At 40.0% G+C, this 72089-nt stretch overlaps 2 protein-coding genes across 3 annotated transcripts; both read right to left on the bottom strand.

Moving 5' to 3' along the window:
- Nucleotides 1–3890: 3890 nt before the first annotated feature.
- On the bottom strand, nt 3891–12135 carry LOC127455735 (cytochrome b-245 light chain). 2 transcript variants are annotated; one of them, XM_051723822.1, is made up of 7 exons: nt 11969–12135; nt 11121–11190; nt 10909–10983; nt 10554–10637; nt 10379–10460; nt 9480–9695; nt 3891–5977 (listed from the first exon to the last, which is right to left on the bottom strand). In XM_051723822.1, exons 1-6 carry the CDS (start codon nt 12024–12026, stop codon nt 9504–9506), a joined length of 561 nt encoding a protein of 186 aa, XP_051579782.1. In that variant the 5' UTR covers nt 12027–12135; the 3' UTR covers nt 3891–5977; nt 9480–9503. The 2 variants fall into 2 exon arrangements, with proteins under 2 accessions (XP_051579782.1, XP_051579780.1); XM_051723820.1 differs by lacking the exon at nt 3891–5977 and having other exon boundaries at nt 6787–9695.
- A 23300-nt stretch (nt 12136–35435) lies between these two features.
- Nucleotides 35436–63293, bottom strand: mvda (mevalonate (diphospho) decarboxylase a). The gene is made up of 10 exons (XM_051723818.1): nt 63124–63293; nt 62898–62968; nt 61831–61945; nt 60468–60614; nt 45163–45362; nt 42708–42782; nt 37368–37586; nt 35970–36085; nt 35768–35876; nt 35436–35642 (listed from the first exon to the last, which is right to left on the bottom strand). The coding sequence occupies exons 1-10, from the start codon at nt 63197–63199 to the stop codon at nt 35562–35564; spliced, it is 1209 nt and encodes a 402-aa protein (XP_051579778.1). The 5' UTR covers nt 63200–63293; the 3' UTR covers nt 35436–35561.
- Between the last annotated feature and the right edge of the window lie 8796 nt (nt 63294–72089).

Raw genomic sequence — 72089 nt, 5'->3', positions numbered from 1 at the left:
TGCCTTCCAGTGGCCCAAACAGGGCATTAAGTATTTAAGTATTTTATTCCCAGCAAATTTGTGTGATTTAGTCAAGCAGTGTGGATAGGTGGGCTTCACTACATTTATCTATGATTGGGAAGGTTAATGTTATAAAGATGAATTGTATTCCAAAATTCAACTACCTACTATAGTCTCTCCCCACTGAAGTTCCCCTCTTTTATTTTAAACAATTTAATTGTATAGCTAAATCCTTTATCTGGAATGGTAAACGTCCTCGGATGCATTTTAATAAATTACACAGGCCAACTGACAAAGGTGGGTTAGGTCTCCCCAAGAATTTGTTTTACTATTATGCTTTTGGTCTCAGACATTTGGCGCATTGGTTGCTTCCACCTGAGAGAGCTCCTCCCTGGCTCTTTATTGAGCAGGAGGTCCTTGCCATATCTTGCCATTGCAAAGTCTTTCTTCCAAGCTGTCCAGAGAAGTAAAGACACATCCCGTTATCTCGCACATGCATTTAGTGTGGACAAAGTTTTCCTGCGTGTTCAATTCGGACATTTACCTGAACATTGCTGCAAATATTTGGTTAAACCCTAAATTGTACATTAACAAGTCCCCTTTCTGCTGGAAAGAATGGACTGAGAAGGGAGTTGCTATGCTGGTGACCTGTATGAAAATGGAGCATTGAGATTCTTTGAAAATATTATACAGCGGTTTGGGATTCCCAGATCTTAATTCTTTAGGTACTTACAGTTGCGCTATCTACATTGTACCACCTTTGGGTGTAGTGTGCAGCCCCCTAAAGCAGCAGACACTCTTGAGATGGTGCTTGCTGCTTTTGGAAAGGGTCATGAGGCTTCAGAGTACTATTCCTGGCTAATTCAGAGTCTAGGGAACAGGGTTTTAACATCTCTTAAGAAGTTATAGGAGAGAGACTTGAATTTAGTACTGGAGGATGAGGAATGAGGTAGGATTTAAAAAAATGTCAAGTCTATGTCTAGGGATGTATGGATGTGCCTCATTCAATTTAAGATTCTGCATCATTTTTATTGGACTCCCTCTAGATTGTATAGGCTTGGCCTTAAAGACACACCTACTTGCTGGCGATGCCAGTTGGAGGATGGGAACACAGCCCACGTTTTTTTGTTCTGTACTAAGATTCAAGAGTTCTGGTCGAGGGTTCAGAATTATGTCTGTGAGGTCTTGAGCACTCAGATTTTATTCTGCCGCAGACTTCGTATTTTGGGTGATGGGGCGGGTATTAATGTAGGGGACAAACACATAAAAAACTGGGTCATTAGCATGATGATCGGCAGGAAGGTGATTCTTGGGGATGGAAGTCAGCTGGTGTGCCCTCATTTCATGAGTGTTGCACCGAGTTGGGCAAAGTGGCGGCTGTTGAAAAGATGTCGCATAGACGGCTGGGCAGCTTAGATGCTTATGGCAAGAAGTGGGGCACTTATTTGGCCTTCCTAGAGGGTTGCCAGGAAGTAGTGGAGAGGAACAGTTTAGATTAAATATACAATTAATTAATATGTGTAACCCTTTTTCTTTTTTGTTGGTAAATGTTTTATGTCATTGAGTATTTTCTTTGAACTGTCTGTTTATATGCGTGTCTATTGTTATTCATTGTCTGACCACTGGGATGTAAGTTGGGTGATGGTGGGAGGGCATATATTGATAAAAGTTGATTCCGTGTTTATATGTGCTCTTTGTGTTTAATTTGAGTTTGAAATCAATATAAAATTGTTAGTGATAAAAAAAAAAAAACATGGTTATCATTGACCAGTGAACTTAATAATGGGCGTGGCCACTTTTACAAAAATGGTTATAACTCTTGAACAGAATCAGATACTGTCACCAGATTTGGTACACATATGTATGGAGTCATTCTAAGGACACACAAAAACAACTGTGCATCTCCACCTCTTGGTGGCGCTATAAAAGTAAAAAACGTTAAAATGGATCTAACTTTGGAACGGCTGGGTCTATTGACTTGAAATTTTGCATGCAATGTCTGTGTCTAAGGTGCCATCAAGGTCTATAAGGATAGTCACATACCTAGAAAAACATGGAGCTCCATCAACAAAATCATCTTTTAGCATCTATTTGATCTAGTATCATTTATATTTGCTAGAATTATTTTTTTTCTGCTATAAAACTGATCGTGCAGACCAAACTGTAAGGCCTAGAGACTTGAAACTTTGGGGAATGGTAGAACTCCAGCTAGCTATCCACACGCATTGAATTGGCCCGCTCGGCCCATAGGTGGCGCTACAATGAACAAAATATCGACATTTTAAATATTTTGCCATAACTCTTGAACCTTAAGGCAACAAAGAAACAAAATTATTTTTTCCTGTGATTCCTTGCGTCATGCCAAAGAGTTTTACCAATAGAAAATTTTTGCTCCACCCTTTCCCTAACCCAAACCATAAGGCCTAGAGACTTGACCAATCACCTTTCAGCAGCTTTTATATAGGGTCAAATAAGGCCGATCAGAATGAAACCTGGCAGGCATATTTGTCTCTTGGCCCAAGAGGTCTGTGCAAAATGTGAAAAAAATTGGCCAACAGGAGGAGCTATCGCATTTTACATGCATGTAAATCATTGTATATACCGCTGTTTTTCACAAAGAAACACATTATTCATACTGTAGGTCTCTTCATTCTGAACAACTTTGCCTCAAGTACCATTGGTGTGAAATAAAACGTTCAACAAATACTTAAAAAATTAGATTTTAAAGATTATTTTAAAAAACTACTTTTTTCTAACTTGTCCTAGGCCGTTTGCCCGATCGGAACGAAACAAGTGCAGAAAGATTCTTTGGAGTCCCAAAATGAAAAGTTATCAAAGGAATTTTGAAATTTTAATTCATCATCAAATGGTACACCAAAACGTACGTAATGGTAAATGTAAGTCCACTTTACTAAAACGGTTATAACTCTTGAAAGGAATCAGATATTTTCACCAAATTTGGTACACATATGTATGGGGTCATTCTAAGGACACACACAAATGTGCTTCTCTACCTCTTGAAGGCGTTATGATATAAAAAAAATGTCCAAATGTCTCCATCTATGGAACCGTTAGGCCGATCGACTTCAAATTTTGCATGAAGTGTCCTTGTCCATGGTGACAACAAGATCTATGGGGATATTCGCATACCTTGAAAAACATGGTTGCCACCAACAAAATCAACTTTGAGCAGCTATTTGAACTAGTCCTAGGCCGTTAACCCGATCGGAAACAAACCAGCGAAGAAAGATTCTTCGGAGACCCTTTATTAATAATTATCCCCAAAAAAATATTAACTTTCGATTCATTAATGTACACATCTGTCGTGGACACATTTACTTAAACAGTTATAACTCTTGAATATAATGAGATATTTTCAAAAAATTTGATACAATTATGTATTGGGTAATTCTGAGGACACATTAAAAAAATTGCATACCTATGCCTCTTGGTGGCGCTATTAACAGTCAGGAATGTAAAAAAATACCATAACTGTGTGCTACCATACCTGATGTTTCTTAAAATTAAGGCACTTTAACATTGTTTTATTTGCTAACAGGCTAATTAATACTTAATATCTGTTGCATATGAACTTAAAGGACCTTAAAGGCTTGAACCCCGTTAATCGCTGCTTGCAGCTATATTTTAAATTATATTTGAATATAGTACCATAATAATACCATGTTTCTTTGCAAACACTGTACCATGGTAATCAGAAGGTTGCTGATTCGATCCCCACAGCCACCACCATTGTGTCCTTGAGCAAGGCACTTAACACCAGGTTGCTCTGGGTGGATTGTCCCTGTAATAAGTGCACTGTAAGTCGCTTTGGATAAAAGCATCTGCTAAATGCATAAATGTAAATGGTAATAACATGTTTTGAGGCATGATACAGTAATATAATTATTTCTGGACTTGGTACCAACATGTTTGAAATGAAGCCTGTTGTGACAACAGTATATTGTAGGACATGCACCACAGTTTTGTTTACACTGGTTTATGAATGTAACATCAGTGTGATGTGTCATGCAGGACTTTCATTTACCTGTCAGATGGCCTGTATGAAAGTACCAAGATTTTACCATACTGACTCGTGTGGGTGAAAAGTTACCAGCTCATAGATGTTTCTTCTGCTGCTCTTCATCATGTAACGAGGCCTGCGCGCGCTGCTCACCCTTCAGCCTCTGTAGAGCGCTGATTAATGATCAATAATAATCTCATGCACACTCACAAACTTTTGTACATGTTCAACAGGAAGCGTGTTCCAGAGTGGGCGGAGCATAGATTTTGTATTTCTAAAAATTTATATTATTTCTTCTTTGTTATAATTTTTATTTATTTATTTATTTAATCATATGTAATGATCGCATACTTTCGTGACGTTTAAAGTCTAACGGGGAAAAGATGCACAAAACAATTATTCTCTTTAAGCGCTTCCTCGTGAGGATGGACCAATCACAACTCGCTTCTGCTGGCAGGATGATGCGTTACGATTGCTGTCTGGGCTGACTTTTATTGATATGTGTATCACCAATATTTGCTATTTATAGATGTAAACGAAAATGTATTTTAAGCGACAAATGTTTCCATTGAGCCTAAAAAATCCTGAAGCGTGAATAAAGCTTGATTGAGCCACGTAGCACCCCTTAAGGACAAAACGAAATGATCGTACTCCTCATCAGGAAAAGATCTGATAAATGTGTGAATAAATAATAAAGAAATAACTATAATATATAATGGCGTGAATGCGCCCCCTTTTTCTAAATGTCAACAGCACAATTTGATAGTGACAAAATGAAGCCAACTGTTGTTTTTTCAATGAATAGACTACGTTAATTTTTAAGCGAATTTTTCATAGATGTTAAGCTAAATTCGCAGAAAAAAAAAAAAAAAAACACAGTAGCCCTAATTTCTAATTTTAATTGTATCAGTCGGAAGTATGTTCTTAAAAGGAATAGTTGACCCAAAAAAGAAAATTCTGGCAACAACTCTAACCTAACCCTAACCCAGACTGCAACTGCAAACTAGCAAGAGTAGTATAGCTTTATCAAAACAATATAGACAAGAAATCGTTTTTCTATTCTTTTTTCATGGATAACCCAAATCAGTGTGCTGAATAAACTGCTTTTGTGAGGAAACAGCTCATGACTTAGTGAACATGTTTCACACTACACAACCCTTTTGGAATGAACTATGTGTGGAGCTTACTACGATAAATATTATGTTTTATGAAGAGTGATCCAAAACACTTTAAACAACAGTACAACCCATCACAGTCCGTACGTCTATCCCTCAAAGCCTAATTGTCATTTACGTCAAAGATTTAAGATGGCGCGTCTGTGAATAAGGTGCATTACATCAATTATACAACCGTTAGTTCTGGTCCTCGTATCTTATTGGATGACAGCCATTCCAAGAGTTGGAGCCAATATAAAGCCAATCATAATGGCCCTGACGTCAGTGAACTGCGTTCAAAGTGTTACAACAGTACCGTTTGCGGATACCATAAAAATGAATGGGGAGAGCCGCCGCCTACTGACACCCTACCTGTTGCAAAATTTTCTGTGACTTCTCTAATAAAACAGCAATTTTAATATAGTAAACTCCACATATAGTTCACTCCAAAAGTACTGTTTAGTGTAAAACATGTTGAAGATTAGCGGACAGACAATCAATTCATTATTAGCTGTTTCCTCACAAAAGCAGTTTACTGGGATTGATAGAGGGGTTCTGACTTTACTGTTTGTATCACTCCACTTGCTATCATGTCGAGTAATGAGAGCCATGCGGAGAGCTAGAGGTGGAGATTTTCATTCATCCATGTGACAGTACACCAGTAGGTGATGACACATGACCATCTTTAATGTGTTATGAGTGAGTTTTTCTTGAGAGTCTGCGTTATCTGTCAGTGAATGTGCAGGTTAAGGTCAAAACATCGGCATTGTCTTTCACTCCACGGTTGCAGATTACTACCATCCTAAAAAAAAAAAAAAAAAAAAAAGTCATACGAGTCTGAGGCAGCATAAATGTGAGTAAACCATCCCTTACAAAAAATCTAAACTAGCTGCATATTTGCAGCTCGTTATTTTCGCATGCAAATGAGATTTTGATTTGCCACAAATGTTTGCAGCTCTTCACCAGTAGTGGTGAACCTCCAGCAAACCTTTAGCAACAATGGACAATTTGCTGCAAAGCTCATTTGCAAGTGAAAATTACCAGTGGCGAATTTGCGGCAAGTTTGCCATGAACTCTCGAATTTTAAAGAGAAGATACATGATGCAGCTCTGCATTGAGGTTCACAACATTCGCCTGTTTGTGAAGTGATGAAAAACCTCCTATTCATCTTTCTCACCTTCAACACTCATCATCCATCATGCTGGTGAAATTCACACTCAACACATCCACACACAAAGTTCACCATCAAACAAACAACAATGAAGTTTTTTTTCTTTCTGTGTCAGACGAACTTCCTCGTTCCTTGAGAAACAGATGATGATGAAAACATGACTATTTTTGTTTCAACACTTCTGCCATCAGGATCTGCACTTCCTGCTTTCTTTGGATTTACATTTGTTCTATGCACATTTAAAAAGAAAGGTTTTCCCATTATTTTGAAATCACGGAGCATTATATTTATATAAAACCCCCACATTTAAAAAGAGGAAATGAAAATTGACACAAGAAAATTATATAGTAGGTCAACTGACACCTTGCGAAAAATTTTATGATTTAAAATAATAAGTGAAATCATTTCTATTAAGAAATATTTAATTTTAACTCAAATAATTGTATGAATCCTAAATTTATTGAAAGTACAAAAAGACAAATATATATACACTCTATAGAGGAAAAAATACATAATTCCTGTGGCTGTTACATTGATAACAAGTAGTAAAATAATATTTTCCTTTAAGCAAGCATTGATGGTGTACGCAATACAATTATTACATTATGGATAAAATGATACAGTGTTTCCTCCATCAGTGTCACACTATACAGCTGAACATTATGATGGAAATGTAAAGAAACTTTCATTGTTAAACAAGTAACTGAGATATAAAAAGACTGTTTACACACAACACATATTATTTTTATTTTTTTGGATTTTCTTCCCAATTTGGAATGCCCAATGCACAAAATTTATTTTATTTTTTTATCCCCTTTTTCTCCCAATTCAGAATGCCCAATTCACACTACTAAGTAGGTCCTCGTGGTGGCGTGGTTACTCACCTCAATCTGGGTGGTGGAGGACAAGTCTCAGGGGCTGTTTACACAACAACGTTTTCAACTAAAAACGGAAAACTTTTTATGCGTTTTGGCTGTTCGTTTACACGACAACTGTGTTTTGGGGCCTGAAAACGCAAACTTTTGGAAACGGGTTTTAAAGTGCAAGTTTTTGAAAATGATGATGTCATGCGCACGCGTATTACGTGTTATATAAAGAATGATGGATTGATAGGCATAAATTTGAGATGTATAATTATCAATATGAATACTTGTGTCTGTGTAAATAACAATAATCAACAATTTATTCATTTGGAGTGTTTTGTATGGAGTGTGAACATTGTAAAAGTAGGCAGAACCTACAATTTGAAAATCTTGAAATTAATGTATGGATTCAGATGGGAAAATTTTATTTGTATTTTAAATGTTATTTATTTATTTACTTAATTTTATTTGATGTACCTTTACCCTGCAATTCATTCACCCACCGCTTATGTATATAGCCTATAGACAGAGATGTGATGCCATGTACAGTATTCAATGATATGCTTAGAATATGAAAACATGAGGCAGTGAAAATGCATGTTAGATCCAGTGTACACAAGACCTCTCTCTCTCTCTCCATCCAGAAGATATCCATATATCAGAGTTCTGTCTGATATCCAAAACCAGTCAACATCAACAGCTTATGTTAAAGTGCACCTATTATGGTTTTTAAACATGCCTAATTTTGTTTTAAACGTCTCATACAATAGATTTACAAGCATCCAAGGTCAAAAAACATTTTAATTTGCTCATAATTTAAATTGCAGCATTACCTTTTTTTCCCAGTGTCTCAAACGACTTGTTCAATGATCCGTTCAAAAGGATTCATTCTAAACTCCTCCTTTTAGATGTCCCAGTCTGTTGTGATTGGTCTACCGCTTACAGCGCATGTCGGAAAGGAAACGGCCACTACCATATCCGAGTTTCAGCTCCATCTGAAAACATTTATATTTTACCTTACCAATTTGAGCCTAAGTCCGATAGTGATACATCAACCCGAACCACCATCGCAAGCACGACGAGAACAGGACGTTTCTCAGTGGTAAGTTTATATGTAGTTTGACAATAACGTGAGTTAGCCGGTTAGCAGAGGCAAACAGCTAACAGGTTAACAGTGTGCACTGGCTGTACATGTAAACAGACCAGAGGCGGGTTTTTTGTTACCAAATTACGTAGGTTAGTACAGGAAGTAAGTCTGGAATTACTAACGACTCGTTTCAGGTGTTCAGAATCGGTTCTTTCTTTTGGGTGTCAATAACTCCATATTTCGTACACTTTGATTTTTGAAACTTTGCAGACTTTTTTACATTCACAAAGAGCTATATAACACACTACGTGAAAGGTAATATTTGAAAAACCATAATAGGTGCTCTTTAACTTACTCTCCTACCAGCCCAAGAGTCAGCAGGGGGAATACAGAAGAAGGCAGGAGATGAAGTGATGGCAGAAATGAGCAGAATTGATTGAATAATCTTGAGAGTTCAGTCTACAGGCATGCACGCGAGACATTCAAAACTACAATGGCGGACTATAGGACTGTGTTTGTGCTGCTCAAGATTTTGAGTTTATTGACGCTTCTCCAGCAAAGTAATTGTAGTAATAAAGCAACCTCATCGTCCATCCAGACAAAATTGCTCGATGCTTTCGCCATCTTCATTGTTTGTATTCACCGCTCTGTGGAAAAATGCTTGTGTGCACAGGCGCGTAGTGTTTCTTTACAAAGTGACATCGGCAACTACTGGCCTGGCATGCATAATACAGCGTTTTTAGTCGTTTTCGCGGATCTGTGTGAACAGGGATCGTTTTGACAACGTTGTCGTCTGTACGTGAAACTTTTCAAAAACGCAAAGGAAAAACGTTTCCGTTTTTAGTACATCGCTGTCATGTAAACGTACCCTTAGTTGCCTCCGCTTCTGAGACCGTCAATCCACGCATCTTATCACGTGGCTCGTTTTGCATGACACCACGGAGACTCCCAGCATGTGGAGGATCTGCGATCCATGCACAACTTGCCACGCGCCCCATTGAGAGCGAGAACCACTAATTGCAACCACGAGGACATTACCCCATGTGACTCTACCCTCCCTAGCAACCGGGCCAATTTGGTTGCTTAGGAGACCTGGCTGGAGCACAACACATATTATTAAATAAACAGTGATTGATAAAAATCCATTTAGTCAATTCCAGCTCTAATCCAGCATGACAGTCACCTCATAAACGGTGATATGTAATGATTATTCATTGACGGTGACAGTCATGGGGTTGTCGTACACGGCCGCCTCCAGGTTCTCTGCTCTCTTACGCCGCAGGTCTGCTGGAGGCCGTGGTGGAGGGTTCTGAGGCGGCTCTTTGATGCTTTCTCCAACACGCTTTGGCGGATCTTTTAGGGGCAGGATGGGCTCCCAGTGCTCACTGTGAATCGCTGCCTGTGAGGTCAGAGGTCAAAACCAGACACAACTTCAAACACTGACCATGACGGCCGCATGAGTTTGTGTCTGCACCATAAGAATACTGTACCAAAACAGTGTAAAGGCAATTAGAGATAAAAAGCCATTTACTATTATTTAGTAGGGATGTACTGAGACCAGTACTGGAACCGGCTCTGATACTGCACTCATGTATTAGTATAAATGCTCCTAAACCACACACCAATACCATCTCTGATATATGAACGTCACTGAGTAAACATTCAGCGCACAGCTTAAAATCACAATATGTCCCAATGTGATTATTAAACCACAAAGGCTGTGATTCAATTAAATATAGCCAGAATGTGCCACGCGGTTCAAAATGAATGTGTGAAGATGACCGCTCATTCACTGAAAACACATCATCATCATCTGTGTGCAGTAGATGATAGAAAGCAGAGCGCTCATTCACGCAGCACATACAGACTACATATTTATTTCATTGAATCGCAGTCTTTCACAGTTTTATAATCACACTGAGTCACTGAATTGTCATATCTGACTACACTATTCCTTTAATATAGTAGCGTTCAAACTGCAGAAGTGAAAGGGGGATTTTAAAGAAGGAAGCAATCTTTTTAGTTTCCTTATTACAGTCAGTTCAAATGCATCAACACTGAATCACACCAAGATGAGCTTACCGACAGGTAGATTAAACTGGCGATTCCTAGACATACACACCCAAGAACTGTGGCCAACATGAACCCTCCTGGAACACACAGCCTGTAACACACACAGACACACTTTCTTCACATACAATGATAACAACTGAACAGTGAGAAGGACATCTGCATGACAAATGTGCAAGTTACTTACGCAGCGTGCAGAAACGCTCTGATGTAATAGTTTCTGGTCAGCGGGCCGAAAGCCTTCACACACACAGTGAAGCAGTACTGACCCCTGAAAACACACACACATACAAATGTTGGTGCGGTTATCTTTGAGGACTCTCCATATCCCTAAACCTAACCCTTACAAAAAACGTAATGCATTTTTACATTTTCAAAAAAATAAATAAATAAATAAATAAATAAACATTGTTTAGTATGTTTTTAAGCAATTTGAATTAGAACTAGAAATGTCTTCATAAACCACATTTATAGGTACCCTTGTAATTACCAGTTTGTAATCTTAAAAAAATAATCAGCCGTGTTTCCTGTGAGACACTCACGTTCGCTCGACACTGGTGCCTTTACTCCGTTTGCTGCGCGGATACTCCAGTAAACACACAAACACACCTGCAGCACTGTCACAGTCAAGGACACACACACACTAGACATATCCTGATCACTTTAAGAGATGGCTCAAGCTTCGTCAAAGATGTGAGGAGATCAGATCCCTCATATATTCATAAAGAAGCATCTTTTAGAGGTTGAAGGATACATGCCGAACGCTGCGAACTGCCATCCTCTGAACTGACCGGCCACACCGACCACACCACCCGTCAGATAAACTGAAACACACACACTCATGGGTATTTCACATTGTGATCTAAATTGTTTAATGAACAATGTATATGTCAGGTCCTGTAACTGATAGTGTAAGTTTTTCTAGCCTTTTTTGTTGTTTTCTAGTTCATTTTAAATGGCAAATAATGTAACAAATAAGTTGTTTAAAAGTACACATAAATCATGTAGTCTCTCACTTAATGGAAGTTCATAAAAGCTGCATTTCTTTTAATTACCATAAAGATAATAAAGATTAGAGAAGGATATGTCAACTTCCCCAGAACTGCCCAGTTACTGTATTTCTCAACACACTTCCTCATATTCACACACACCCTGCATGGACTGAATTATAATGCTATTTATTTTTTTTTATTTTTTAAAACAACACCTTTCAAGTATTTTTACACATTTGAACTAATCCACTGAAACAGCAGCAGAAATATTGAACATTTGAAAGTATTTTAAGTTCATATTTGAATGTACAGTGTCCGTTTTGCAGCAAAGAGATTGATGATCGACTTCCTGGAGTGACTATCTGGACAACATTATATACAAATAATAAAAGAATACACTTCACAAATGTTTATAGCACCAAGATTTAAATTTCCTAGTTTTATGCATTTAAAAATCTTTATGTAGTCACTTCCGTGTCTTAAGTCTTGCATATATAACTGTACTGACGACACTGTTAATATTAATATGACATTAATATGTCAGAAACATTAATATTAGAATCACTTTAATCCTCGTTTGAATGTAATTACAGAAAAAACAGATTCTTACTCAGCCCAGCAGCCAGAGCTTGTTCATTTGCCCACATCGCCCACTCAATCTTCCCCATGATCACTCATACACAAATAAAACAGCGAATACAGAAATAAAGCAGCCAAGCGACACTTAACTTTACAATCAACTTTATTCTCGAAACAACAGAGGGGCGTAGCCAGCGTGCCAGAGGCCCAACCCTTTCATTTCGTAACTTACGATTTGACCTTGTTCTGCATGAAACCAAAGTGTCTATCAAGGCAAGTCAGTCCACTCGGCGGCCATATTTGAACCGTTTTAGAGCTCCTAGTTTGGAACGCTCCCGGGCAGCTATTTTCCATGTCAACAAGCAAAAGTACAGCTCTTATCTATTTGAATGGGGAAAGACATGGCACAAAATGTGTGCTCCAGTCAGAGGTCGCACTGCAAATAAAATCCGTCACTCGGATGGATATGAATTTTCGCGGTTATTTTTATCTGTCATTAGCTGCTTTTGCATCATTTCTGTACTGAAAAGTGCCTGTTCTCATGGACACGGAGCTCTCTCTCCCGTGCACACACACACACAAACACACATCAGAAAGAGTGAAGCTACGTACAGTAAATATGTTTTACATCTGTCATAAAGTTGCTAACGTCGTCCTACCTGTGTTTGTTTTGCCGCCATCCCAAAGAAAGAAGCGATTGTACTATTTACCAGGCGCGGCGCTAGAGGTGGGCTTAAGCCCCGGATGTTTCCGCCAAAGCCCCGAATGTTTTTATAACCTTGTATTAATCACCGAGTTTTGTCTATTACTTATGGGTCATTGGTTTTGTACATGTTTTTTTTTTGTTGTTGTTGTTGTTTTTGTTTTGTTTTTTGTTTTTTGTAGCCTCAGTGCATTGCCAAAGCATACTCAAGGGCAAAGGCATATGGGTATTTCACCATTATAACCCACAATGCAGTGCTATACTGTTGTTTTACTGTGTACAGTTTTTTTTTTTTTTCATAACAAATATACTGTTCAGCTGGCAACATTTTACATTTAATATGTACATTGCTTCAAAGGTTGATTTATACTTTTTTTTTTTATTTGACTTCTCATTAGGCAGACAAGTGAAGGCTGATGTGAGATAAAGAATAGAGGAGTTAGTCAGAAACATCATGAACACTAACCATGTGTTCATTTTCCCATAATGCCTTGCAAACAACAGCTGTTTACCATAAAACTAGTCACTTCACAGTGAGCCTGCTCTTGATCTCCCAGAATGCAAATTTTTTTTTGTCATTAACAATTTTTATTGATTCCAAAATTAAAATTAACACAAACAACACATGAATCAACTTTTGTCAATATATCCCTCCCATCACCCAACATATGTACATCCCAGTGGTCAGACTCAGACATTAAATAACAACAGACACACATATAAACAGGCAGTTCAAAGAAAATATTCGATGACATAAAAAGACATAAAGAAATTAACCAACCAAAAAAAAGAAAAAAGATTCCACATATTCATTAATTTCATAAACTCCAACCCAACTGTCCCTCTCCACTGCTCCTCCCCGTCAGCCCTCCAGGAAGGCCAAATAAGTGCCCCACTTCCTGCCATAATCACCCAAACTGCCCAGCCATCTATGTGATAACTCCTCAAAGCCACCACTCTGCCCAACTTGGTGCACAACTCATGAAATGAGGGCGCACCCGGCGACTTCCATCCCCTAAGTATCACCTGCCTGCCGATCATCACGCAGGTAAGGACCCAGTTTTTTATATGTTTATTTATTATATTAATCCCACCCCATCACCCAAAATACAAAGTCTGGGGCAGAATAAAATCTGAGTGCCCAAGACCTCACAGATAAAACTCTGAACCCCTGACCAAAACTTTTGAATCTTAATACAGGACCAAAAAACATGGGCTATGTACCCATCCTCCAATTGGCATCGCCAGCAAGTAGGTGTGTCTTTAACGTCAAGCCTATACAATCTAGAGGGACTCCAATAAAAATTATGCAGAATCTTAAATTGAATAAGGCGCACCCTTGCATCCCTAGACAGACTTGACATTTTTTTAAATCCTCCCCCGTTCTCTATCTTCTAGTACTAAATTCAAGTCTCTCTCCCATAACTTCTTAAGAAATGTTAATACCCCGTCCCCTAGACCTTGAATTAGCCAGGATTAGTACGCTGAAGCATCATGACCTTTTCTAACAGCAGCAAGCACCATCTCAAGAGTGTCTGCCGCTTCAGGGGGCTGCGTACTACAACCAAAGGTGGTACAGAGTAGATGGCGCAGCTGTAAGTACCTGAAGAATTGAGATCTGGGAATCCCAAACCGCTGTATAATATTTTCAAAGGATTTGTCACGACATACACAGATGACAGGTTGAACCCAATTGCAGGAGCTTTATTGAAGATGATACTTTTCAGGTAAGTCAACAGTGATATAGGGATTGGTAACTTAGCCTAGAATGACAGAGTTCATGTTCCCAGGGAGAATGCTGAAGGATCGCCACTCCAGGACGACGAAGGAAGAAGATGAAACCTTGGGAAATGCAGGATGAGGGGTTCGAGAGTATGAATACAGCTTCACATAGAGATTCCGACGAGCAGGTGAGTCTGAGCATCCCTTGCGGAGACTAGACACCGATGGAGTGGCAGAGTGAGTATTTATGGAGTGAATGTGATAGAGTGCTGGATTGGGATCAGGTGTGAGCGATTAGTGGTTCAGGGAGAGAGAGCGGAGTCTGGAGTGAGAGAGGGAATCCGGTGTGGATGTGACAGAACCCCCCCCCCCCAAAGGGTGACTCCTGGTGCCCAAAGCTGGATGAGGAGGGTAGGAAGACACAGATGACAAGGAAGGATCCAGGAGGCGATTATGAGGCCAAGGAGGACTTGGTGGATGATCCGGTGGCCATGGAGGAGTCTGTGGATGATCAGGAGGCCAGAGAGGTGACCACAGGACCGGACCAGGAGGTCCAGAAGGCGGCCACAGGGCAGGGGCTGAGTCAAGAGGCCTGGGAGGCAGCCACAGGGCAGGGGCTGGGCCAGGAGGCCTAGGAGGCAGCCACAGGGCAGGGGCTAGGCTGGGAAGCCTGGGAGGTAGCCACAGGGCAGGGAAAGGGTCAGGAGGCTTGGGAGGTGATTTGGTCACAGGAGGTGGACACTTAGGGGCAGAGCCATAGGCAGATCCGGAAGCGGAGCAACAGAAGTAGGAGATTTAGGAGGTGGAGACTGTGGTGGAGCAGGCTGAACCATAGGAGGTGGATTTTCTCGGGTTGATGGCGGAGCCGTGGAAGACTCAGAGGGCAGAGCCGAGGGAGGCTTGACGAAGGCAGGCGGAGCAATAGTAATAGGCTCAACGAAGGCAGGCGGAGCCAGGAGAGGCTCGAAGGGCGGAGCCATGGACGGTGGAGCCATGGGAGGCTCGAGGGGCAGAGCCAATGAAGGCAGAGCCATGGGAGGCTCGAGGGGTGGAGCCATGGAGGGCGGAGCCATGGAAGTCTCGAGGGGCGAAGCCATGGAGGGCGGAGCCATGGAAGTCTCGAGGGATGAAGCCATGGGAGGCGGAGCCATGAGAGGCTCGAGGGGTGAGGCCATGGAAGGCGGGGCCTTAGGAGGCTCGAAGGGCAGAGCCTTAGGAGGCTCAAAGGGTGGAGCCGTGGGAGGCTTGGACAAAGGAGCCGTGGGAGGCTTGGACAAAGGAGCCGTGGGAGGCTTGGATGAAGGAGCCGTGGAAGGCTGGGAGCAGAGAGCTGTGGAAGGCTGGGAGCAGAGAGCCATGGAAGGCTAGGAGAGAGCTGGTAGTGACTGGGAAATGACCTCTGTGGTCGAGAGCACAGCCAGTGACCGGGGAACTGCCTCCATGGATGTAAGTGTTAGTATTGACTGGGGAGCAGGAGTCCCTTTCCTTCTTCTCCTCTTCCGGACAGCTGGGAGCGTTGTTGCAGGAACAGTTGAGTCTGTATCACGGGGCCATTTTGATTCCATAACATCATAGCCCACTGTAGAGCTCGCCCAGAGAGCATTGAGATAAGATAAGCCACCTTCGCTTGTTCAGTGGGGAATCAACCAGGCTGCATCTCCATAAACAGTGAACAGTACAGAAGGATTCCTCTGCAGTCCTCTGCCGATCGAGAGAAGGGCACTGGTGCCATGGAAGTGGGGATGTATATAGATGAAGAAGATGCAGAAGTTGTGGAGGTCATGGCTGCTGAAGTCTCATTCAGGTTTTGTTGAGACGTTGCAGGGACGTTACTAGTAGCTGCAGTGGTGAGCAATGTTTGTCGTAGTTGATTCACCAGAGTGTCAATCGTATTATTAAAGGTGCTCCAGTCGGCTCCCGCTGGATTCATGGTTGGGGTCTAGTCTTCTGTCACGACATAGACAGATGACAGGTTGAACCCAATCGCAAGAGCTTTATTGAAGATGATAATTTTCAGGTAAGTCAAAAATGATTTAGGGAGGAGAAAATGGACGCCATGCAAGGAGCAGACGTGTGAGCGACGAGCTCTGTGCACTTTGCTGAATTTTTGATTATTCTCATGTTATAATCTGGTGAAATTTGATACACCCAGTTACACATTTGTCATTTGTTGCAAAACATGGCAAAGAAGTCAAAATCCTCGGGCTCTGGAGATATTAAAAGACACTTACTTGTTCAGGACGAAAGCCCCGACAGGCCTACAGACCGGGGACTCGATTTGGATGGCGCGGCGAGAGAGGAGATCCAGCGTCAGTTGTCCAATATGTCGATGATGTTGACTAAGATTCTTGCTGACTTTGAGGATCTCGCTGTAATACGTCGATCGATCACGGCGATGGAAATAAAATTCTCTGAGTTAGGTACAAGAGTGTCTGATGTTGAAAAACGAATCGATTTTCTGGAATCTTCGGAGAGGGAATTATCCGCTAATCCGCTAATCCGCCCACGACCAAAGTTGATTTGGAACATCTCCTTGAAAAGCTTGAAGATCTTGAGAATAGAAACCGCAGGAATAACATTCGAATTGTTGGAATTCCTGAGCATGAGGAGGGCAGAGATATGGTGAAATTCCTGGATGAGTTTTTCCCGAGTCTGCTCGACATAACAGGCCACAAGCTGGAAATCGAGCGAGCTCACAGAGTCCCAGCTCACAGATCTGCTGAGGGAGATAGGCCCAGATCGATTCTGGCCAGATTTCTGAGATCATCCGATAAAGATCTTGTGTTGCGCCAGGCGAGGAGCAAAGGGAAGCTTTCTTGGAAGAACCATAATGTTTTCTTGTTCCCAGACTTTGCGAGTTCGACAAGAGAGAAACGTGATCGGTTCAAGGAATGTAAGAAACTCTTACATCAGAAAAAGATCTCGTTTGCTCTGATGTTTCCTGCCAAACTGAGAATAGAAACGAAAAACGGTCGCAAAGTATTCACATGTCCAAATCTGGCAATGTCTTTTATAGAATCAATGACTGAGTAAACCATTGGATGTTTCTCATGTGAGTGGGCCTGACTCGCTGTACCTAACTCTTGCAGAAGCTGGGTGAAATTTTGGGTTTTTTGCGTTGGCTCCACCGTGCGGCTGGAGCTTGTTTTGTGAATAACACTTTTCCTTAAAGAAACTTTTGCATTGATGGAAGATTACATTTGCATTGAAGTTCCCGGCCAGTTTGAGAGTGGACACTACGGATGACCGCAAAATATTTACATGCTCACACAAAGGATGTCTTTTATAAAGCTGACGGATAATGTAAGTCATGGTATATACTTTTATGCAGCCTCCGAGTGAATTGACTCGACCACCGGGATGCCGGTTTTGTTTCTTTTTGTATTGGTTCCACCTAGCGGCTGGAGCATGTTCTGTTGAATAACACTCCTTTGGAACAGCTGTGGATTAATCTGTTCGTTCTTCGTGCTTATTCCTCCTGCTGGCTGGAGTTTGTTTTGAGTTTTTTTTTATTTATTTTTTTATGGGACATTTTAATGATTACGTCATCTGCTGAACTCATAACAGCCGGCTCGCGGAACATTCGTTTGTCTATCCGAGGAATCTGAATGGTTTTATATCAGCTGGAATTTGTTTTGTGGAAGATCACATCCTTGAGACAGTTCTGTGAATGAATCTACACATTTTTTGTGTTCATTCTTCCTATTAACTGGGTTTATTTCACAAAGTATTTTCTGTTATGTAATTTTGCCTCACAAATTTGTGAGACAAAATTGAGCAATCCGATGGCAAAGTTGTCGTGGGGACTCGTGTGCGTTCATGGACCTTTTGAGTTTAGAGGGATTGTCGCCGGTTGACGCTGTCGTGCGCGGGGTTAATGCGCACATTTTTCTTTTTTCTATTTGTTTTGTTCCGGGGGATGTTCGGGGGTTGATTGTTTCACTAATGGGGAATGTGGTCTTCATCATTTTGTTTTTCACACACAATTTTTTTTTTTTATTATATCAATATGTCAAATATTAATATGAATAAGTTGTCTCTCTCCACATGAAATGCAAATGGGTTGGGGCACCCCATCAAAAGAAGGAAGGTTATTACTCTTAAACGTAAGAAATATGATATAGTGTTTCTTCAAGAAACACATCTCTTCCCGCAGGAAGCTGAAAAATTTGGGAAGATATGGGGTGGACATGTTTTCTTTAGTGTTGGCTCAAGTAAGAGCAAGGGAGTCATTATATTGATTAATAAACATTTACAATTCAAATTTCTCAAACAGATTAAAGATAAATTAGGAAGAGTAATTATTGTTTTAGCTGAAATTCAAGGGCAAAGTCTGATTTTGGCTAATATTTACGCACCTAATGTTGATGATCAAGGCTTTTTTATAGCTCTTGAAGGGATGTTGCAAACCGCTGGCACCCCTCATGATATAATATTGGGAGGAGACTTTAATCTTTGGATGGACTCAGTCCTTGATCACAGTGAAGCAAAAGTGTGTAAACCCCCTAGAGCAACACTGACGCTTCACAGGATGTGTAAAAATCTTGGTCTTACGAGACTTTTGAACCCATCCGGTAGGGACTATACATTTGTTTCATCAGTCCATAAGATTTATTCTAGAATAGATTTTTTTTTATATCCAAATCCCTTATTTCATCTGTTGTTGATTGCTCAATTGGAAACATTTTAGTCTCAGATCATGCCCTGGTGAGTTTAGAGGTGATGCCACATATAGAGAAAAAGAAATCATATAGTTGGCGCCTTAATGTATCCCTTTTACAAAATCCTGATTTCCAACAAATGTTAAAGACTGAAATCAATGTTTATATGGAGACCAACTGGTCCTCAGTATCCTCTGTGGGCTTGGCTTGGGAGGCACTTAAGGCGGTTCTTAGGGGCCGGACCATACAGTACGCCTCATTCATCAAAAAATCCAAAGCACGAGAACTTGTGGAGTTGGAAGGAAATATTAAAAGTCCCGAGGCAGAGCTGAAGCGCCAAATGTCATCTGATGGCCTCAGAGAATTAACCCGTTTGAAATATAGATATAATACTATTTTGTCGCAGAAAGTGGAGTTTTGGTTATTCAGGGCAAGACAGTCATACTTTGTGTCGGGTGACAAAGCAGGAAAACTTTTGGCTAGATATATAAAGCAGAGAGAGTCTTTTTCTATCATTCCCTCAGTGAAATCTGCTGGTGGTGAAATATTTACCTCAGCCATTGATATTAATAATGCCTTTAAAGAATTCTATATTGATCTTTATAGTTCCACGTCTTCATCTACTGATGAAGATATTAAAAACTTTGTGGAACCATTAGATCTTCCTAAACTGACGATTGAGCAAAAAAATTAACTTGATTCTGAGATAATCTTGGAGGAGCTTGATGAGGTAATTAAGTCCCTACCTACTGGCAAGGCTCTGGGGCCAGATGGTTTTGCCGCAGAATTGTTTAGATCCTATGCTACAGAATTGGCCCCACTTTTGTTAGAAGTTTATACTGAATCATTAAAGAATGGAAAGGTTCCTCCAACCATGACACAAGCCCGGATCAGTCTGATTCTTAAAAAGGACAAAGATCCAAGCGAGCGTAAAAGTTACCGTCCAATCTCCCTGATCCAACTAGATGTAAAAATATTGTCAAAAATTTTGGCTAATCGATTAATTTATGACATCTCTTATACATATATATCAGGTGGGGTTTATTAGGGGCCGTAGCTCTTCTGATAACATCAGGCGTCTCATCAATATCATTTGGTCAGTGGCGAATGATCGGTCTCCAGTTGCTGCCATCTCACTTTACGCTGAAAAGGCGTTTGTTATGGTAGAATGGGATTATCTTTTTAAGATTTTGGAAATGTATGGGTTCGGGAGTACATTTATTGGTTGGATTAAGTTACTTTATAAACACTCTGTAGCAGCGGTACAAACAAATGGATTAATTTCAGATTATTTTACTCTGGATAGGGGCACTCGACAGGGTTGCCCTCTTTCCCCGTTATTGTTCTGTCTTGCCCTGGAACCATTAGCAGCTGCGATAAGAAAGGAGGATGATTTTCCAGGGGTGACAGCGGGAGGTGCGGCGCATAAGCTTCTGCTTTACGCAGATGATATTTTATTATTCATCTCTGAACCTACTAGATCTATGCCTTGCCTCCACAGAATTTCGGTCTAAATCCGAAGCTTTGGCGCTGACAGCATACTGCCCAGAAACGGCTTTCCAGCCGGGCGCCTTCCAGTGGCCCAAACAGGGCATTAAGTATTTGGGGATTTTATTCCCAGCAAATTTGTCTGATTTAGTAGAGTTAATTTTGACCCTTTAATAAAAAGGTTTTCGAGCGTTGTCAGCAGGTGGGCTTCATTACATTTATCGATGATTGGGAAGGTTAATGTTATTAAAATGAATTGTATTCCAAAATTCAACTACCTGAAGTAACAACACACTGGCAACTGACTATCAACTGACAGCCTGAATGTCAATACTGTACAATACAACAAGGGGCGTACATTCCAAGCCCTGATGGATTCGGGCTGTAATCAAACCTCGATCCACCACAGCTTGGTTTATGATGGGGCTTTGGGTACAAAACACAAGGTAATGGTGAGGTTTGTGCATGGGGATGTTCACAAATATCTGGTAGTGACTACAGTCATTCAATTTCGGGGGGTAAAGCATAGATTGGAGGCCGTGATTAATTCCCGCCTCACCCATCCACTAATTTGGGGACCAATTGGCCGGGGTTTAAAAGATTATTAAAAGCATTGTGTGTGGATGGGTCCTGCAAACCGAAGTCTCGGTGTGTGATGTGTGACGTGGAGCTGGGGCCGTCCACATCTGCTCAGTGTCAGGATGATGCAGGAGGGGAATCCTCCAGCACTCCCGCCCTGAGGGTCACGTGACGAAAGAGCAGTCACGTGACGAAACCCTTAGGCACGCGTTTGACCAAGTGAGAGTAATTGATGGCTAGCAGCTCCAGCCTGATGTTGCCCTCACATATCCGTATTTTTCAATTATTAGGGACTGGTTGTATCGAGTGATGCAGGAAACTCAAACGTATGAAAATACAACCCAGTTATTAGTCCCAAGGAGCCATCGGGAAACACTTTTCCAGGCGGCTCACCATAATCTGATGGCGGGTCACTTAGGACAAGAGAGAACACTGCATCGTTTAATGGCCCGCTTTTATTGGCCGGGCATTCGCGGGGGATGTACACAGATGTTGTGCGGCATGCCACGAATGTCAGTTGGTGAATCCACCAGCCACCACAAGAGTGCCATTGCGCCCATTACCATTAATCGAGGCCCCCTTCGAAAGAATTGGTATGGACCTCGTCGGGCCATTAGAGTGGTCAGCACGTGGATATCGGTTTGTATTAGTCCTGGTGGATTATGCAACACGTTATCGGGAAGTGGTGCCTTTACGCAACATCTCAGCATGCAGTGTTGCGGAGGCTCTCTTCAAAGTTATCTCCCGGGTGGATTAATTGATTCGCACCAGCGTTTATCACCCGTAAACTGAAGGGCTGGTGGAATGATTTAATCAAACCCTGAAAAATATGATTCACAAGTTCGTATACGAGGATGCTAGAAATTGGGACAAATGGCTGGAACCCCTATTATTTGCAGTTAGGGAGGTCCCGCAAGCCTCCATGGGGTTTTCCCCCTTCGAGCTCCTATATAGACGTCGGCCCTGTGGGGTGCTTGACGTCATGCGGAAGGTGTGGGAGGAGGGACCTTCCCAAACAAAAATGAAATTCAATATGTCCTTGATCTTCGAGCAAAGCTACACACACTGGGTCGGTTGTCACACAAAAATGTGCTCCAAGTTCAAGAAACAAAGCTACACACCGGCTCTATAATAGGGGTGCCCAGTTATGGGAATTTGCACTGGGAGACAAAGTACTTGTATTACTCCCCACATTGAGCTCGAATATGCAGCACCTGAGAGCTGTCCTGAGATCGCTGAGGCGAGCGGGGCTCACAGCAAACCTGAAAAAGTACGCAATTGGATGGGTGAAAGTACGGTATCTGGGCTTCCACTTTGGTCACGGCAGGTATGGCCTCAAATTGATAAGACCACGGCGATAGCAGCCTGCCACGTCCCAAGACCAAAAAGGAGGTGAGACAGTTTATGGGGCTGGCTTGCTACTACCGAAGCTTTGTGCCTAGTTTCTCTGATGTCACCAGCCCCTGATCCGGGGGGCTCCAGATCCGGTCCAGTGGACAGAGGCGTGCCAACAGGCTTTTTTGAGAGTGAAATCTGCACTCTGTGGCAGACAGCTTCTATATGCTCCTAACTTCTCTCTCCCCTTCATTTTGTAGAAAGATGCATCAGAGAGGGGGTTGGGGGCTGTGGTCTCACAGGAGGTGGAGGGGGTGGAGTGGCCTATGCTGTACATTAGTCACAAGCTATCTTTGAGGGAGACTAAGTACAGCACGATCGATAAAGAGTGCCTTGCCATCAAGTGGGCGGTCCTAACCCTCTGCTATTACATATTGGGGCATAAGTAGCCTTCATCTTCTGCTCGGATCATACCCCGCTTCAGTGGCTCCACTGCATGAAGGATACCAACGTGCGGATCACTCATTGGTACCTGGCACTTCAGCCCTTCAAATTTAAGGTGGTCCACAGGCCGGGGCCGCAGATGGTTGTGGCTGATTTCCTCTCCAGGAATGGGGGGGGGTTAACAGGCAGGATGGGGCCGGGGCCGGGGCCTGGGACTGAGTCAGGTGGTGGGGGTATGTGGAGTGGGATGTGGTCATGTGTCTATCACCGGAGAGAGAGAGGAAGTGGTAAGAGCCATCACCTGGTGATTGTTTTTTTTTTTTATTAAAATTTTTATTGATTCAAACAAGCAGGATTACACAAACAGAGCATACACACACTGAATCAGTTTATAAAATTGTATGTCTCTTCCCCTTAGGGGGGTGTATGCTAGTCCCAAAAATAGTATAGGGCAAGTGGCGTAACTGAAGATACCTAAAAAACTGAGATCTGGGGATCCCAAAATATTTAATCAAATTTTCAAAGGATTTCATCACACCATTCTCATAAAGATCACCGAGTATATTAACACCCCTCGCAATCCACTCTGACCAACTTATTAATGACTTATTAATGCATAGTTTGGGGTTTAGCCATAGGCTCGAGGCAACATTTAGATAATTATCTGAGTTAAACACTCTGGACACTTTTGTCCATACTGAGTGCAAATGTGAAATAACGGGGTGTGATTTAACTTCTCTGGTTAGTTTGATGGAAAGGCTTTGCAATGGCAAAATAGGGGCAAGCAGTTCTTGTTCAATGCAGAACCAGGGAGGGGCTCTTTCAGGTGGAAGCGACCAATGAGCCAAATATCTGAGAACGAAAGCATAATAATAAAACAGAATCTTGGGTAGGCCTAGCCCACCTTTGTCCATCGGCCTATGTAACTTACTGAAGTGTAATCTGGGACATTTACCATTCCAAATGAAGGACTTCGCTATGTTATCAAATTGCTCATCGATAAATGTAATGAAGCCCACCTGCCCACATCGCTCAAAAATCTTTTTATTAAAGGGTCAGAATTAACACTAACTAAATCAGACAAATTTGCTAGGAGTAAAATCCCCAAATGCTTAATGCCCTGTTTGGGCCATTGGAAGGCGCCCGGCTGGAAAGCCGTTACTAGACAGTACGCTGTCAGAGCCAAAGCTTCGGATTTAGACCAATTAACTTTGTATTCTGAGAACTTGGAAAAGGAATGAATAATTCTGTGGAGGCAAGGCATAGATCTAGTAGGTTCAGAGACAAATAATAAAATATCATCTGCGTAAAGCAGAAGCTTATGCGCCGTACCTCCCATCATCACCCCTGGAAAATCATCCTCCTTTCTTATTGTGGCTGCTAATGGTTCCAAGGCAAGACAGAACAATAAAGGGGTAAGAGCCCTGCCGAATGCCCCTATCCAGAGTACAATAATCTGAGATTAATCCATTTGTTTGTACCGCTGCTACAGGGTGTCTTAAAGTAACTTAATCCAAAAAATAAATGTGCTCCCGAACCCATACATTTCCAAAATCTTAAAAAGATAATCCGATTCTACCATATCAAATGCCTTTTCTGCATCAAGTGAGGTGGCAGCGACCAGAGACTGATCATTCGCCACTGACCACATGATATTGATGAGATGCCTGATGTTATCAGAAGAGTTACGGCCCGAATAAATCCCACCTGATCTATAAGTATAAGAGATGTCATAACCTTACTTAATCGGTTAGCCAAAATTTTTGACAATATTTTTACATCTAGTTGGATCAGGGAGATTGGACGGTAATTTTACACTCGCTTGGATCTTTGTCCTTTTTAAGAATCAGACTGATCCGGGCTTGTGTCATGGTTGGAGGAAGCTTTCCATTCTTTAATGATTCAGTATAAACTTCTAACAAAAGTGGAGCCAGTTCTGTAGCATAAGATCTAAAACAATTCTGTGGCAAAACCATCTGTCCCCAGAGCCTTGCTAGTATGTAGGGACTTAATTACCTCATCAAGCTCCTCCAAGATTATCTCAGAATCAAGATAATTTTTTTGCTCAATCGTCAGTTTAGGAATATCTAATGGTTCCACAAAGTTTCTAATATCTTCATCGGTAGACCTAGATGTGGAACTATAAAGATCAATATAGAATTCTTTAAAGGCATTATTAATATCAATGGCTGAGGTAAAAATTTCACCACCAGCAGATTTCACTGAGGGAATGATAGAAAGAGACTCTCTCTGCTTTATATATCTTGCCAAAAGCTTCCCTGCTTTGTCACCTGACTCAAAGTATGACTGTCTTGCCCTGAATAACCAAAACTTCACTTTCTGCAACAAAATAGTATTATATCTATATTTCAATCGGGTCAATTCTCTGAGGCCATCAGATGACATACAGCGCTTCAGCTCTGCCTCTGCACTTTTAATATTTCCTTCCAACTCCACGAGTTCTCGTGCTTTGGATTTTTTGATGAATGAGGCATACTGTATGATCCGGACCCTAAGATCTGCCTTAAGTGCCTCCCAAACCACGCCCACAGAGGATATACACATTAATTTCAGCCTTTAACATTTGTTGGAAATCAGGATTTTGCAAAAGGGACACATTAAGGTGCCAACTATATGATTTTTTTTTTCTCCATATGTGGCATCACCTCTAAACTCACCAGGGCATGATCTGAGACTAAAATGTTTCCAATTGAGCAATCCACAACAGATGAAATTAGGGATTTGGATATAAAAAAAAAAAAAAAAATCTATTCTAGAATAAATCTTATGGACTGATGAAAAAAATTTATAGTCCCTACCAGATGGGTTCAAAAGTCTCCAAATGTCTGTAAGACCAAGATTTTTACACTTCCTGTGAAGCGTCAATGTTGCTCTAGGGGGTTTATACACTTTTGCTTCACTGTGATCAAGGACTGAGTCCATCAAAAGATTAAAGTTTCCTCCCAATATTATATCATGAGGGGTACCAGCGGTTTGCAGCATCCCTTCAAGATCTATAAAAAAGCCCTGATCATCAGCGTTAGGTGCGTAAATATTAGCTAAAATCAACCTTTGCCCTTGAATATCAGCAAAAACAATAACGACTCTCACTAATTTATCTTTAGTCTGTTTGAGACATTTGAATTATAAATGTTTATTTACCAATATAATGACTCCCTTGCTCTTACTTGAGCCAGCACATAAAAAAAACATGTACACCCCATATCTTCCCAAATTTTTCAGCTTCCTGCGGGGAGAGATGTGTTTCTTGAAGAAACACTATATCATATTTCTTACGTTTAAGAAAAGTAATAACCTTCTTTCTTTTTATGGGGTGCCCCAACCCATTCACATTCCATGTGGAGAGAGATAGTACACTCATATTAACATTTACATTTTGATATAGTAGAAAAATAAATTGTGTGTCAAAAACAAAATTATACAGACCACATTCCTCATTAGTGAAACAATCAAACCCCAAACTTCCCCCCGAACAAAACAAACAGAAAAAAGAAAAACGTGCGCATTAACCCCGCGCACGAAAGTGTCAACCGGCGACAATCCCTCTAAACTCAAAAGGTCCATGAACGCCCACGAGCCCCCACGACAACTTTGCCATCGGATTGCACAATTTTGCCTCACAAATTTGTAAGGCAAAATTACATAACAGAAAATACTTTGTCAAATAAACCCAGCCAATAAGAAGAATGAATACAAAGAATGTGTAGATTCATTCACAGAAATGTCTCAAAGGTGTGATCTTCCACAAAACAAATTCCAGCTGATATAAAACTGTTAAGATATGTTCAGTGAGCTGGCAGTTATGAGTTCAACGGATGACGTAATCATTCCAATGTCCCGTAAAAATACTCAACAAAACAAACTACGGCCAGCAGGAGGAATAAGCACGAAGAATGAACAGATTAATCCACAGCTGTTCAAAATGAGTGTTATTCAATAGAAAAAGCTCCAGCTGCTAGGCGGAACCAATAATAAAAAAAAAAAACCGGCATCCCGGTTCCCCGGATGGTCGAGTCAATTCACTCGGAGGCCGCATAAAAGTATATACAATTGACTTACACAATCCGTCAACTTTATAAAAGACATCCTTTGTGTGAGCATGTAGATATTTTGCGGTCATCCATAGTGTCCACTCTCAAACTGGCAGGGAACTTCAATGCAAATGTAATCATTCGTCAATGCAAAAGTTTCTTTAAGGAAAGTGTTATTCACAAAACAAGCTCCAGACGGGGTCACGTGACGCCATGCAGGGAGCAGACATGTATGATGAGCTCTGTGCACTTTGCTGAATTTTTGATTATTTTCATGTTATAATCTAGTGAATTTTGATACACCCAGTTACACATTTGCCCTTTGTTGCAAAACATGGCAAAGAAGTCAAAATCCTCGGGCTCTGGAGACATTAAAAACACTTACGTGTTCAGGATGAAAGCCCCGACAGGCCTACAGACCGGGGACTCGATTTGGATGGCGTGGCGGGAGAAGGAATCCAGTGTCAGTTGTCCAACATGTCGGTGATGTTGACGAAGATTCTTGCTGACTTGGAGGATCTCGCTGTAATACGTCGATCGATTACGGCGATAGAAATAAAATTCTCTGAGTTAGCTACAAGAGTGACTGATATTGAAAAACGAATCGATTTTCTGGAATCTTCGGAGAGGGAATTAACCGCTCATCCGCCCGCGACCAAAGTTGATTTGGAACATCTCCTTGAAAAGCTTGAAGATCTTGAGAATAGAAACCGCAGGAATAACGTTCGAATTGTTGGAATTCCTGAGCATGTGGAGGGCAGAGATATGGTGAAATTCCTAGACGAGTCTGCTCGACATAACAGGCCACAAGTTGGAAATCGCGCGAGCTCACAGAGTGCCAGCTCACAGATCTGCTGAGGGAGACAGGCCCAGATCGATTCTGGCCAGATTTCTGAGATCATCCGATAAAGATCTTGTGTTGCGCCAGGCGAGGAGCAAAGGGAAGCTTTCTTGGAAGAACCATAGTATTTTCTTGTTCCCGGACTTTGCTAGTTTGACAAGAGAGAAACGCGATCGGTTCAAGGAATGTAAGAAACTCTTACATCGGCGAAAGATCTCGTTTGCTCTGATGTTTCCAGCAAAACTGAGAATAGAAACGAAGGTCGGTCGCAAAGTATTACATTTCCAAATCTGGCAATGTCTTTTATTGAATCAATGTCTGAGTAAACCATTGGATGTTTCTCATGTGAGTGGGCCTGACTCGCTGTACTTACACTTGAGGAAGCTGGGTGACATTTTAGGTTTTTTGCGTTGGCTCTGCCTAGCGGCTGGAGCTTGTTTTGTGAATAACACATTCCTTAAAGAAACCTTTGCATTTAAGTTCCCGGACAGATTGAGAGTGGACACTATGGATGACCGCAAAATATCTACATGCTCACACAAAGGATGTCTTTTATAAAGTTGACGGATTGTGTAAGTCATGGTATATATGTTTATGCAGCCTCTGAGTGAATTGACTCGACCATCCAGGGAACCGGGATGCCGGTTTTGTTTCCTTTTGTGTTGGCTTCACCTAGTGGCTGGAGCTTGTCCTATTGAATACACTCCTTTGCAACAGCTGTGGATTAATCTGTTCATTCTTCATGCTTACTCCTCCTGCTGGCTGTAGTTTGTTTTGTTGAGTTTTTTTACAGGACATTGGAATGAATACGTCATCCGTTGAACTCATAACAGCTGGCTCACTGAACATTTGTTTGTCTGACTGAGGAATCTGATCGGTTTTATATCAGCTGAAATTTGTTTTGTGGAAGATCACACCTTTGAGACAGTTCTGTGAATTAATCTGCGTGTCCTTTGTGTTCATTCTTCCTATTGACTGGGTTTATTTTACAATGTATTTTCTGTTATGTAATTTTGCCTCACAAATTTGTGAGGCAAAATTTAGCAATCCGATAGCAAAGTTGTCATGGGGACTCATGTGCGTTCATGGACCTATTGAGTTTAGAGGGATTGTCGCCGGTTGGCGCTGTCATGCGTGGGGTTAATGCGCACGTTTTTCTTTTTTCTGTTTGCTTTGTTCCGGTGGATGTTCGGGGGTTGATTGTTTCACTAATGGGGAATGTGGTCTGTATAATTTTTTTTTTATTATATCAATATATCAAATGTTAATATGAGTGGATTATCTCTCTCCACATGGAATGTGAATGGGTTGGGGCACCCCATAAAAAGAAGGAAGGTTATTTCTTTTCTTAAACGTAAGAAATATGATATAGTGTTTCTTCAAGAAACACATCTCTCCCCGCAGGAAGCTGAAAAATTTGGGAAGATATGGGGTGAGCATGTTTTCTTTAGTGCTGGCTGAAGTAAGAGCAAGGGAGTCGTTATATTGGTAAATAAACATCTACAATTCAAATGTCTCAAACAGATTAAAGATAAATTAGGAAGAGTAATTATTGTGTTAGTTGAAATTCAAGGGCAACGGTTGATTTTGGCTAATATTTACGCACCTAACGCTGATGATCAGGGCTTTTTTATAGATCTTGAAGGAATGTTGCAAATCGCTGGCACCCTTCATGATATAATATTGGGAGGAGACTTTAATCTTTTGATGGACTCTGTCCTTGATCATAGTGAAGCAAAAGTGTGTAAGTCCCCTAGAGCAACACTGACGCTTCACAGGATGTGTAAAAATCTTGGTCTTACGGATATTTGGAGACTTTTGAACCCATCTGGTAGGGACTATACATTTTTTTCATCAGTCCATAAGATTTATTCTAGAATAGATTTTTTTTTATATATCCAAATCCCTCATTTCATCTGTTGTTGACTGCTCAATTGGAAATATCTTAGTCTCAGATCATGCCCTGGTGAGTTTAAAGGTGTTGCCATATACAGAGAAAAAGAAATCATATAGTTGGCGCCTTAATGTGTCCCTTTTGCAAAATCCTGATTTCCCACAAATGTTAAAGACTGAAATCAGTGTTTATATGGAGACCAACTGGTCCTCAGTATCCTCTGTGGGCGTGGCTTGGGAGGCACTTAAGGCCGTTCTTAGGGGTCGGATCATACAGTATGCCTCATTCATCAAAAAATCCAAAGTACAAAAACTTGTGGAGTTGGAAGGGAATATTAAAAGTGCCGAGGCAGAGCTGAAGTGCCGAATGTCATCTGATGGCCTCAGAGAATTGACCCGATTGAAATATAGATATAATACTATTTTGTCACGGAAAGTGGAGTTTTGGTTATTCAGGGCAAGACAGTCATGCTTTGAGTCAGGGGACAAAGCAGGGAAGCTTTTGGCTAGATATATAAAGCAGAGAGAGTCTCTTTCTATCATTCCCTCAGTGAAATCTGCTGGTGGTGAAATATTTACCTCGGCTATTGATATTAATAATGCCTTTAAAGAGTTCTATCTTGATCTCTATGGTTCCACGTCTTCATCCACTGATGAAGATATTAGGAACTTTGTGGAACCATTAGATCTCCCTAAACTGACAACTGAGCAAAAAAACCTCTTGATTCTGAGATAACCTTGGAGGAGCTTGACAAGGTAATTAAATGCCTCTATTCTCAGGATACAAAGTAAATTGGTCTAAATCCGAAGCTTTGGCTTTGACAGCATACTGTCCAGTAACGGCCTTCCAGCTGGGTGCCTTCCAGTGGCCCAAACAGGGAATTAAGTATTTGAGAATTTTATTGCCAGCAAATTTGTCTGATTTAGTCAGAGTTAATTGTGATCCCTTAATAAAAAGGTTTTCGAACGATGTGGACAGGTGGGCTTCGTTACACTTATCGATGATTGGGAAGGTTAATGTTATTAAAATGAATTGTATTCCAAAATGTAACTACCTGCTACAATCTCTCCCTGTAGATGTCCCCCTCTCTTATTTCAAGCAATTTGATAGTATCGCAAAGTCCTTCATTTGGAATGGTAAACGTCCCAGGTTAAATTTCAGTAAATTACATAGGCCGATTGACAAAGGTGGATTAGGCCTACCCAAGATTTTGTTTTATTATTATGCATTCAGTCTCAGACACTTGGTTCATTGGTCGCTTCCACCTGAGAGAGCTCCTCCCTGGTTTTGTATTGAAAAGGAAATTCTTGCCCCTATCTCACCACTGCAAAGCCTTTTGATTAAACTAGCTGGAGAAGTTAAGTCAACCCCGTTATTTTGCATTTGCACTCGATATGGACAAAAGTGTCCAGAGTGTTTAATTCTGATATTTTTTAAACGTAGCCTCGGGCATATGGCTGAACCCTAAACTATGTATTAATAAGTCCCCTTTCTGTTGGTCAGATTGGATTGTGAGGGGGGTTAATACACTTGGTGACCTGTATGAGGGTGGAGTATTGAGATCTTTTGAAAATTTGATTCAACATTTTGGGATTCCCAAATCTCAATTTTATAAGTATTTACAGCTGCGCCACCTGCTCTGCTCTATTTTTGGGAGTAGCATACACCCCCCTAGAGCAGCAGATACTCTGGAAGTGGTGATTGCTGCTTTTGGGAAGGGTCATGAGGCATCAGTGTATTACTCCCTGTTAATTCAGAGTCTGGGGGACGGAGCTTTAAATTCTCTCTAAAGATTATGGGAGGAAGATTTAAATTTGTTAGTGGAGGAGGGAGTGTGGGCAAGGATTCTAAACAACATAAAGTCTGCATCTAGAGATGCAAGGGTTCGCCTCATGCAATTTAAGATTTTACATAGATTTTATTGGACCCCCTCTAGATTGTACAGGATTGGTTTTAAAGACTCACCCACCTGCTGGCGATGCCTGTCAGAAGACGGGGACATAACCCATGTTTTTTGGGGTTGTATTAAAATTCAGGAATTTTGGTTGAGGATCCAGCATTTTGTGTGTGACGTACTGGACACTCAGTTTTCATTTTGCCCCAGACTTTGTATTTTGGGTGATGGAGGGGTTCTGAATATAGGAGATATATATATGAAAAGCTGGGTACTAACCAGCGTGATGATTGGCAGACAGCTAATCCTTAGGGGTTGGAAGTCAACTGATGCACCCTCATTTTGTGAGTGGAGTTGGGTAAAGTGGCAGCTTTCACGGAGATGACTTCCAGATGGCAGGGGAACCTGTTGAGTTATGAAATGGGGCAGTTATTTGTCTCATTTGGAGAGGTCCTAGCGGGGAGCAGTGGAGGGAGACAATTTTATTTTTTTATTTTTATTTTTTCGTCTTCTTTCACTATATGTTGGGCTTTGTCTTTTTTTTTTATGTACTATTTGTGTGTCTGTTTATATGTGGGTATTTACTTATTTTATATTTGTGCGGATGGGTGGGTGGGTGTTATAAAGGGTTTTAAGCTGATTCTTAATGTATAATTTTGTGGTTAAATTTATTCTTGTCTGTCTTGAAATCAATAAAAAATGTTAATAACAAAAAACAAAAAAAAACAAGCTCCAGCCGCACGGCGGAGCCAACGCAAAAAGAAAAAAGAAAACAAAATGACGCACTGCTTCCAAGAGTAAGTACATCGAGTCAACCCACTCACATAAGAAACACCCAATGGTTTACTCACCCAGTGTTTCAATAAAAGACATTGCCTGATTGGGACATGTAAATACTTTGCGACCGTCCTTCATTTTTTTAGGCCGGAAACATCAGAGCAAATGTGATCTTTCACCGATGTAAGAGTTTCTTACATTCCTTGAACCGATCGCGTTTCTCTCTTGGCGAACTTGCAAAGTCCGGGAACAAGAAAATATTATGGTTCTTCCAAGAAAGCTTCCCTTTGCTCCTCGCCTGGCACAACACAAGATCTTTATCAGATGATCTCAGAAATCTGGCCAGAATCAATTGGGGCCTGTCTCCCTCAGCAAATCTGTGAGCTGGGACTCTGTGAGCTCGCTCGATTTCCAGCTCGCGGCCTGTTATGTCGTGCAGACTCGGGAAAAATTTCACCATATCTCTGCCCTCCTCATGCTCAGGAATTCCAACAATTCTAAAGTTATTCCTGCGGCTTCTATTCTCAAGATCTTCAAGCTTTTCAAGGAGATGTTCCAAATCAACTTTGGTCGCGGGCGGATTAGTGGTTAATTCCCTCTCTGAAGATTCCAAAAAATCGATTAGTCTCTCAACATCAGTCACTCTTGTAACTAGCTCAGAGAATTTTATTTCCATCGCCGTAATCGATCGACGGATTACAGCGAGATCCTCCAAGTCAGTAAGAATCTTCGTCAACATCACCGGCATGTTGGACAACTGACGCTGGATCTCCTCTCCCGCTGCGCCATCCAAATTGAGTCCCCGGTCTGTAGGCCTGTCGGGGCTTTCATCCTGAACACGTAAGTGTCTTTTAATGTCTCCAGAGCCCGAGGATTTTGACTTCTTTGCCATGTTTTGCATCAAAGAGCAAATGTGTAACTGGGTGTATCAAAATTCACCAGATTATAACATGAAAATAAAAACAAATTTAGCAAAGTGCGCAGGACTCGTCGTGCACATGTCTGCCCCTTGCAATGGTGTCACGTGACCCCCCCCCCCCGGTGATTGTTAACACTAAACACCTGTGTCTCTTTTCAGAGATGATGGAGATGGGCTTTAAAAGGCCACCGGAGCAACAGACAGACAGAGAGAGACCAGAGACACTGTGTGTTCTATAAATACTTTGTTGTGAAGCTGAAAAGCCAATAATTTGTTGAGGAACACACCTTCGAGACCGTTCTGTGAATGAATCTACATGTTCTTTGTGTTTATTCTGCCTATTGGCTGGGGTTTGTTTTACAAAGTATTTTCTGTTATGTAATTTTGCCTCACAGGTCATAAGTGCAGATTGAGCAGCAGGAGGGGTGAGGAGGAGGGTTCCAGAAAGAACAGGGCTCTCTTGATGTGTGTGTGAAGTGAAGATCAGAGCGGGGGAGGGGTGTGAGACTGGGCTTTTCAAACCTGCAGTCAAACAGAGTAACTTATTTAGCCACTCTGATTTCCTTAGTAAGTGTGTTCCTGGCCTGATTGTACAATGTTTTATTCCCAGTTCTGTAAGCATCCTCTTTGGCACGATGAGGCTGTCTTAAGTTTTCCTGTAAACCATCAAAAATACTCCTGATGAAAGTAGGAATGCACATATCCTCACAAAAACTGATATATGATGTAACAATATCTGTGAGCTCGTCCATATTTTAAGACTATCAGTCATGTTTGTTCTTCAGCCAGATCTTATTAAGGAATTTATGGCCAGACCTTAAAAAAAATTATAATTCAATATACAGTATACCCTGTGACTATTTTAATATAAATAAATTCATAGTATTACGGGTGTTTTTTAGATGTTACTTGTGATGAAAGTGTTAACTAGCTAAAATAAATATGTAATTTTTTTTGTTTTCATCTGGATAATCTGGCCCTTGCAAGAAAGTAGTTGAAGAGCCCTGGTTTAGATGAATTGTAATACGGGGGGCAGGCGCTTATATTTTCAGTGTCGTTTTATCACGAAACAGGAAACTCATGAATATTCATGTACGTTCCGCCTTGTGCAACCGAAAACCTCAGAAACCGAAAATTTCAGAACACCTGTTCCATTTTTGCTAAACTGTCTCTGACGAAACGATACTAATGAAGAGAAATTAACGCGCTAGAATGTACAATTCAAAACGCAGCAAAAAGGCAAAACAGTTAGGACTACAGAAAACAGGAAGTGTATTTCTAATTGGTCAGATTAATTGAGATCACATGAACTAGAAAAGTTCTGTGGGCATGATGAGGATTCTCATTTAAATATCAAAGGTCCAGTTATAGATATATGTCAACCATATATAAACATGCTAGATGTTCTTGATAACACTGTAATATCTTCAATTTACAGCATTTGTGGTGTAATGTTGATTACCACAAAAAATTATTTAGACTCGTTCCTCCTTTTCTTTAAAAAAAAAAAAAAGCAGAAATCATTGCTCCAGTGAGACACTTACAATGGAAGCCAATAGGGCCAATATTTGGAGGATTTAAAGGCATAAACGTGAAGGTTATAATTTTATAAAAACACTTTCACAATTCTTCTGTGAAAAATCATGTATTATTTGAGCTGTAATGTTTAAATCATAATTTTTAGTCGTTTTAGGGTTGTTGACATTACATCGTCATGGTAACGAAGTGATTTTTATCACACTAAAATCATGTTAACTCATTGTTTATGTCTTGTGTCCATAATTTTGAAACGGTGAGTATTTTAACGTTAATGGATTGACCCCATTCACTTCCATTGTAAGTGTCTCACAGAATTCTTTTTTTTTTTTTAAAGAAAAGGGACAAGTCGAAATTAATTTTGTGGTAATCAACATTATGCCACAAATGCTGTCAACTGAGCTTAACTTGTATTGAACCCAGAATATTCCTTTAGTTCAACACTAGTGTAGCATGTTTGTTAGTTTCTTTTACATCCTTTGCCATGTCTTCAGTGTGCAGGAACAAGGTAGGAACTGGTTTCTTTCTTTCGACAATACATTTTAAAATAAAGTTATAAAACTAATAAACCACATTTAGAAAAATATTCTGGAATGAAGACAATATAGACAGAGAGAATTTCTTCAGTGGGTAAAACGACAGAGAAACACTCATTGCACCATTAAATTTTTTTATTTTAATAACAGTAAATAACTTTTTATAGGACACTGAGTATCTTTTGTTATGCAAAATAATCCTTTTCTGTATGGATTTGGTTGGTGTGTAACTGCTGTTTTTTTTCAGGCTGTGTTCTTGGGCATCCCGTCAGCAGCCAACAGATGAAGGTTTGGATCCTCCAGCACACACGGTCCAGGACCAGCCTTAAAAACACACACACACACACACACACACACACACACACACACACACACACACACACACACACACCATCATGCACAGGACACCTTTACTGACACAACATTTCTTTTCGTTTTGAGTCAGTTACCTTAGTGCTGATGATATAGCGGATGCTGTTGGGTTTGGGCTCCATTTTAATATCTCGCTTCAGCTCTTCAGAGAGAGAGGCCGAACACACAGGAAGACCCTTCACAAACCTGCAGAATAAAGTTACAAAGTTCAGATGGTAATGTTCACCATGAGTTTTTAAACAAGCACTTCTCACAGCATGTATGATACTTGTAACTTACTCTCCTCTGTTGGTTTGTGGGGGAAAGAAATGATGGAGCAGCTCAACAAACTCTGGCAGGTGCTCTTGTAAGGTGTATATAACTGCATTAGGACCTGCATCAAAGGTGTAAGCCACCTGAAACAGAGTCAAACATGCTAATATATCAATCCAAGGAAAAGTATGTGGAGATTTAAGAAAGAGACAGTATAAAATAAACACAGACCAAGTATTTTCTGTAGAATCTCTAATTAAACTGCACCCTCTCAAAATCACATATTTCACACAGTACCAGTCCATTCAAGTGAAGCTCAATAAACAGCATTTATGGCATAATGTTTATTACCACAAAAATGGAGTTTACAGAGAGGCACTTACAATGGAAGTGGATGTGGCCAATTTTTGGAGTGTTTAAAGGCAGAAATGTGACACTTATAATTTTTTAAAAAGCACAACTTCTTTTAAAACTTGTATATTATTTGAGCTGTAAATTTGCCTAAATAATCATTTTTACAGCCGTTTTAGGGTTTACAGCATTGCGTTGTCAAATTGTTAGAAAGCAATTTTAACACATTTTTATTTAATTTTTTAAACTGAGTATTACAGATTAATGTTTACAGATTGGCCCCATTCACTTCCTATGTAAATGTCTCACTTTAACACATATTTGTGCTTTTTTTTTTTTTTTAAGAAAATGAGGGACGAGTCAAAATTATTTTTGGGTTAATCAACATTATGCCACAAATGCTGTTGATTGCGCTGAATTTGTATTGAACCTGGAATATTCCTTTTTAAGACTGAGATGTTTTAATAGTGTCTCATTTAAACCTCAATAACAAAAACAATGTCACATTTAATTCATTTTCATGAATCAGTTCAAACTGTCTGTTTCAGTGAACTGGTTCAAAACTCTTGATTTAACAATTTGTTGGCAGCATCATCACTCAAAAATGTTCAAAGTCATTTTCCTTCTGTGGCATTTTTACGTAATAAAATGTTTGCATGTATTGCTTTTCATTACTATGTATCATTGTACTGGTGCATATAAATGAAAACGATCAAATATCATTCTTTCTAGTGTTCATTTAGTGTGGAAAGCATGCCTTCATGATTTCTAAAGACTTGTTTTACTTCTTGCATTAAACATGTTGAATCTACTTGTCCACAGTAGCTGTTTGGTTGAAATGTTGCCATTTCAGAGCAAATGCATAAACAGATATCGATGACATTGATATCACACTAAAATTGTTTTATCTACACCACCCAGCACTAGTTAATATCAGGATTCTTCAGTGTTTTTTCATCATTATTCTTCAGTTAGAGGGGGTTTTGATTTTTTTATTTTTTTTTAACTTTACACTGGTACTTTGATAAGACAAAGTGAAAGAGAAATCAGAGAAAATATTTGAGAATGTCTCACTCGGGTCTCTCTGTAGTGCTGGTTGTAGTGGTGCACGAGGTTAATGATGCTGTGCGAGATGTCATTCAGGTAAAAGATGGGCGGGTAGGTGTCCAGACAGGTGGCATGAAACTGGTTACTGTCTTTCATGGTGAGCTCAGCGAATGCTGCAAAGTCCCGCTGTCGAATAGCCATGATCATCTCTTCCATACGACACGGCACCACAGCGTCTGCCCGGTACTGATAGGGAATAACGTAAATACAAGGGATGTTAAAGAATAATCGATGATCAATTATTCATCGTTACTAATTTTATTGGTTAAGCTAATCAATCATTGATTAATAAATTTTAGCACAAATGCGTTCAGTAATAGAGAAAAAATTGTTTATATGGTTATCCGCCACTAAAGGGCGCACTGTCACGTCCTGTCACCAACACAGAATAAGAAACACAGATGCGCATCCTACACAGCCGGGGTCAATGTAATCATGGAGCGTTTCTCTATAGATGAAGATTACATTTTTGCATAAACCATGATAGTGTGTTATAGTACAAAATGACAACAAGCACTGTTGGTCTGCTGATCTCACTTTATCATCCATACCGATAATCACGTCAGTTCTCTCTGGGAGATCATGAGGTACATTCACCTGAAATCTCACCATAACTAGTGTAGAGTTGTGTTATTAACTGCATTCACACTGCGTTATTATTTGTTCAGAAATATCCAACGATCTACAATATGAAGATTTAATGAACTCTAGTTTGTAACTTCTATACAAGTAATTAACAATTCACAAATTCATACTAAAGACAGCCTGAATGTATTAAAAAAATACACTGAAGTGAAAATATATCAAGAGGAAAAAAACAATACTCACATTTCTTATATGTATTTAAATTTTTTAAACAGTATGCTACATGCACATACAGTGGGTAATCAACCAGAGTAAGTTTTCTACCGCCGCGATCAACGCGTGAATGAGTCATTAGCAGCTCTAAACTGCTAAGGGGTGCTATAACCACAGAATTTCAACAGGCCAGAGCTGAACGCCTCAAAGCTTTTTATCCTAACATCATGACCATTCAGTTGGAGGTGGTAAGGGCAAGTTAAGCTTGTTTTGCCAACTGCTATTAAAGAGAAGTATAGAAGAGGAAGAACAACAACAACAAACTTAAAAACACCACAGCATTTATTTTCTAGCTAAATGTTGCAATGGAGACACATGATAAAGATTTTACTGCAGCATTCAGCATTCACGAGGATGCCGATGCACCATAGAGTTATTTGTTTGCATTTATTCATTCACATTTCATTAAAGAGAATTATCACTTGTGAGTATTTTTATACATATGCACAAACATTATAAGCGAGCATAATTAGGCAGCATATTCAAAATATCCAAAAACTGTCAAGACTCTTAACTGTGCTTTCTTTTAATGTGCCGACAGGCTAGCCCATATTTGATATTTTTAAACAGGATTATCAAATGTGAATAAATTAATTTATATGTATACCATTGTGTCATATTGTGTTGTATTCTCCTGGCAATAAAAACTAAATAAATAGTGAACAGTATCATTATTTATTTATATATATACATACATATATATGTATGTATATATATAAATAAATAATGATACTGTTCACTATTTATTTATTTATTATTTAATAGTGTATCTATTTACACTATTTATTTATTTATAAGACATATATATATATATATATATATATTTAAAAGACTCGCAATTGTCCATTACATGAATTAGGGTGGAATTTAGTACTGTGACCATGTTACTTGTATAATATTTGTCTCAATAAATGCGTTTGAGTTTTATGCTACATGTAATAACCAGAAATGCTATGTAGTTTAAACTGAGGGTTATGAGCTTTATTCATTATCTGTCTTTGTATTTTATTAGTATTTGCTATTAACCAATGTTGCCCCAAAGTTTGATAACATTGATTATTTTTCAGAGTGACTATTTGCATTCAGATGTAACCCCAATAGTCTATTGGCAACATGGAAATACACAACAAAGTGCACTGAGAGTGTCGCTCCAATGGGGTGGAGCGTAACGTCGGTGTACCTGTGTCTGTACGATCAGGGTTCAGGTTCTGCATTTGGCATATTATTTTTCCCATTCTGTTTCTTGACTACAGTCTTAATATTTTCTTTAATACTACTTATAAGACATAAAAATGAATAAAGGTAGTTTTACTATAGAAATACTGTCGTAACCATGTTTTTGTTTTTTGGCGGAAATGTTATTGCAATTAACAATGGTGCTACTACAGCAATATGGTGTTAAAATAGTAACCATTTTTTTTCCCCTCCCCTTTTCTCCCCAATTTGGAATGCCCAATTCCCAATGCACTTTAAGTCCTCGTGGTGGCGTAATGACTCGCCACAATCCGGGTGGCAGAGGACAAAATCTCAGTTGCGGACTATCAATCTGCGCATCTTATCACGTGGCTTGTTGAACGTTACCGCGGAGACGTAGCGCGTGTGGAGACCCACGCTATTCTCCACGGCATCCACGCACACCCCACCGAAATCCACGCATCACCCCACCGAAAGTGAGAACCACACATTTCAAACTTCGGTGTAGACCCCACCAAAAGCGAGAACCACACATTATAGCAACCACGCGGAGGTTACCCCATGTGACTCTACCCTCCCTAGCAACCGGGCCAATTTGGTTGCTTAGGAGACCTGGCTAGAGTCACTCAGCAGCGCTGGATTCGAACTCGCGACCCCAGGGGTGGTAGTCAGCGTCAATATTCGCTGAGCTACCCAGGCCCCAGTACATACTATGGTTATTTTATCTGTAGAGAACATCAGGACAGATCCATGTTTCAAATCGGTTTAGTGCATTATATAGGACTTTAAAACCCTTTTTAAGCACATTGAGACAATTTTCTAGAAACATTTTTGTAATACAGAAGTTTTAAACACTCAGAGCTTCAACAATTCACACCTTAACTCAACAGGGTGGGGAGGGATTTAAATATTTTGAGCTGAAAAAGGTGCAGTGGGGAAGCACATGTTGCAAGAACATGATTGATTATTTTAGCAACATACATTGAAAAACTATATTTACATTAATTACAAACAAACTCAGTAGGGCTTTATTAATTCTGGCAGTTTGTTGTTCATTAAATTACTGATTGATTTTATATCATATAATATTTGGGAGCAGCGTTTCGATGAGAAAAAGACGTTCAGATTTCATACAATGTCATAATCTGACAAGACCATCATATTGTGAACGTGAAGCACAAGTTAACATGGACACGTTGCTGGATAATTTGCAACATTTCACACCTAATAAAGAAATATCATTTGAAAATAAATATGCTCGCAACTGTAATCGCAGCCTAGTACAAACTGATAATGCTGTGTGAAGTTGTGTTGAACATTTTGTTTTTGAACCAGATCGAATCTCCTGCCGCTGTACGTTTTTTTTTTGTCTTGCATCCTTTGCCGTTCTAATTAATTATACCACTTCAGCCGTATAAGGATGCCAACATTATGCAGTAAGTTTATTCTGAACTCAGCCCCAGTTAAACCAGAACACCAGAGAATGATGTAGAGGGAACCCCCACTATGACCGTGCGGCGGCAGGCATGATTAAAAGAAAACAAACACACCAACAACTTTAGAACATTTGGAAATGAAGTGGAGCAAGGAAAACAAATCTTGCTTAGACGTCGTGTTATTTACAAGCATCGCAGAGCTCATTGTCTCGGTTCGCTTGGCTGCAGTGTGCGCAATACAATGTGACAAAAAGCAATAATGTTCCACACTATTGTGAACTACACTCACGCTATTATACTGTATAATGCAATTAAGTTAATAAACTTTATCATGTAATTATCAATACTGCCACCCTATGCGACTGTATTGCCAATGATTTTACCTTTAAAACACAATTGTGGCAATAAATCTAAGTTAAATACCATGTTTAAATTATATATAGTATAACAAGAACAAATGACCAACAATGATCTTACAGGACAGTGTCAGTAGCAGCCACAGCGCAAAATGGCCTTTTGTGAATCTGCTGAATGTAGTTTACTTTTTACATGTATCCAAACAGACAATAAAATAAGAAAGATGGCAGGTTCTGGTAGTATCCTGGAGTTCATACGTGAGTGCACAGCCCCTGAGCTATCAGTCCACTTGTGTTTATCAAAGAACTTGAGCTTTTTACTACTCCAAATGAACTGCAGTAACTTTAAAGGAATATAATTTAAAAACGACAAAATAAGTACATTATATATATATAATATATATATATATATATATATATATATATATATATATATATATATATATATATTTCATTATGCTTATGAGCAGGGTTTCAATTGAACCACATTAAGTCTATCACTGCAGACTAGCCAGATCAATTATAACATAGGTTAACCCTGTTAATTAAATGCATTGTTGTTGTTTTTTTCATTAGGGTTTACAAATTAAATTATGAATGTTCACAATGTATTTTCGTTTTTATTTTCAGGAAGATAATTAAATAGCTAATATCCATGAAACAACAATTTTCCTTTATAGAAAAAGGCTGACATTTTAGCATCTTTTCTGTATATCATGAGCTAACTAAGCTATAACTTTAATGCTGCCATTAATTTTGCATTGTTAGATCGCCTTCTACACATCAAAATGCAAAAATAAAATACAAATAATAATATTAACAATGTTAATCATAATAACTTGCTTTCTTCACAATAAACGGTGGTGCCAAGTGTCACTTTGCGCCTCCTGGCGGTAATTTTGCGAACGTGTCTCTCATGTGAGAATTTCAAGTTTAACTGCTGCATTAATCACCGCGTTAGTAAAAGTCAGTCTGGTTGGATTCCCACTGTACTTCAGAGGCCATTTTGTGTTTTCACGTTTCCTTCTACAGTAAGGAGTTTTTCTCCGATGCAGTGTTGATGTTTTCAAGTTTGCATTTGAACAGTTGGTCAGTCAAAAATTAACCTTTGTATGAATACATATTCTTCTTCATTTTACATCCACTTTTCATTGTTTTCTATTTTTTAAATCCTAAAACATTGTTTATTTCCATGTTTAAATTAGATTTTGAGTCCCAGATTTATAATATGAACATCACTGTAAATTATTATTATCAGATATTAAATAACCAAGTGACACTGCAATGAGTCCTACTTATTTTGGAGTAACAAAAAGTAAGTGATAGCTCGATCTAGGTTGGGGAATTTTGCGTGAGCATCTTTTCTGCACACATACTGTGGGCAAAAACACTTGTACACAATGATTAGGAATGAGAGCCAGTGTGTGTTTTCTTCACTTGATCATAATACTGATAACATGCACCTTGAGAAGTGGACTTGTCTCCACACTTGTGCGCATTCCAGACGTGCTGCCAACAGACTTCTGCTCAGCACTCACCTGCGAACAAACATCTACACATCACATACACAAAAACACTGACACATGAGTGAAACCTTCAACATTTAACCAGTCTTAACCTGCACTTTAAAGAGATTTCTGTCTTCACTTATTCACCCTTATGTTATTCCAAACCTGTGTGACTGGCCATAGCTTTTGTAAATCTGATCATAGATTAGATATAATGCTGGTAAAAGATATCATTCTTATTTGACAAGGAATCAGTTCTCTTGCCTCTAAATATGAAAATTTTGCAGTGAAGTGTGTTTTATATAAACTGCAGCAGTGCTCAATGCATCATATCATGAAAAAGACAAACAATCGATCAATGTATGAATCAAACTCACTTAGAATGGTGACAATTTCTGTTTTCCACACATCTTTTTTTTTTTTTTTTTTAAATATATCCATGTATGTGGTTACAGACAAATTATAATGAACATTAACTCCGTGTGGCCTGCACTCGACTCCAGTATCTCACAGGAGACAGATGACGTAAGATTCAATGTGTCCACTACTATTGGTAGTGGCTGCACAATTTTTCCAGGTCTCTTGACACGCCCACATCCTGCGCCAACAGTCGCTGTCACTCGCGTCACCAGCTCTCGTTGAAAATGAATGTTTTCCTGTCACTTTGTGGCTGCTATTCACTGACAATGTGAACAGGACTTCAGTCACCATTCACTTTCATTACATCTTTTTCCCATATATTGAAAGTGAATGGTGACTGCAGCTGTCAGTCCATAACATTCTGCCTTACAGAGACCAAATGAGGGTCCAAAATATAGGGAAGCATGACATACTGTATACTATATGACCGATATACTATTGGGAGATTACCCGGGAAAATCAATATACTGTATTATATATTTTTTTTCAGATAATTTGTCATGATTAACTGCTTGCAGCCAAGAATCTCTGACTGTATGCTGCTTCACACAGCGTGTCTGACAGTAAAAGCCAGGCTAGTATTGCAAGCCAAGCTCATGTCGCTCTGTGAGGATTATTTCAACATCTCTGCATCTTGTTACACTGTTAAGTTGTTTTGGGGCTGCTTTTAATCAGGATCATCTGCTGAAAGTAACAACATTCTATTTCCCATATTGTTTATTTATCATTAAGCAATAAAAGAAAATGCAATATGGATATATGTAACTTTGGGGTAACCATTTTCGCTTGTTACTTCATGAAACTTAATCAAAATCTTGAAAATAGCACATTGTTACTTGCAGCACAGTATCATGATTAAAACAAGCCCAAACATAACCAAAGATGGTGCATAGATCTTGAAATAATCCTCACAGAGCAACATGAGATGGCTAAAAACACTAGTTTGCTAGCGAAACTAATGTGCTTGGTGAATTTTACAAGTTTACACTTTTCTAATGTTATTACACATGAATTTGTGATCTGTATGATATTTTTTACCTACGAGCACTGAGCACTTTATTAGGAACACCCGTACCCCTACTTATCTAATCAGCCAATCATGTGGCAGCAGTGCAATGCATAAAATCATGCAGATACGGGTCAGGTGCTTCAGTTAATGTTCACATCAACCATCAGAATGGGGAAAAAATTTGATCTCAGTGATCATAGATGTTTTGTTTTATCACCATGCAGTAACACAGTGATTGATGTGTGTTTTCATGAAATCAGAGACCCTCCCCTTGAAATCCCAACACAAGTGCTCAAGTGTCTTGACTGACCACATATGATTGGATCACTCGAGATGCATCTTAACACCAGGTGTAAACATGGTCTGAGAGTGTTCTTATAGAAGAAACATGAGGTTTACATGTGAAATGTATGTGATTTCTGGGCCACTAGTGTCACTGTAGCTTTTTTGAGCTGCCTGAATGGGTGTGACATAACATTGTCCGACCAATGGCATACAGGGGAGTGTTTGAAAACGTTCATGATTTTTGCTATTCTGTTTGATGCCATTGTGGTGTAGAAATTACACGTCACCTTTAATGTAGGTATTTGACTTGTGACCTTCTTCTAAAATAATTGTTACATGAAAAATGCATTTGGAGAGACAGCGTCTGCCAAATGCACACATGTCCGAGTAAATATCCTCCTTTATTCTCTTCAATCTGCCAGCTTCTGTCTATGATGAAAATGTTGAATTCAGCATATTTCACATAAAGAAGATATTGGGGTGAATCTCACAAAATCTGTCAAGAACATGTATAGCCTATTTCACTCCAAAAATAAGAGAAAGAAATAAGAAATGTCCTTAATTGTCATAAAAAATATCACTGCAAAAAATTTAAAGTTCTTGAAATCAGGATTCATTCTTTTTATTTATTTATTTTAAATTTGGAGTGAACTCTGCCCTGGACACATTGTAATTGTGAAACACACACACACTCACCACTAGTATGAGCACTCTGATCTGCGGCCAGTGTGATTCAGATTCCACCTGTTCAGCGACACTGTCTTCACCATCTGACCGTTCACCCATCTTCCACTGAACAAATCCACCATACAGACTCCTGCATGCGCTGCCAGATCCCTGCCGCGCCACCACAGACAGATTGCTGTCTACACCGAACAACTGCGACAGCGTGTACACTACAAACACACACATTAGCACCAGTGGATCATTCCTCATATGAAGAATGTTTTTAAAGAACTCATATCAGTTAGTCTTCTTCTTACTACAATACCACAGTGAAGTGAACCTGGGGGTGAATGCCATTTCACTACTGTCGTTTGAACAGATTTTCGCAAATTCAAACACACTGACAATTTATAGTTTTATATGGTAATCATTAAATAGGAAAAACATATGCCCTCAATATGGTCTTTGATAATATCCATTTAAATAACAACATATCCTAAATGACTTTATCATCCAGGAAGTGGCATCATTTTTGGTGGGAAAAAGCAGCACAAAAATCAGTATGTATTAGCAATGGATTTGATTGGCTGGCTATTAGATGTCTCCCTCTAAAACATCCCTTTGCTTCATAAACAAAAATCGGTATAATATTTTCATATAATAAGACTTGCCAATAAATAATCAAGTCATTTTTATTTGTATAGCGCTTTTCATAACACATATTTTCAATGCAGCTTTACAGAAAATCATGCATTAACAAAAAAATGAAACTGTAATATCTATAGTCTTAGAGTGGATCATTGCGTAGTTTGATTAAATATGACTGTGAATTGTGTAAAAATTAAATAATTGTATTTAGAACCCCTATGAGCAAGCTGAAGTTGACTGTGCCAAGGAACACAAAACTCCATAAGATGTTGGTTAATGGACAAAAAAACCTTGGGAGAAACCAGGCTCACTGTGGGGGCCAGTTCCCCTCTGGCTAACCAGCATTAATTTAATGCCAATATTATTTATTTATGTGCAGTGCAGGTCATGGTTTAAGATTAGTAAACTAAGTAAATATTAAGGTCCAGTGTTTAAAAAAAAAAAAAAAAAAAAAAAAAGATTTTTTTATGAACTAAGATTGATGACTAATGTCAAGTTCACATAGATGCATTGTCCTTTGTTAGTTGGCTGATGAAAGCTTTTGTTGGCAATTAAATGATAGTCTATGTATTCCATTTCAAGAGTGTAGTCCATCAATAGACAAAGGTGATGCAGGCAGAGATCAACGAGGTGCATCGCAGTTCAACCGGCAGGTCATTTCGGTGAGATTCGGTGGGGTCCATCCTAAATCCAAGACAGAGGTTGACCGATAGTGGATTTTACCGATAACTAAGTTGGGCGGTATCTGCCGATAACCGATTAATCAACAGATAGTTTTTAAAATTGATACTGAATGAAAAAAATAACACAAATTAAAATGGTGATGAACTTTATTACAAAAATAAACAGTTCTGACTGAACCATGAAAATGTATTGTACTTTACATAAATATTAATATATATGAACTAATATTCAAATTTTAAAGTCATCTGATTTTTAAATTGACGTTGTTTCCTTTGCCACAAGAGGGCGCAATAAGTACCTAAACCATTCAGCACAGTTATATAATTGCATATAACATTCCTATCCTGGCTGTTTAAAAAAACAGCATTTCATTTTTAACTAATGTGCATAAAATAAGTTTTAGTCAGTCCATATTCTCAAATGTTAACTAAAAAGTAAAATGAGGGGGGAAAATGCTTCAATAGACAGTTCACATGGTGTTACACTTGCACTGATTCCTACTACTCCAGACTAAAGCTTCATAATAACAGCGAAATACCACATTGTTTTTTATTCAGTTTAGTTGTATGTAGAGTAGCAATATCACAGATAGCAGTGGTATTCGGCTGAACTCTGTGGTGAGGCGGCTCAGACTATAAGCCCAGGCCAGGGGCTGTTCAAACAGACAGAACACAACAGACTGGAATCAATTGCAAGAATCTCGAAAGACACATTTCCAAGTTGAACATCTTTCCTGACAAAGCATTTAAAACAACTCATTGCTTAATCTGAGAAACGCTTAAGAGAGCAAGACGCAACGGCCAAGTACCTCCACGAACTGTAAAGGGCTGTTCACACCAAACGCTTTTGCAACCATCCATGTGTTTTTCTATGTAAACGCATGCTAGACGAACATTGTTCGTCTTTGTTTCCCTTTGTTTTTGTTTATTCATTGTCTCATGGAGGAGCGCTGTTTTTTAGATGTGCCTAATTAAAAAGAACTTTAAAAGCATATTGAGACACCTGCTTTCTGTTAAATTGTATTTGTTGCACTGTGTCTAGCCTTTTTAATCGCAAGAATGTGATCGATCACAGTGAGGATAAATATTTTTTTATTGAAATCAGATGCATTTCTGATTTGTTAATATGTTTCTCTCAGCTGCATGAAGATATTAATTTGCTTTCTCACATCACTAGCTTTAAATATGCAACTCAGCTGGCTAACGAATGCATAAACGTGACCAGCTGGATATAAACTAATGCAAATAGATGGTAATAGATGGTAACAATCGTGCCATTTAAACATTTAGGTAGGACTTGCGTGTATTTTTGTCACATTGTTCTAACTGCTTGAGATTAGCTTTAATGTTAGCGTGAAGACATGGAAACAAATAGAATACTATTAGCGTAGATGTCATTCAATTTTATGCAGAGTTATAGATCATGATAGATGTTTCTGGTTCCGGCAGAGCTAACTAAAGCAGCCTAATTGTGAGTTGATGGATAAATTAGGTGTATGCCTGGCTAAATAGATGAGTCTTTAGTCTAGACTTAAACTGAATGAGTGTGTCTGCGTCCTGAACAGTGTTAGGGAGACTATTCCATAGTTTAGGAGACAAATAGGAAAAGGATCTACCTCCTTTTGTGGATTTTGATATTCTAGGAACTATTAACAAGCCAGAATTTTGTGATCGTAATGAACGTGATGGAATATAGCGTGTCAGAAGGTCACTTACAGTTGTGCTCAAAAGTTTGCATACCCTTGGAGAATTGGTAATATATGTACCATTTTTGAAGAAAACGTGAGCAGGCAAAACACATTTATTTTATTTCTTATGGGATTCATATTCAACTGTAGGTTATAACAGAATGGCACAATCATAAAACAAAACATGGCAACAATGAAAAAAATGAAATGACCCGTTCAAAAGTCTGCATACCCTTAGTTCTTAGTACTGTGTATTGCCCCCTTTAGCATTAATGACAGCATGCAGTCTTTTGTAATAGTTGTCTACGAGGCCCCAAATTCTTGCAGGTAGTATAGCTGCCCATTCGTCTTGGCAAAATGCCTCCAGGTCATGCAAAGTCTTTGGTCGTCTTGCATGAACCGCACGTTTGAGATCTCCCCAGAGTGGCTTGATGATATTAAGGTCAGGAGACTGTGATAGCCACTCCAGAACCTTCATCTTTTTCTGCTGTAACCACTGGAGGGTCAACTTGGCCTTGTGCTTAGGGTCATTGTCGTGCTGGAAATTCCAAGAGCATCCCATGTGCAGCTTTCATGCAGAAGAATGCAAATTGTCTGGCAGTATTTTCTGATAACATGCTGCATTCATCTTGCCATCAATTTTCACAAGATTCCTCGTGCCTTTAGAGCTCACACACCCCCAAAACATCAGTGAGCCACCACCATGCTTCACAGTGGGGATGGTATTCTTTTAACTACAGGCCTTGTTGACCCTTCTCCAAACATAGCGCTTATGGTTGTGACCATAAAGCTCTATTTTGGTCTCATCACTCCAAATTACAGTGTGCCAGAAGCTGTGCTCCTTGATACAACCACACCGTCTTTTTCAAGAGCAGCCTGTATTTCTCCTGAGGTTACCTGTGGGTTTTTCCTTTGTATCCCGAACAATTCTTCTGGCAGTTGTGGCTTGAATCTTTCTTGGTTTACCTGACCTTGGCTTGGTATCAAGAGATCCCTGAATTTTCCACTTCTTAATAAGTGATTGAACAGTACTGACTGGCATTTTTAAGGATTTGGATATCTTTTTATATCCTTTTCCATCTATATAAAGTTCCATTACCTTGTTACGCAGGTCTTTTGACAATTCTTCTCTGCTCCCCATGGCTCAGTATCTAGCCTGCTCAGTGCATCCATGTGAGAGCTAACAAATGTATTGACTAATTATACACAGACACTAATTGCAATTTAAAAAGCCACAGGTGTGGGAACTTAACCTTTAATTGCCATTTAAACCTGTGTGTGTCACCTTGTATGTCTTTAACAAGGCCAAACTTTCAAGGGTATGTAAACTTTTGATCAGGGCCATTTGGGTGATTTCTGTTATCATTATTATTTAAAAAAGAGCCAAACAACTATGTGATAATAAATGGCTTCATATGATCACTATCCTTAAATAAAAGACATATATTCAAAATCAATGCCAAAATTTAACAATTTCTGTCAGGGTATGCAAACTTTTGAGCACAACTGTAAGTACTGTGGAGCTAGACCATTCAAAGCTTTGTATGTAGTTAACAGAATTTTAAAATTACATTTTACGAAATTTAACAGGTAACCATTGTAACGACAAAAAAAAAATGGGGCTAATATGATCATATTTCTTGATTCTAGTCAGCGCTCTGACAGCTGCATTTTTAACCAATTGAAGTTTATTTATTGAACTTGCTGGACATCCTCCCAGTAATGCATTACAATAATCTAGTCTTGAGGTCATGAAAGCATGAATTAGTTTTTTCAGCATCAGCAAAAGACAGCATGTGTCATAACTTAGCGATATTTCTGAGGTGGAAGAATGCTGTTCTACAAACATTGGAAATTTGATTTTCAAAAGGACAGATTGGTATCAAATATAACACCCAAGTTCTTCGCTGTAGAAGACGATGTAACTACATCCATCGAGAGTCAAATTATATTTTAGCGGCTAATTTTGAGAGGTTTTTGTCCAATAATTAGTACCTCTGTTTTGTCAGAATTGAGTAGAAGGAAATTCCTGGCCATCCAATCTTTGATTTCATTGATACACTCTGTTAATTTGGAGAATTGTGAATTTTCTTTGGGTTGAGAAGAAATATAAAGTTGGGTATCTTGGGTATCATTGGCATAACAGTGGAGACTTATTCCATGATTCCTGATAATATCTCCCAGGGGAAGCATTTATAAGGAGAAAAGCAGAGGCCCTAAATCTGATCCCTGTGGAATACTTTTGTTTGATTTGACAATTCTTCATTTACACATACATGAAAACCATGCTTATGCAAGTCCACTAAGGCCAGCATAATTCTTCAGCCTATTCAAGAGAATGTCATGATCTATCGTGTCAAAGGCTAAGATCTAAAAGCACTAGAAGAGAAATGCAGCTGTGAACAGATAATAAGAGCAAGTCATTTGTAACTCTGATAATTGCAGTCTCTGTACTGTGATGGGGCCTAAATCCTGACTGAAATTGTTCATATATACAATTTCTCTGTAAAAATTAACATAGTTGGGAGGACACTACATTTTCTAGTATTTTCGAACTAAATGGTAGATTTAAAATCGGTCTGTAATTAGCCAATTCTCCAGGATCAAGCTGTGGCTTCTTAATAAGCAGTTTGATAACTTTTAAAATTTCTTGGGACACGTCCTAAGGATAGCGAGGAGTTAATACTATTAAGAAGAGGTCCTGAGATTACAGGGAATACCTCTTTTAAGAGCTTAGTTGTATTGGATCTAACATACATGTTGTGGCTTATGATTTTTTTGATACACTTTGTTAGATCTTCATGACCTATGACAGCACGGAAGTTGCTTGTGAGGAAAATTATGAGACACTGTTTTCAGAGGTGCTGTGACAGTTGATTGCATAGTTCCAATATTATTTCTGATTATTTACATTTTATCAGTAAAGAAATTCATGAAGTCATTACTATTGTGCTGCAACAGAATATCTGGTTCAGTCGATGCTTTATTCCTAAAAAATTTAGCCACAGTACTGAATAAACATGTAGGACTGTTGTGGTTATTTTCTATGAGTTTGCTAAAATATGCTGACCTGGTAGCTTTTAGTGCCTGTCTGTAGCTACAGACACTATCCTTCCATGCACCGCGAAATACCTCTAATTTTGTATTCTTCCACTTGTGCTCCATTTTCTGAGCTGCTCTATTGAGAGCACGAGTGTGATCATTGTACCATGGTGTGGGGCTTTTTCTTGAATTTTCTTTAGTCGAAGGGGGGGCGACACTATCAAGAGCTCTAGAGAAGACTGTATTTATAATTTCTGTTATTATATCAAGTTCTTCTAGACTTTTTGGCTTACTAAGTATGTGAGACAATTCTGAAAGGTTATTAATGAAGCTATCTTTAGTGGTCGAAAGAATAGTTCTACCTGAACGATAGTGTGGTGTAGATTGAGTGACATTAGCTGATCACAGCAAACTCGGGTAATGATCCGAGAGGTCATCGCTCTGCGGTAGAATTTCTATAGTATCAACATCAACTCCATATGATAGAATTAAATCTAGCATATGATTATTGCGAGTTGGTCCAGTTACATTTTGTCTGACTCCAAGAGAGTTGAGAAAATAGATAAATGCTAATCCCAATGCGTCATTTCCATTATCTATGTGAAAGGTTGAAGTCACCAACAATTAAAACTCTATCTACATTAACTACTAGATCTGATCAAATTCACCAAGGAAATCGGCCCGGGTGATCTATATACTGTAGCAAGGGCAAAAGATGACAGAGATTTTTTTATTTATATATGACGGTGACGGTGTCACATTAAGCATTATTAGTTCATTAGACTTAAACTTATATCCTGTCCTCTGAGTAACACCAAAAACTTTAATGTAAATTGTAGCAACATCTCCTCCTAGACCCTTCAGACGATGCTCATGTTTATAACAATAAACTGAGGAAGTAGATTCATTTAAACTAATTTATTCATCCGGTTTAAGCCAGGTTTCAGTCAAACAGAGCACATCCAGTCTATGATATGTAATAATTTCATTTACAATTAGTGTTTTGGAAGAAAGAGATCTAACTCAATTCGGACGGTGAACTGAAAGTAATCCGCCATGAATTGATGAATGTGTCGGCAATGCTGACGAAAGTCGTTGCAGATTTGGAGGATCATACTGCAATACGTTGATTGATTACTGCGATGGAGACTAAATTCTCCGAGTTGGTTACAAGATTGTTGGACGTCGAAAGACGGATCGATTATCTGGAGTCATCGGAGAGGGAGTTAGCTGCTAATCCGCTAGTGACCAAAGTAGATTTGCAGAGTGTTTGGGAAAAACTGGAAGATCTTGAGAATCGTAGCAGGTGAAACAACGTCCGAATTGTTGGAATTCCTTAGCATGAAGAAGGCTGAGATATGGTGAAGTTCCTAGACGAGCTCCTCCCGAGTCTGCTCGACATAACAGGCCATAAGCTGGAAATCGAGCAAGCTCACAGAGTCCCGGCTCGGGGATCCGTGGAGGGAGACAGGCCCCGATCAATTCTGGCCAAATTTCTGAGATCATCAATAAAGATCTCGTGTTGCGCTAGGCGAGGAGCAAAGGAAAGCTTTCTTGGAAAAACCACAGCACTTTCTTGTTCCCAGACTTTGCGAATTTGACAAGAGAGAAACATGATCAATTCAAGGAATGCAAGAATCTCTTACATCAACGGAAGATCGCTTTTGCTCTGATGTTTCCAGCCAAACTGAGAACAGATACTAAGGATGGCCGCAAAGTATTTACATGCCCACAGCAAGCATTGTCTTACATAAAAACATTGGAGTAAGTAAGCCTTTTGGTGATTTTCATGTTGCTGTCTAGTGGACCTGTCTCATTAAACATACACTCTACTATCTGAGTAAGCTGGGCGCCTTTTTCGTTTCTCTTTGTGCTGGTTCCACCTAGCGGCTGGAGTTTGTTTGTGTAATATAATTTCTTCGGGACAGCTTGTGGATGAACTGCTCGTTTTGGGTGCTTATACCTCCTGTTGGCTGGAGTTGGTTTTGCTGAATATTTCTTGCAGGGCATTGGAGTGAGTTTGACTGCCCAAAGAACTGAATGGCCCATTTTTTTTTTTTTTTTTTTTGCTGGTTCCGCTAGGGGCTGGAGCTTGTTTTGTGGAGGCACACACCTTCGAGACAGTTAAGTGGATGAATCTACATGTTTTTTTTGTGTGTGTGTGTGTGTGTGTGTTTATTCCGTTTATGGGTTGGAGTTTGTTTTATAGACTATATTTTGCTGTGTAATTCTGTCTCACAAAATCTGAACAGAAGCACCGGACTTGGGCAATCTGACAGCAAAGTTGTCGCGAGGGCGTATATGGACTGTCTGAGTTTAAAGAGATGGACGCTGGTTGGCGCTGTCGGTTGGTTAATGCGCACATTTTTCTTTTTTCTGTTTGTTTGGTTCTGGGGGAAGTTCGGGGGTTGATTGTTGCACCAATGTGGAATGTAGTCTTTATAAATTTTATTTTTGACACACAACCGTTTTTTTTTTTTTCATATGTCAAAATGTCAAATGTTAATATGAATGGATTATCTCTCTCCAAGTGGAATGTGAATGGGTTGGAACACCCCATAAAAAGAAGGAAGGTTATTTATTTTCTTAAATGTAAGAGATATGATATAGTGTTTCCCCGCAGGAAGCAGAAAAATATGGTAAGATATGGGGTGGACATGTTTTCTTTAGTACTGGCTCGAGTAAGAGCAGGGGAGTCATTACACTGATAAGTAAACATCTACAATTCAAATGTCTCAAACAGAGTAAAGATAAATTAGGAAGAGTCATTATTGTTTTAACAGAAATTCAGATGCAAAGGTTGATTTTGGCTAATATTAACGCACTTAACGCTGATGATCAGGGTTCTTTTATAGATCTTGAAGGGATGTTGCAAACCGCTGGCACCCCTCATGATATAATATTGGGAGGAGACTTTAATCTTTTGATGGATTCAGTCCTTGATCATAGTGAAGCAAAACTGTGTAAGCCCCCTAGAGCAACACTGACACTTCACAGGATGTGTAAAAATCTTGGTCTTACAGATATTTGGAGACTTTTGAACCCATCTGGTAGGGACTATACATTTTTTTTTCCATCAGTCCATAAGATCTATTCTAGAATAGATTTTTTTTTTTATATCCAAGTCCCTCATTTCATCTGTTGTTGATTGCTCAATTAGAAACATCTTAGTCTCAGATCACAGCCTGGTGAGTTTAGAGGTGTTGCCACATACGGAGAAAAAGAAATCATATAGTTGGCGCCTTAATGTGTCCCTTTTGCAAAATCCTGATTTCCAACAAATGTTAAAGGCTGAAATCAATGTTTATATGGAGACCAACTGGTCCTCAGTATCATCTGTGGGCGTGGCTTGGGAGGCACTTAAGGCGGTTCTTAGGGATTGGATCATACAGTATGCCTCATTCATCAAAAAATCCAAAGCATGAGAACTCGTGGAGTTGGAAGGGAATATTAAAAGTGCAGAGGCAGAGCTGAAGTGCCGAATGTCATCTGATGGCCTCACAGAATTGACCACATTGAAATACAGATATAATACTATTTTGTCACAGGTGGTGGAGTTTTGGCTATTCAGGGCAAGAAAATATTCATATTTTGAGTCGGGGGACAAAGCAGGGAAGAATTTGGCTAGATATATAAAGCAGAGATAATCTTTTTCTACCATTCCCTCAGTGAAATCTGCTGGTGGTGAAATATTTACCTCAGCCATTGATATTAATAATGCTTTTAAAGAATTCTCTCTTGATATTTATAGTTCCACATCTTTGTCCACCGATGAAGATATTAGAAACTTTGTGGGACCATTAGAACTCCCTAAACTGACGACTGAACAAAAAAATTCTCTTGATTCTGAGATAACCTTGGAGGAGCCTGGCGAGGTAATTGAGGCCAGACGGCTTTGCCGCAAAATTTTTTAGATCTTATGCTACAGAACTGGCTCCACTTTTGTTAGAAGTTTATACGGAATCATTAAAGAATGGAAAGCTTCGGGGCCTGGGTAGCTCAGTGATAAAATACGCTGGCTACCACCCCTGGAGTTTGCTAGTTCGAATCCCAGGGTGTGCTGAGTGACTCCAGCCAGGCTTCCTAAGCAACCAAATTGGCCCAGTTGCTAGGGAGGGTAGAGTCACATGGGGAAATCTCTTCGTGGTCACAATAATGTGGTTCGTTCTCGGTGGGGCGCGTGGTGAGTTGAGCGTGGATGCTGCAGTGGATGGCGTGAAGCCTCCACACGCACTATGTCTCCGGGGCTATGCGCTCAACAAGCCACGTTATAAGATGCACGGGTTGCCGGTCTCAGACACGGAGGCAACTGGGATTCGTCCTCCGCCACCCGGATTGAGGCGAATCACTATGCGACTACGAGGACTTAAAAGCACATTGGGAATTGGGCATTCCAAATTAGGGAGAAAATGGGAACTCCCCCCCCCAAAAAAAGGAATTGAAAGCTTCCACCAACCCCGACACAAGCCCAGATCACTCTGATTCTTAAAAAGGACAAAGATCTGGGGGTCTAGGTAGCTCAGTGAGTAAAGACGCTGACTACCACCCCTGGAGTCACGAGTTCGAATCCAGGGTGTGCTGAGTGACTCCAGCCAGGTCTCCTAAGCAACCAAATTGGCCTGGTTGCTAGGGAGGGTAGAGTAACATGGGGTAACCTCCTCGTGGTCGCTATAATGTGGTTCTTGCTCTCGGTGGGGCATGTGCGTGGATGCTGCAGAGAATAGTGTGAAGCCTCCACACGCGCTATGTCTCCGCAGTAACGCGCTCCACAAGCCACGTGATAAGATGTGCAGTTTGATGTCTCGGACAGAGGCAACTGAGATTCGTCCTCCGCCACCCGGATTGAGGCGAGTCACTACACCACCACGAGAACTTAGAGCACATTGGGAATTGGGCATTCCAAATTGGGGAAAAAAAGAAAAAATGTATAAAAATAAATTAAAAGGACAAAGGATCCAAGCGAGTGTAAGAGTTGCCGTCCAATTTCCCTGATCCAGCTAGATGTAAAAATATTGTCAAATTCTGGCTAACCGATTAAGTTATGACATCTCTTATACATATAGATCAGGTGGAGTTTATTCGGGGCCGCAGCTCTTGTAGTGTTTTTATCAATATCATGGGATATCACAGAATTATTAATTCCTTTTCTCAGGATACAAAGTCAATTGGTCTAAATCCGAAGCTTTGGCTCTGACAGCGTACTTGCCCAATAACGGCTTTTCAGCTGGGCGCCTTCCAGTGGCCCAAACAGGGCATTAAGTATTTGGGCATTTTGTTCCCAGCAAATTTGTCTTATTTAGTTAATTTTGACCCCTTAATAAAAAGGTTTGAGTGATGTGGGCAGGTGGGCTTATTACATTTATCTATGATTGGGAAGGTTAATGTTATTAAAATGAATTGTATTCCAAAATTTAACTACCTGCTACAATCTCTCCCTCTCATATTTCAAGCAATTTGATAGCATAGTGAAGTCCTTCATTTGGAATGGTAAGTGTCCTAGATTACATTTTAATAAGTTACATAGGCCGATTGACAAAGGTGGGCTAGGCCTACCCAAGATTTTGTTTTATTATTATGCATTTGGTCTCAGACATTTGGCTCATTGGTCTCTTTCACCTGAGAGAGCCCCTCCCTGGTTTTGTATTGAACAGTTAGTTCTTGCCCCATTTCACCATTGCAAAGCCTATCAAACTAATCAGTGAAGTTACACCCCGCTATCTCGCATTTGCTCTCGGTATGGACAAGTGTCCAGAGTGTTAAATTCAGACATTTATTTAAATGTTGCCTCGAGCATATGGCTGAACCCAAAATTATGTATTAAGAAGTCCCCTTTCTGCTGGTCAGAGTGGATTGTGAGGGAGGTTACTACACTCTGTGACCTATATGAGAGTGGAGTGTTAAGATCTTTTGAAAATTTGGTTCAACATTTTGGGATTTCCAGATCTAAGTTTTATAGGTATTTACAGCTGCACCACCTGCTCTGTACTATTTTTGGGAGTAGCACACACCCCACTAAAGCGGCAGATACTCTGGGAATGGCGATTACTGCTTTTGGAAAAGGTCATGAGGCATCAGTGTATTACTCCCTGTTAATTTAAAGTTTGCGGGACGGAGCTTCAACTTCTCTCAAGAGATTATAGGAGAAAGATTTAAACTTGGTATTGGAGGAGGGAGTGTTGGCTAGGATTCTAAAAAACGTCAAGTCTACATCTAGAGATGCAAGGGTGCGTCTGATGCAATTTAAGATACATCGATTCTATTTGACCCCTCTAGATTGTATAGGCTTGGTCTTAAAGACACACCCACCTGCTGCTGATGCCAATCAGAAGATGGGGACACAACCCATGTATTTTTGGGGGGGGGGGGGGGGTTAAGGTCCAAGAATTTTGGTTGACGTTTTGGACACTCAATTTTCATTTTGCCCCAGACTCTGTATCTTAGGCGATGGGGTGGTCATTAATATTGGGGATAGACATTTAAAAAGTTGGGTCCCAGCCGGAGTTATGATCTGCAGACGGATCATCCTCAGGGGATGGTAGTCGACTGGGGCACCCTCATTTCGGGAGTGGTGCAGGGAGATGGGCGGGGGTGGCGGCATTCAAGGAGGTGATTTATAGAAGGCTGGGAAAATGGGATTTGTTTGACAGGAAGTGGGGTGGATATTTGGCTTTTTTGGAGGGTTCTCGGGGAGGGGCAGTGGAGAGAGATTTGTAGTTTAGATGTGTATGTGCATTCTTGTTTTTTATATATATATATATATATATATATATATATATATATATTTTTTTTTTTTATGTTCTAATTGTTGGTGACCTCTGTAGTGCATGTTTGTGTCAGGTGGGGGGTGGGGGCTTAATGTATATAATTTGAATCCGTATTTTATGTTGTGTTTGTTTGTTTTATAAATGGAATCAATAAAAATTGTTAATAACAAAAAAAGACTATGAGCCAAATTACTAGAGAGGAGTGGTGTTGCTTTGCTGAGCGAGTATGCCGCCAAGACATCACCCAAACACCCTGCTGTGGGGGCTTTTCAGCCGGAACCAAAGTGTGTGTGTTGCTTGCTGTACTACCCGCATCCGAAACAGTTTTTACCAGCTTTACCAGCTTTTACCGTCACTGACCTCCACTAGCGTTTGGATGCGTATCTCTAACTGATTAAACTTTTCCATCAGCCTGACTAATTCCTTACATTTATAACATGAAAATCCCTCACTGCTGATGGAAGAAGCTATATTAAACATGTGGCATGCAATACAGGAAGAAATATCATAAGCGGATGCCATGACCTACCGCAAATGTTTGTTGTTGTTGTTATGGTTGTTCTTGAGTGGCAAGGGTTTGAGATCGATGTGGTTCCTGATCAGCAGATGTTTGAGATTGATGCAATAATCCGTGTAAAATACAGTGGAGAAAATGAATGCACACATTCGAGGCGCGAGATGTAGACGAGCAGAAAAAGAAAGAAAGAAAATGGGTGCACGCGGTAAAATACACGCAGTTAAAACAGTAGAAAACGGAAAAACCCGAAACACGCGGTAAAATGGCAAAGGATAAAATGATGAGCATATAAGAATAAGCAATGCTAAGAGGCTAGCAAGATACAAACATTCGTGCAATGTGCCGGCAGCAACCGGAACAGAAGTCAACCGAAAATGAATTGGTCACACGTTAGGAAAGCAGTCTGAATCGGTTTGCGATTCAATCTGAATGACTCAGGTTAATCAAGTTATAATAATGACTAAAGTTGAAGTCATTCAGTTTTTATGCATTACCTGGCAAATTTTTATACATTTTAATGTATGAAAACATAATCTATATACACAAATGTATACATTGTTGAGCCAAAACATTAATGACCACCTGCCTAATATGCTGTTGGTCCTCCGCGTGCAGCCAAAACAGCACCGACCTGCCGAGGCATGGACTCTACAAGACCCCTGAAGGTGTCCTGTGGTATGTGGCACCAAGATATTAGCAGCAGATCCTTCAAGTCCTGTAAGTTGCGAGGTGGGGCCGCCATGGATCGGACTTGTTGGTATAGCACATCCCATAGATGCTCAATCGGAATGAGATCTGGAAAATTTGGAGGCCAGAGCAACACCTTGAACACTTCATCATGTTGCTCAAACCATTCCCAACAATGTGTGCAGTGTGGCAGGGTGCATAATCCTGCTGAAAGAGGCCACTGCCATCAAGAAATACCATTGCCATGAAGGGGTGTGCTTGGTCTGCAACGATGTTTAGGTAGGTGGCACGTGTCAAATTGATGTCCACATGAATGGCTGGACCCAGAGTTTCCAAGCAGAACATCGCCCAGAGCATCACACTCCCTCCACTGGCTTGTCGTCTTCCCACAGTGTATCCTGGTGCCATCACTTCCCCAGGTAAATGGCGCACACGTACACGGCCGTCCACGTTATGTAAAAGAAAACGGGACTCATTGGACTAGACAATCTTCTTTCACTGCTCCAAGGTCCAATTCCAATGCCCGCATGCCCATTGTAGGCACTTTCGCCGGTGGACAGAGGTCACCATGGGCACTCTGGGGCTGTGTAGCCACAGACCGGTCATCGCAGCAGGGTGTGTTGTGACGCATTCCTCCCGTAACCATCATTAAAATTTTCTGTGACTTGTGCCACAGTAGACCTTCTGTCGGTTTGGACCAGACAGGATAGACTTTGTTGCCCTTGCGCATCGATGAGCTTTGGGCGCCAAACACCCTGATGCTGATTTGTTGTTTGTCCTTCCTCGGACCACTGTCAGTAGGTACTCACTACTGCTGACTGGGAGCACCCCACAAGCCTTGTCGTTTCAAAGATACTCTGACCCAGTCGTTTGGCCCTTGTCAAAGTCTCCTCAGGTCTTTACTCTTGCCCATTTCTACTGCATTCAACATGCTGACTACAAGAACTGATTGTTTGCTTACCATCTAATCTACCCAGACCTTGACACGTGGCCTTGTTAGGAGATGATCAATGTTATTCGCTTCACCTGTGAGTGATCATAATGTTTTGGCTCATCAGTGTATATAATTGTACACTTAACATTAAATATATAAATCCCTAATATTAACAATTATCATCAAATCTATTTTAACAAAATCAAAACTGTGTGAATGCAAAATGGACTGAAACCCTGTAACAGGTAAAGAATGAAGATCAGAGCCCACTTTCAAGATCACAGAGTGTGAATGCAAAGAGAACCGGGTCCTTTCTCACTCTGCCCACTTTTTGTTCCACTTAAAGTGATTCAAGTGTTTCCTGTTGCTCACCCAGACAGGCATATCCAGCTGCAGAGGAGGCGAGGCCCGCAGCCGTGGGGAAGTTATTCACGGAGCAGATGTGTAGCTTGTGGGACACACTGATGACATCAGAAGCTGGATCACCTGTATTACGTCTCTTGCGCGCTAACCTCCGAACTGGGGAGTAAAAATTACATCATGAAGGACAGCTCTTGACATACACTCTAAGGGTACGTTTACACTACAACAATGTACTAAAAACGGAAAAGTATTTACTTTGCGTTTTTGAAAAGTTTTGCATACAGACGACAACGTTGTCAAAACAATCCCCGTTCACACGGATCCGCGAAAATGACTAAAAACGCTGTATTATTCATGCCAGGCCAGTAGTTGGTGATGTCACTTTGTAACGAAACACTACGCGCCTGCGCACATAAGCATTCTTCCACAGAGCGGTGAATACAAACATTGAAGATGGCGAAAGCATCGAGCAATTTTGTCTGGACATTGCTTTATTTCTACAATTACTTTGCTGGAGAAGCGTCAATAAACTAAAAATCTTGAGCAGCACAAACACAGTCCTGTAGTCCGCCATTGTAGTTTTGAATGTCTCGCGCGCATGCCTATAGACTGAACTCTCAAGATTATTCAATACATTCTGCTCATTTTTACCATCACTTTGTCTCCTGCCTTCTTCTGTATTCCCCCTGCTGACTCTTGGGCTGGTAGGAGAGTAAGTTAACATAACAAGCTGTTGATGTTGACTGGTTTTGGATATCAGACAGAACTCTGATATATGGATATCTTCTGACAGAGAGAGAGGTCTTGTGTACACTGGATCTAACATGCATTTTCACTGCCTCATGTTTTCATATTCTAAGCATATCACTGAATACTGTACATGGCATCACATCTCTGTCTACAGGCTATATACATAAGCGGTGGGTGAATGAATTGCAGGGTAAAGGTACAACAAATAAAAGTAAATAAATAACATTTAAAATACAAATACAATTTTCCCATCTGAATCCATACATTAATTTCAAGATTTTCAAATTGCAGGTTCTGCCTGCTGTACAATGTTCACACTCCATACAAAACACTCCAAATGAATAAATTGTTGATTATTGTTATTTGCACAGACACCAGTATTCATATTGATAATTATACATCTCAAATTGATGCCTATCAATCCATCATTCTTTATATAACACGTAATACGCATGCGCATGACAGCATCGTTTTCAAAAACTTGCACTTTGAACCCCGTTTTCAAAAGTTTGCATTTTCAGGCCCCAAAACACCGTTGTCGTGTAAACAAACAACCAAAACGCATAAAAGGTTTTCTGTTTTTAGTTGAAAACATTGTCATGTAAACGGCCCTGTGACTCACTCTCTCGCAGACATGACTGCAGTCTGGGGTGCTTCATGTCCTCTTCTTTACCGTTCAGCCACATCCGATCCTCCTGGAAACTGCTGCTGCCGGCCACTGTTGTGGTCGTTTTGAGCTGAGAAAGCCAGAGTCATCAAACAACATATAATGACTGCTGAATGTGAAATATTAAAGGCATTTTCTCCCAAATTTGACCTCTAACTTTTGTTGTTTGATTCAGTAAAACGATCTTATCATATGAAGGTATTTTTGGAGCAAATCAACTGAGCGCATTTGACAGTGGAATTTGTAGCCACACGTGTACCAGTAAATTTGAAGTCACAGAGAAAAATGTTTTAAGAGTTGCAAACTTGAAGATTTATTTTTTTCTCTCCCACAAACACAACACAACACAACACAACAGTTACACCTTCTCAAATTCTTAATTGTAGGTGCACAAATCCTTTTCTACGAATGACAAGTTAAGAAACTCGTACGCTCATATTTTTGCTACAGTTGCTGCAGTGAACATGGTGCAAAATACATTCACACACCCGCATCAAAAAACGTGAAGTCACGGACAAATTTTGCTCATCCGCAAATCATTATGTGAATTCATCCAATGAGAGTTGCACACTTGTAGAATATTTTCCTCACAAATAATTTTTTGTTCTTGGATATTTTTCTAGCACAAACACAAGTACATAACTACAACAGCTTGAATCTGCTGCTACGAGTCTCAAAAATGTGAGCATATGAGTTTCTTAATTTGTCATTCGTAGAATAGGATTTGTGCATCTGCAATTAAGAATTTGAGAAAGTGTAAATGTTGTGTTGTGTTGTGTTTGTGGGAGAGAAACAATAATCTACAAGTTTGCAACTCTTAACACATTTTTCTCTGTGACTTCAAATTTACTGGTACACATGTGTGGCTAATCTCTACAACTACAAATTCCACTGTCACAGGCGCTCAGTTGATTTGCTCCAAAATACCTTCATATTATCAGGTCCAATTATTCTAGCAATCACACTTTAACCACATATCCTGTGTTCCCACAGTTTTAACGAAAAACACGTCTGTCATTCACCTGGTCCTGATGAAGAGTCACACTCAGGGAGGAATTGACTGGCAGAATAAGATCTTCATCTCGTTTCCCCCCTGATACAAAGAGACAAAAACAAAGAAAATACCACAAACACGGCGCCAGAGCTACAGTAAGCTTCATTTCAAACATTTATAAGCACAGTTGAATGTTTCTATGTAGTTCTTATTTAAATTAGGTATGATTATCTGTACAACTGAAGGACACTTACAGTATTTGATGACAGCGATGTTAACCGGCGCCGTACACGTTACCATGGTAACATTTTGGTGACCGTTTTCTGGCATATTCGACAAACAGCCAATTTAACAAAAGTGAACAACTGCTGTTACTGATACCAACTGCAAACTGACAGCGAGAAATACACACAGCGAAGGAATCACATGCCCGAGTTTCGATTGGTTCATGCCATACACGAGGATCCGTATTTGACCAATCAGAGAGGTCACTGTACAACACTACTGAAAAAACAACCAATGAATAAGCTCGGACCATGGTCATACGAATAAATCGTCCGCGCATGCTCAGTTTAAGAGTTTCCTCTTAAGTCCGATCCATTATCAGAATATCAGAATATTTTTCGTCTTATTGTAGTCATCGGTGCACTAGAAAGTATGCTTGTTTCAATCCATTAGTGCCAAAGGTTGTTGCCTGAGATACAAATGTAAATCCTCCCCCGCAATCTCTATTAAAATTATTACACACGACTGTGATTGGTTCATCTTAAGCAGCGCTGAGAAAAGTATCAGTTATCACCTGACAGCGATCTGAGCTGCGTCTCTTTTTAAAGCTTCATTGGTCTGAATAATGACTTAAAACAGATATTTAAATGAAAATAATAAGTTAAAATATATGTTTGTATAATTATCATTTAGACCAATAAGACTAGACCATGTTAATTTGAAATTTTACGTACTAGATTAAAGCTTTTTATTATCATTATTGATGACGTGTTCAGATGCTGTATTTTTTATTTCATGCAGAAGTGTATAAAATGATTAATAAAAATTGTATAACATTCCACAGTCAATATAGCCAATTTATTAAAATAAATAAATATAAATTATTTTACTTTGTCTAATTCTGCTGACTTAATGACTGATCTTTGATATCAATCTTGTCAAATTTCCCTCTTGAAAGAAGAATAACATGAAACTGACATAGGTTTAAAACACCTTTATTTTACTTGATAAGCTTGATAACATTGTGCAAACAGTATATGGTCATTCTACGAATATAAGTCATTTTATGCAAGTTATATTTTATAGTTAAAAATGAGAAATCATTCACGATAGAGCTGATGTTTTATGTGTCGCCAGATGTGGAAGAATGTCGCTAAAGCAGACTACTTTATACTACAACAAGTCGCTAAATTGGGGGGCCTGGGTAGCTCACTGACTACCACCCCTAGAGTCGCAAGTTCGAATCCAGGGCATGCTGAGTGATTCCAGCCAGGTCTCCTAAACAACCAAATTGGCCCGGTTGCTAGGGCGGGTAGAGTCACATGGGGTATCCTCATCATGGTCGCTATAATGTGGTTCGCTCTCGGTGGGGCGCGTGGTGAATTGTGCATGGATGCCGAGGAGAATATCGTGAAGCCTCCACACACGCTATGTCTCCACGATAACGCACTCAACAAGTCACGTGATAAGATGCGCGGATTGACGGTCTCAGATGTGGAGGCAACTGATATTCGTCCTCCACCACCCAGATTGAGGCAAGTCACTACGCCACCACGAGGATTTAGGGAATTGGGCATTCCAAACTGGGGATTAAAATGGAAGAAAATCTAAAAAGTAAATAAATAAATAAAAAGTCGCTAATTGGCAACAGCGACAGCTAGCCAGTGTGCCCTCATCCACTTTCATTCATTTGTAGCTTATTTTATTCAGGTTCTGGGGCTTTTGTAGATCAGATGGTTAGATGGATTGATCAAACATCTGCATTTTTTCACTTTTCTTGGTGCAAAGGGCAAAATGGCATGTTTACCTATTTGAACAGTGGCAATTTCTCAGGGCCAGCAAAGCCTTCTCTGCTGGCGTAACATGCCTAATAAATAAATATTTTTTCATCCTTTCATTCTCATTGACCTTTTTGCCTATGTATTTTAAATCACTTTCCACTCCTAATTCATCTACAAACGAATAGCAAAAAACAAAAAGTTTATCCAATCAGAATTTATTCCATTATGCTTACAAGCAAAGTGTGACGAGTGTTTGACAAATCGTATGCCCGAAGCCGTGCTCCTTAACCAAAGCAGCACGTGAGTCTGAGCTCCACCCTGTCAGGCCTTCACAATTTCCACAGAATCCCTCAACACTGTAGTGAATAGGCATCTAAAGTCAGATTGTCAGATTCATCAGCCAATCAGATTGATTTAGTGTGGATTAGGGTAATGTGGGACACTTTTTGTGATTCTGACTTGTGTACCATATTTCCATATGAAGCCAAAACAATACATCAACACCTTATATCGTTATGAAATCCCCAAGATGTTCCTTTATTAAGTCAGAAGAAAATTCAGATATTGTACTCAAAGGGTAAATGGCACATATATTAGTGTTCCTTGTGCCACATCGTTTAAGAATTTGTGGATTTTCTAATCTGGGACAGCTCGTGCTGAAATCTGGGACGCCATTGTAATCTGTAATACATTGCATTTAGGAATCGATTTATAGATGGATAAGAAAATTAATTTGTTCTAAGCACGGAATAAAAAAAATGTGCCATGTTATATTTTATGTCAGTGTGACTAATAGCTATTTCTTTGACTTGGCTATCTAGGTAGCTAGTTCGCTAAACTGTAAAATAGCTAACTGGCAAATCGTGACAAGGTTTTAAATCCGGATCTTAAAACAAATCATATTGCTGCATTATAAGCCCATATATTTAACAAAAATACATGTAGGGCATTTAACTTTCCTAATGCATATTTTCTCAATTGAATATCATAGTATATATGGCTGTCCCACATTAGTCAAAACATGCTGTCCCACTTTCGAAACAACCTTTTCTAAAGTGGGACGATGAAGAATACTTCAAATAGAAAAATATTTAATACATTTTCTTAATATTATTGCAACAATTGGTGTACAAATACATCACAAAGATAATTTAATAACAGTTAAGAACATTGTTTTATTTATAACAGATTTATATCCTTAACATTAATTTTGTCTAAATCCTATGTCATTGACCTTTGATTGGACTTCACAAGGGGTCCTTCCTGTTTGACGATTTTCCCGCCCACATTTATGACATCACTTCCGCAGTGTCACGTGATTTCAATCACTTGACACCCCTGCTTGGATTCAACACCAATCATGTTCACTTTAATGTTGTAAAAGAAGAGATAAATGCACCGGAGCTTAGGTGTCCCATATTAGTCAGTGTCCCACATTACCCTAATCCACCCTATTTGTTCTTGGTGGGTGTGGTCTTTAGGATATGCCCCAGTCCAGGCCTTCTAGCTGGCCTTGAGTGATGCAACTACGCTTTAAGTGATATAAGTAATTTGAAAGCGAAGAGCGCAGGTTCTTGCTGATGAGATGGCTGTCATCACTGCCTCATCACCATTGAGAAAGAGATCCTTATGGATTTAAAAACCTGAGATGTTCTGCATGATCGTGTGATTGATTAATAAAACAGGAAAGGAGGACTGATTTTCACGTCAAGCAAATTGGTGAGTGCTTTTTGCATTGTTATAGCAACATCAGGAGTTTTCTAAGTGTAAATTAGTCTGCTTGAGCATTCAGTGTCGGATCAAGTTTTGAAAAGTAACCGTGTACCCTGACGAAACAAAATGTATTGCAAGCAAAATTTTAATTGCAAATATTATTAGAGAGCTTTTTCTTGGTATTAGACCTCCTTGGTTCTAGCTTTCGTGCGTGGACGTGTTTTTAAAATGTCAATTGGTATTATTAGTTGACTGCCAAATAATGTATGAATGTATTTATATTAATTGTGAAAATGTGTTTTTTTTTAATGGTATGAATCACAATAAAGGCCTAGACTTAAAATGCACGGGCTGTAGCTGGGGGTGTTATTAATTAACATTTAAAAGCTTTTGGGGGTTATTGTAACGTTGGCGTAGGCTGAAGAGGATGAAGACAAGACGATGAGGATGTGAAGAACCCAAGTGCAGTTTATTTACATAAGTGAAATCCAAAAACCGTAAATCCAAACGTGAACTAAACATAAACATGATCTAGACTTGACGGAACAATAACACGACATACACAATGTTACATTAACAATACTTGACAAGAGACAATGGCAAATATGAGGGCTTAAATACACAGACAGGGGTAACAAGTAAACAAGACAACCAATGAAAACAAGATACATGAACATGAAGGGGAACAGGATATCACATGACCAGGAACACGAGGAAACAGGAAATCACATGACATGAAACCACATGACCTGAGCAGGAACTAAACTTTAAAATAAAAGACATAAACGTGACACATCCCCCCACTAGGGGCGGCTCCCAACGCCCCAAAACATAAACACAAAGTTCACTGTGAGGGAGCTGGGGGAGTAGCAGCCGTGGTGACTTGACGTGGCTACATGGCATGGACGTGGTAACATGGTACGACAGGATCCTGACTTGGCCATGGCAGGTGTGAGCACTGGCTCGTAGAGCAGAGGCGGGCCTGGACCATGGACCAGGCAGATGCGTGGCAGCGACATGGCGTGGACCAGGCCGAGGCGTGGCTGCGGCATGGCGTGGAGCAGACTCTGGATCTGGGGCAGAAGGTGGCACAAGCTCTGCAACCATGACGTGGCACTCTGGCTTGGCAGCCATGACGTGGGATGCTGGCTCGGCAGCCATGAGGTGGGATGAAGCCGTGGAAGGCCCGTGAGAAGCTCGGGGGTCGAAGCCGTGGGAGGCTCGAGGGGTGAAGCCATGGGAGGTGAAGCCATGGGAGGCTCGAGGCTAAGAGTCCTGGATGACTGGGAAACGACCTCTGTGGTCGTGAGCATGGGCAGAGACTTGGGAACGACCTCTGTGGTCCTGAGTACAGGCAGAGACTGGGGAACGACCTCCTTGGTCGTGATTACAGGCAGAGACTGGGGAAAAGGTGTCCATTTCTTTCTCCTCCTTTTCCAGACAGCTGGGAGCATGGTTATGGGGACAGTTGAGGCTACAGGCATTGACTCTGGGACGGTTCGAGGCTACAGGCATGGGCGCTGGCTCGTTAACCGTGGCAGGCATGGGCGCTGGCTCGTTAACCGTGGCAGGCATGGGACCTGGCTCGTGGAACGTGGCAGGCTTTGTGAGAGTGCCTATTCCCTCATCAGCCACTCCCGTAGTGAAAGGTGAACCGCTCAGTACCAGGGTATAGTCCATGAACTGAGCCAGGCTGACAGTAATCCAACCACCAGGCATCATAGAGGAGACCGGCTCACTCAAGCCTGCCCGGAAAATGTCCTTGAGGGCGATTTCATTGAAACCAACCTTGCTGGCCAGAGCACAGATGTCCTCCACATATTCATCCGGGGATCGATTCCCCTGGTAGAGACGCAGGAGCTGAACTGCTGGGTTCATCTTATGAGGTCAAGTATTCTGTAACGTTGGGTTAGGCTGAAGAGGATGAAGACGATGAGGATGTGAAGAACCCAAGTGTAGTTTATTTACATAAGTGAAATCCAAAAAACGTAAATCCAAACATGAATAAACATTAACATGAACTTGACTAAAAAAACATAAACTAGACTAGACTATACTTGACTTGGTGGAACAATAACATGACATACACAAACAATGTTACATTAACAATAACTGACAAGAGACAATGGCAAACATGAGGGCTTAAATACACAGACATGGGTAACAAGTAAACAAGACAACCAATCACAAGACTGAACTAATAATAAGACAATGAACCAATGAAAACAAGACACATGAACATGGAGGGGAACAGGATATCACATGACCAGGAACACATGAGGAAACATGAAACCACATGACCTGAACAGGAACTAAACTTTAAAAGACATGAACTCAAAAACAAAACACATAAACGTGACAGTTATAGTTATGTTTAAAGTTGTTTAATATTATGTTGTTTTATGTTATTGCATGAGTTTATTATTTAGTTTACCCTGGGTAAAGTGTTCCTTTGAGTTAGTTGTGATACTATTATGTTTTTTTTTTTTTTTGGTTTTAGTCAAAGTCTTTCGGTGCTCTGAAGCACTTGAATTATAAAACGAATCACTGTTTCTAAATACTCAACACCATACATTGCTAACACTCACTGGTTAAATCATGTGACTTGGCCAGTCTGACACATTCTTTGTAAATGTTTGGAAGCTATCAGAAGCGTGTTTAATAAACATATCACTTATTTAAGTTAGCTAAAATCTAACCTATTGATTGCTCAAGAGAGACATCAGTTTGATCTAGGTTGTCTATCAAGAACAGCAAAGCAATGACTGAAAGCAGCTAGTAGTCACTTCTTTTCAGTCAATTCCCAAGCTATACTATTAATGTGTGCGCCAGAAGTGCGCATATTTTTATGTCAGCTGAAGCTCAGTCAAGGTGAAGGCTAAAAGTGAGATTTTTGATGATATGGCCAGGGCTGCATTAATGCACAGGAGAAATGTTTAAGCCCCGGGGCCCCATGGACGCGGTATGTTAACGCAAACCTGGGCATAGTGTGCGTATTTTATAATAGTACTTTCTTTAATTTCATTCCACAACAAGAACTAATCAAACCCTAAAAGGAAAATAATTGTATATTTTTTTTGTTCTCACTTTTGCCAATTAACTCTTAAATGCATATAGACCAATCCTATTGTTTACAAAAATGTCAGCGCATGCACTGTACATGGTGGCAGAAAGCCGATAGACTGTTGTGTTAGATTTGACAGACGATTAAATGAAAGTACGACACAAAACCATCATAAATACACAAATATTCTTAGCTACACAATTATAATGATATGAGTTAATAAAATATCTGTAATAATGTTCACTTTATATGTTTGTTGCAAAGTAGTGAGTTGAAATGATCTTCTAAGTCCAGTTAGATCTGTTGATGGCTTGAAGCCAAAGCCATCTAAGAGAAACCTCAAAATAATTTTTTAACAATGGAATCCGATAAAAGTTTACTGTTTGCAGATGATTTTAGGTTTGACGCAACACTGTAACTACGACTGTGACCCAAAACAATGAATCTGTGATATACAGCGATTAGTGAGTCATTAAAATCAATGAGTCAGTGAGTCGTGACGCCATGCGAGGTTCGAACGTGTGAACGACGAGCTCTGTGCACTTTGCTAGTTTTAACACTATTAATGTCATAAACTGGTGAGATTCGATACACCCTGCTACATATCTGTTCTTTGAAGTCAACATGGCAAAGAATTCAAAATCCTCGGGCTCTGGAGATATTAAAAGACACTTACATGCTCAAGCTGATACCTTAGATAGGCCCGCAGACCAGGGAAGGCAACTGGCAAGCATGTCTGTGATGCTGACAAAAGTTGTTGTTGACTTAGAGGATCTTGCTGTAATACGTTGATCGATTACAGTGAAAGAAAGTAAATTCTCTGAGTTGGTTACAAGAATCGGGGACGTCGAGAGACGGATCGATTATCTGGAGTCATCGGAGAGGGAATTAGCTGCTAATTTGCTAGTGACCAAAGTCAATTTGGAACGCATTTTGGAAAAACTGGAGGATTTGGAGAATCGTAGCCCGACAAAATAACGCCCGAATTGTTGTAATTCCTGAGCATGAAGAAGGCCAAGATATGGTGAAATTCCTAGACAAGCTCTTTCAGAGTCTGCTCGACATAACAGGCCACAAGCTGGAAATAGAGCGAGCTCACAGGGTCCCGGCTTGCAGATCGGCTGAGGAAGATAGGCCCCGTTCAATTCTGGCCAAATTTCTGAGATCATCCGATAAAGATCTCATGTTGCGCAAGGTGAGGAGCAAAGGAAAGCTTTCTTGGAAGAACCATAATATTTTCTTGTTCCCAGTTTTTGCAAATTCGACAAGAGAGAAACGTGATCGATTCAAGGAATGCTAGAAACTCTTACATCATAAAAAGATCTCGTTTGCTCTGATGTTTCCGGCCAAACTGTGAATAGAAACGAAGGTCGGTCGCAAAGTATTTACATGTCCAAATCTGGCAATGTCTTTTATAGAATCAATGACTGAGTAAACCATTGGATGTTTCTCATGTGAGTGGGCCTGACTCGCTGTACTTACTCTTGAGGAAGCTGGGCGACATTTTTGGTTTTTTGCGTTGGCTCCGCCGAGCGGCCGGAGCTTGTTTTATGAATAACACTTTTCCTTAAAGAAACTTTTGCACTGATGTTCCCTGCCAGTTTGAGAGTGGACACTACGGATGACCGCAAAATATCTACATGCTCACACAAAGGATGTCTTTTATAAAGCTGACGGATTGTGTAAGTCATGGTATATATGTTTATATGGCCTCCGAGTGAATTGAGTTGACCATCCGGAGAACCGGGATGCCGGTTTTGTTTCTTTTTGTATTGTTTCCTCCTAGCGGCTGGAGCTTGTTCTATTGAATAACACTCCTTTGGAACAGCTGTGAATAAATCTGTTCGTTCTTTGTGCTTATTCCTCCTGCTGGCTGTAGTTTGTTTTTAGTTTTTTTTACGGGACATTGGAATGATTACGTCATCCGCTGAACTCATAACAGCTGAACATTCGTTTGTCTGACCGAGGAATCTGATCGGTTTTATATCAGCTGGAATTTGTTTTGTGGTAGATCACACCTTTGAGACAGTTCTGTGAATGAATCTGCACATTCTTTGTGTTCATTCTTCCTACTGACTGGGTTTATTTTACAAAGTATTTTCTGTTATGTAATTTTGCCTCACAAATTTGTGAGGAAAAATTGAGCAATCCGATGGCAAAGTTGTCGTGGGGACTCGTGGGCGTACATGGACCTTTTGAGTTTAGAGGGATTGTCACTGGTTGGCGCTTTCGTGCGTGGGGTTAATGCGCACGTTTTTCTTTTTTCTGTTTGTTTTGTTCAGGGAGATGTTCGGGGTTTGATTGTTTCACTAATTTAACACAATTTATTTTTTCGCGGAAAGTGGAATTTTGGTTATTCAGGGCAAGACAGTCATACTTTGAGTCAGATGACATAGCAGGGAAGCTTTTGGCTAGATACATAAAGCAGAGAGAGTCT

The sequence above is a fragment of the Myxocyprinus asiaticus genome, chromosome 18 (assembly GCF_019703515.2).
Source record: "Myxocyprinus asiaticus isolate MX2 ecotype Aquarium Trade chromosome 18, UBuf_Myxa_2, whole genome shotgun sequence".
Classification (NCBI taxonomy): Eukaryota; Metazoa; Chordata; class Actinopteri; order Cypriniformes; family Catostomidae; genus Myxocyprinus; species Myxocyprinus asiaticus.
This window is presented reverse-complemented; position numbering and strand designations above follow the sequence as displayed.

Bases quoted from the DNA above. Each gene is read 5' to 3' on its own strand.
- LOC127455735 (XM_051723822.1), bottom strand. From the start codon at position 12,026: ATGGGGAAGATTGAGTGGGCGATGTGGGCAAATGAACAAGCTCTGGCT. The intron at 10,638-10,908 runs GTGAGTGTCTCA...GTGTGTTTTCAG, and splicing joins GGCACCAGTGTCGAGCGAAC to GGGTCAGTACTGCTTCACTG. The intron at 9,696-10,378 runs GTAAGCTCATCT...CTGACCTCACAG, and splicing joins CCAGTTTAATCTACCTGTCG to GCAGCGATTCACAGTGAGCA.
- mvda (XM_051723818.1), bottom strand. From the start codon at position 63,199: ATGCCAGAAAACGGTCACCAAAATGTTACCATGGTAACGTGTACGGCG. The intron at 62,969-63,123 runs GTAAGTGTCCTT...TCTTTGTATCAG, and splicing joins CATCGCTGTCATCAAATACT to GGGGGAAACGAGATGAAGAT. The intron at 61,946-62,897 runs GTGAATGACAGA...TGGCTTTCTCAG, and splicing joins TGACTCTTCATCAGGACCAG to CTCAAAACGACCACAACAGT.